Here is a 70053-nt window from a genome sequence, read left to right as displayed (position 1 = left end):
CCTTTCTGCTCTGGCTTTTAATTCCTCCTGGAGGTCAGACAGTTGAGGCTTCCAATTCTGATTGATTGCTGAGGAAATAATGATGAGACAAAAGTGAGAACGGTGACATCATGGGAGAAACAGATGGTGAGAGCTGATGAACTTCTAAGAAACAAAGACTCTTCTGCCAATAAGCATTCCTAGAGAACAAGAAGAGAAAAACTGAGAAAAACAATCTTAGTGCATAATGCAAAGGGGGAGCACTTGGAAATTACCCTTAGACTGTCTGAAAATAAGGACAACTAGCCATTGTGGATAGCTTTTTAGACTCCCTCTAGGCCTTCAAGCAAAATTAAAACAGCACTGAACTGTGGAAGAGCAGAGAGTAGTAGATCATGCAGAGTGCAAAATCTCACAGATAATTCCAAATGATTAGGAAGATAGTTTAGAGTGAACTCAAAAAAACTCCCTCTTTGCTCAGACATGTTTGGAAAATTTGCTTTTGGAGAAGCAGAGTCCTCACCAGGCTTTTCAGTTATGGGGTGATAGCTGTGTCTTTAATGAACTTGTTGAGATCCTGATGTTGTGTAAATGTAGCTAAATTTGAAGAGGAATATGGATAAAATGACTGCCAGCCCTGATATCAAGGAAAGGAAGTTGCCTGCTGTCTTCTAGTGTGAAGAACATGAAGAAATGGTTGGTATGGGGAGGAGGGTGGCAAAGCCTTTCAGTTTCATTCTCCTGTCATGATACTGGCATTGCGATTACTCTGGCATCTAAATATGAGAGTACTTTGTCATTACTTGGTTAAAAGCCTGCTATCTAAGGTTGCTAGACTCTCTCTGGCTGCATCGTCAGTGGGGGAAGCAGTTACAATGCCTACTCTTTACAGGATTTGGAGGAGGTCTGAATGTGTCCTCCTGTGACGACGTGGACAAGATGAGGTCTCGCCGCTGACAAGCTGCAAACTGTGCTGATGAAGTCAACTGAGTTGATACACCTTCGTGGTGTAAATTTAGAGATGAGGAGGAAGTATTTTGCCTTGCTTTACTTTGGGGAAACATGAGCAAGCATTATGGAAGGCTGCATCATATTGACATTGCTCGGTAACACGAGATAAGCAGCACTTCCCACAAATGGAGTTTTCTGTGGAGTCATTCTTCCCTTTGCTAAGACAAGGCAATCTGACTCCACCGATGGCAGCAGAAATATTTGAACCAAAGTTGTTGGGGCTCAGGGCTGAGGTTTAAGTCTAGCTGTCTTCAGGCATGTGAGTGGATACCACTCACAGACAAGGAGCGTACGGCTGTGATTCCTTCACAGAAAATCCTCTCCCTTATTTTCTATTACTATTTGATCATCATAGAAAACACAAGCATAGATATTACTTGATGCACTGCAAAAGACCCAAAGCCTGGTGAGTATTGAAGTGCTTTTGTATTAGGTGCTTTGAGGACCACACACTTTCATCTCACCTAACTTTTGATGTTTATGTTTGAGCTTACGTTCCAGGCAATCTTTATAGCCAATGGAGAGTTATGCGCTTCCAGGACTTGGTTCATCTGAGCTTTTTCAACATCTACGTTAAAATGCAATTACCCGTGCCCCAGATTGCCTGTTTCTATCCACTGACTGTTAGAGTAAGTCTAGACGTCTAGCTCTGATGTAAATGCCAACATCTGGACAGGTTTATCCCACCAGCAAAACGTCCCCTGGTAAAATCCAGAGCAATTTCTTTGTTCTCTCGAAAGAACAATCAGCTAAATCAAAGATGAGAGCAGAGAAGAGTGAGGCCAAAGAAAAAGCCAAGGAGAAAGTGATAAAGGGATCAAATTCCCACACTACTCCTGGGCTGGTAAGGAACAGAATCTGTGTGGAGGCCCAGCTTACCCCCTTATCTATGGATTTGATGGGAAGATTTTTTTAGATTTCACAGGGAGGAGACAGAACGATCTGAATGTTTGATATGGCCTGCAGAAATCACCTAATAAGTACTGGCCCTGTATGTAAATGTAGTTATCACATTAGCCTAAACTCTATGACAGTGTTCTGGCTGGAAAGAAAGAAAGAGAGAGAGAAAGAGAGAGAAAGAGAGAGAGAAAGAGAGGGAGAGAGAAAGAGGAAAGAAAGAAAAGAAAGAAAAGAAAGGAAAGGAAAGGAAAGGAAAGGAAGAAAGAAAGAAAGAAAGAAAGAAAGAAAGAAAGAAAGAAAGAAAGAAAGAAAGAAAGAAAGAAAGAAAGAGAAAAAGAAAAAGAAAGAAAGAAAGAAAGAAAGAAAGAAAGAAAGAAAGAAAGAAAGAAAGAAAAAAAGAAAGAAAGAAAGAAAGAAAAAGAAAGAAAGAAAGAAAGAAAGAAAGAAAGAAAAAGAAAGAAAGAAAGAAAGAAAGAAAGAAAAAGAAAGAGAGAAAAAGAAAAAGAAAGAAAGAGAAAAAGAAAGAAAGAGAAAGAAAGAAAGAAAGAAAGAAAAAGAAAGAAAGAAAGAAAGAAAGAGAGAAAAGAAAGAAAGAGAAAAAAGAAAGAAAGAGAAAGGAAGGAAGGAAGGAAGGAAGGAAGGAAGGAAGGAAGGAAGGAAGGAGGGAAGGAAGGAAGGAAGGAAGGAAGGAAGGAAGGAAGGAAGGAAGGAAGGAAGGAAGGAAGGAAGGAAGGAAGGAAGGAAGGAAGGAAGGAAGGAAGGAAGAAAGAAGGAAAGTGCTGTGGTGTTCTAGAGGAAAGCAGAGCCTCTGTGGGTTAGATCATCCATTGACAACTGTCCTTGCTTATTCACACCAGGAGCAAAAAAGCAGGGCTATGTGGTGTGTCACCAAAGGACGCTGCTTCTTTTATCAGATCCCCCAGAACAAAGAAGCCGATAGATAGCTGCTTTTTCACATACTTGAGAGTACTTGACAATTTTTTCTTTTCTTTCTTTTCTACTTCTCCATCAAACCAACAGATAATAAATTCTGTCTTGGTAAATTTGAGCCTTTAAGATACAGTGTGAAAGTTACTGAACTTGACTAAGACAGCACAGCAGAGCATTATTTTGCATTTGCTCATATGTATACCTACATATGAATTCTGTTAAAATCTCCCTCTCAAACATTAGAGATGCATATGCTTTTATATTTCCAATACTATTTTGCTTGCTCATAAAGACAATTACTATTTTTTATGAGGAACACTATCTGTGTGGCTGTGGTATATATTTATTATTGAGTTTTTTGCTATAAAAGAGTCAGTTAAAATTCATTTAGTGTAAGGGGTAAAGTATTAGTGTGACTAGTGGAAGGCAAACCAGAAAGAAATGTCATGCATAGGTGTGTATTCATATATGACTTGCCATAAAATACAACCTAAAATACGAGAGGAAGAATGTTGCTATAATTAAAAACAAAGGACTGGAAGCAAGAATATCTGGTTTCTGCTTTTGGCTGTGTCACAGACGCTCTGTGTGGCTATGGAAGGATCACTTCTCTCTCCCTTGGGTTTCCCCATCTGGAAAACGATCTAATGATACCTTCCAAAAAGGTGCTTGAGAAGCATGACTCATTAATATTTGTAAATATCTTGGGATCAAAGGGCCCGCAGATATACGATGTACCATATGATTATGCTGCTGTTCTTTGCCAATTTCCCTTCGCTGTGAGGATGAGATCTTTGTATTTATTGCTTGACTCAGAAAAAGGCCCCATGGGACTCCGTGTTTTTATTGACTCCAGATGAAGTTTTCTCATGTTTACAAATAAAGCGATAACTTACTGACCCCCAATGCCCACCGTGTGAGCCCAGCCTTGTATCTGGCTCCAAGAGTGGTTATTCCTGGTGCATGGCAATAATCAAAATGCTACATTTCTGGTAAGCAGAATCGGCTTTCTGTCTCATGGATGGATCCTGTGGGGCTAACACAGAGGGAAAAGCCCTGGGTGGGTTCCAGGAGTAAGCAGACCCAGGCAGGCACAGGGAGCTCAGCTCTGCTGTAAGGAGTGCTCGTGGCTACAGATATTTTGCAAAACTTGACGTGAAGCTGTTGTAGTAATGGTTGGTCCTGTGTTCCCTATCCTGGGATGTAGATGGTTTACAGTTCTTCTTATGAGGCAAATAACTTCTGCAGCTGCTTCATGGTGGGGACGTTTCAGAGCTAGAAGAGCCAGACAGCAGCTCCTGCAAAATATTTTCTCTAGCTGGAGGGAATGTATCATCAAACCAAAATGGTTCTGCAAATACTTGAAAATAAAACCAGGGTTGTAAATTTGCAGCCAGCTATTGAAGTGTGTGAGAAATTCTGAATGCGTTGGAGTCCACTGGTAGATAACAATTCCAGAGAGTGATTCTGCACAGCTGCAATCAAAGCATGTCATCAGCCCTTAAAATACAAAATTTACTTCAAAATTTACTTATGGTTACTTTGTTGTCCAGGGAAAGCTGAAAAAGTTTGCAGTCTGGTAAAATGAACAGGTAGCTTTTGGTTACTGGAACACTCACATCTTTTGGAGATGGGTAGAAACTGTGTTTTGCTTAAAATATAGTGGTTGAGCAATTCTGACACAGCTGCATTTCTCCAAATGCACCATACAACCCGTTGGAGAAGAAAGAAGTGTGGTGGCCTAAAGCCAACATTTGCTAAATTATGGGCAGGAGTTTTACTCAGGGGAAAAGTGCTTTAGTTTGGGGTAATTTTGAAAAAAATTATTATTCAAAAATGTTATCTTCATGGGAACAAGAGGTTGCAGGAGAGGCCAGGGCCGACCACTTTGAGCAGGAAATTATTAACGATTCTTATCTTCTGGAATTTGAGTAGATTTGGTTGGTGATCTCTATAGAACAATATTTATCTTTCCCTGATGGACTTTCTCTTTGTCTCCACCAGCTATCAGAATTATAACCTGGCGTTCTGCATGAGTGTGCTTGTAACTGTGAGCTGAGGGACCGGGGAGCAAAGACAATAGAATTATGGTTACGGTTGGCAAATTGTGAAGACTTTCTGTTTAAAGGTTGGATGGTAATCACAGGAGATTGGGTTTTGTGATTACTAAAGGTCCTTCACTCCCCTTTCCCATGCGAGTCTTTGCCTATGCAGAGCTGCAAGAAAGTGCATGGAGTGAGACTTTCTGTTTTTTTAATGCTATTAATATGAGTTAAGATTTCAGTCTGTTTTTCTGTGCTGTTTATGTTGTTTCTGTGTTTATGAGAGGAAAACCACAATTGTTCTTTGGAGATCTTCTGATGTTTAAAACTTTCACTCAAATTCATATCTTCCTCAATCTCTCAACTGCCCTGTACAAAGTTTCTCGTTTTCTTCTCTTCCTACACCACCTTATCTGTCCTTCCTCACTGTGCTATCTTGTCCCATAAATACCCCAGAATCTATATGTTTGTACGACTTCAACTATTTTTCTTACACTATCTTGAGCTATTTCTGCTGCATATGCAATAGTAAACAATGATAGCACAAACTGATGGTGTTTTTTACTCTTTGTATATAAATATGTCTAATCCCAGTTGTTGGGAGAAGTTACTCTTCCCTTCCTTGCTTGAAAACTGGTTGCGTATGGGCTAACAGTGTGCAAATTGTCCTGCCCCAGAGGAAATCAGTGCTGGATTCCTTACCAGATAGGCCAGAGATACACTAAAAATTTAACTTATCACCATGGGGCCATGCTGTCCCTGTTACAGCCAGGTCTGTGCACCCTTCTTGCTTTATTCCAAGTGTGATGGTGGCGGTGTGCAGTCCACAGACCAGACCACACGCTGGTCTGTTGTATTGATAGGCATATCGGAGACCTTCTGGATAGAAAGCCTGGGCCGTACTTGTCCCGATGAACCATCTTCTTCTGAAAGGGTGGGCTGGGGTTGAGGGGAGCTTCAGCAGGAATTGACAAGGTTATTTTGGCAGGCAGATATTGCCAGAGAGATAGAGGCATCCTACGGGTTTTTTGAGTCTTTGGCTCTCTTAGGTTCTCTCTGAGTTTCCAGCTCTCTGCAACTGAAGTAGAATTCTGGTTTTCTTCTTTGGGGTTTAGCAGACTTGCCCTAAAGTCCTCTACACAAACAAAATGCTCAGAGTAGCTTCAGCATGCAGAGGGTCAGGCCTTCTAATGGCCTAATGGGATCTGGGGAGCACAAGAAATATGAGGTGCAAGGCCAGTTGCATTTCACTCTGGAATTTTTCTATCTTCTCGCAGCTAGAATGCATTCCCTGGAAAGCCCAACTAACATGCTCCTCCATTAGCTGCATGTTAATTATTACCAGCTATCTCAGAAACGGAAATCTTCACTCATTTTTCTCCTTAAACCCTATCTTCAGCAGCAAACGTCTCTCTTCAGAGGGTGGCAGGCAGGACGGGTCAGGGGACAGAGGCCATTCCTTTGAGTTAGTACTCCAGTAACTGGCTTCTTAGTAATAACAACAACAACAACAATACTAATAAGTTATTTATTAGCAATCTATTTCTGCTGGGGTTACGACCGCGCTGTCAGAGTGCACAGGTAATGGGATTGTGCTTCTACTTCCAGCCATGAGTCATGCAAAGCATGAGGTAACATTCAAGTGAGTTAATGACATTCCTGTTCACACGCCTGCCCAATGGCTCTCCGTAGCTCTTTGATGCTGTTGAGTCTTTCCTGCAGTGGCCTTTGCAGGCAGAGGCTTCCTTGGCTTGGATGACGGTGATTACCCAGCCTTTATTTTCCTGCTAGCATCAGCCAAATAAAGAGGCATTCCTCATTGCTCCCCTCATCCAGGCTGAAAGTCATGCCCAGTTGAAGCACACTGGGGAGGGATATTTTAATCCTGCATGCCTCCAGGCAGGTAAGTGGATGCCGTCGTGATCTTTGTCTATATCTCACCTCCAGAATTCAAAGTAGTCAGAAAACTAAGTCAGAATTGGGCCAGGCTGTAGCAAGGGCCGAGCGCCAGTGTGACCAGCAGGGGGGAGTGTGGGCAGCACGAAAATGTCGTGGCTTTGCTGCTAGGGGAGAAACCAACGAGTGACCGAACATGGTCCAAGGGTCTGCATGCTGTTGATGGGAGTCCGCTCTGCGCCCCTTCCCCACTCCCCCACAATCCTGGGGTTTGACCTTGGCAAGCTGCTCACCTCAGGAGTCACCTTGCCAGCCCCAAAGTTGTCTTTAGCTACCCGAAATTTTGCCTCTGACGCAAGTCTGAGGGAGCTGCAAAGCCTCTCTCTGTAGCCGAGTGGAGAGATGGGCATTTTCAGGGTCTTTCTACAGGCACCTCTTGTGGGATTACAGTCTTGTTGCAGGGTTGGAGAGTTGGGCACATGGGGATGGGCTGGGAGGCGTGGAGTGCCCCGTGAGGACTTGAACATCATAGAAAGCAGGAAGGAAGGTAATGAAGCAGTCTGCTGGTCCTGGCTGCGTATATAAAGAGGGGAAAGAGGCCGTCAGGAAGGGCTTCGCTACTGGATGTGGAGAAACAGCACTGACTGATCAGAAGAAAGGTGTGAATCCCTAACACAATGAATGCAAGCAACAAATATACATGCAGAATCCATCAATTTTTTATAAGAGCACAGATTCAGAAACATAGGGCAGAAAGGACTACTGTGACCGTCTCATCTGATCTGCGTAACACCTGGTAAAGGACCTTCCTGAGTTCATCTCTGATTGAATTAAGAAGAAACGTTAAAGCTCTTTTCTCAGAAAAAAAAAGTGACTGAAAGATATCTGGCTGTCAAGAAACCCACCAGAGCTTCTTGCAGTTTTCCCCAATGACCAAATGATGGCCAAATCACCCATGACCTTCTCTTTCATCCAACGAGCAGGCTGCATCCTGGCAGCTCTGAAGCATGGCATCTTTTCCAGTGCTGCAGTCATCCTCTGGCCCTTCTCAGCACCCTCCCGGCTCCTCCCTGCCCAGCTCACATCGCCAGGGCTGCACGCAGTGATCCCAACAGCAGTTGTCTTGGTGTGAAAGGCTGGGATAATGCAACCTCCCTTTTCCTGTTTGATATTTCCTGTTTGTACAGCCTGGGATCTTATTACCCTTGACACTATATTTCACACTGGCACATATATCCATGACCTCCAAGTCCTCTCCAGATTTCAGGCTTGCTTTGGTAGAAATCCCCTTTCGTCAGGAGGTCTCCTGTTTTGTTCCACAGCTGTGATTCACACATTTCTGCAGTAAAATGCATATCATTTGCAAGGGCCCAGGTAATCCATGCTGTTCTGCACCAAAGACATATCCTCTTCCTTACTTAATAGTTCCATCTTTGTGCCATCTTCAGGCTTCAATGGGAATCATTTTGTGTGTCTTTCTGAGTTCGATTTGAAGGGTCTGCACCAAAAACACCACCTGCCAAATGGTGACTCTTAGCTCACGGTGTCATATCCTGAGATGCACTAGTTAGCCAGTGTTTAATCCAGTCAATAAGATCCATGCTTATTTTATATCGTCCTATGCCATGAACTAAAATACCCTGAAGAAGTCCAAGTAAATTACATCAACCCTGGTAATCTCTGTCATGCAAACTTGTAACCTCACTGAAAAAAAGCCATCATTATTCTAATTAGATCCATTTTCTACGTATCTAGGCTCACTGATGTGAATTGTACTATCCCCTTTAATTCATTCTTATAAATTCTTGCTTCAGTCCATTTGGTTATGCCGCCCTGCAGCCATACACTTACCCGCATCATGTTTGCAGTCATAGAAATGATTGGAAAGGACACCAGAGAACTGGAGGCCAACCTCCTGCTTGGAGCAGGACCATCACCAATGCTGGATCAGGTCAGCTTGGCTCTATAGGGCTGAATACCGACAAGCTTGGGACTGAAGGCTCCACCAGCTCTCTGGGTATCTTGCTGCAGTGCCACACAAGCTCCTGTGTTTGCTCATTTTAATACTGGCACAATGCCACTTTGCTTCTAGACCTATGAAACCTGTTTCCCAAAACTTATCAAAGTCACTCACAGTCTTTTCTGCCAGCTCTTTTAACGTTTTAATGCTTTGAAAAGTTGGCTTTTTTTTTTTTTATCTTTTCTTTTTTTTTTTCCCTTGAATCTAAATTGCTGCCTTCGGGCTTCTTACACTTCTGTTAATTTTTTTAAAGTTTCCTAAGATTCCAATTGAGAAGGAAATATGTGTTGTCACTGTTCAAAGTCTAGACTGATCATATTCATTGGCTACATCTACATTCTCTGAATCATTGCTGGATATTTATTTTGTCACTATTTCCATGCAGAAATAGACCAGAATTGCTTTATGATATCCTTTGTTTTGACTCAGATTAAAAAAGACATCTTATTGCCCTTAAATCTACTGTCCACAAATGTCTTCCTGTCCTCCTATCAATTTTCTACAGTTGAAATCAATTAAATTAGCTGTCACATTATCTATTGTTGTCAGCTTCTCTCTTCCCCCTCATATCTACATATATACAAATCCATACAGAGAGCACATCTACATATTTAATTTTTGCAACTGCTTTATTTTCCCTCTAACCAAACTTCTTTCTCAATTGTGATATTTCAGCACCAATAAAATATTCAGTTTCCCAACTGTTCCATTTCTTCTATTTGCATTTCTCTCCCAGCTGATTTAGCCCAAAGCTGAATTGTTTTCAGCTCCAGGAACTGGCCCTTTTAAAACTCCATGTTTGTACATTAGTAGCTTGGACTTTATTCTGTTTGCCCATAACAAGTCACACTAGTTTGGCTCTAATCAATAACTCATTTTTAGTTCTGTAGCTAGTAGTCTTCCTCTGGCGCAGAATACCAATAGGGAATGAGTTTCTACCGAAGGAAGGTGTTTTGGGACATCCACCGTGACCCCTCCTACGCCACTCTGCCTGCAGATGTGTGGTAGCTGTCGTGGCATCACCTCCCATGCTGGTGTAAGCATTGTCTGAGCTGCTTGATGCAATATATGCACAACTCAAATCTCTCCTTGCTCACAGCAGGCTGTTTTGCTCTTAATGTTGCAGAGCTTTGGACTTGGACATACTTTGGTGCCTTTGGAACAGGAGTGGCCAGCAAATGAACTGCCCTGGATAATTTTTGCCCCTGTTTGCCGGCAGGTGACTGTCCCCGAGGTGTCAGCAATGACAGAGCTCAGGCCATCTCCTGAGGGATGGCACAGAGGCGCTGTGCTGGCTGCCTCCAGCTGTGTGCTCGGGTGCCTTTGGCTAACTGCTGCCCAGCAGTGGGCAGGGACCTCCCCATGGCTGTGTTCTGATTCTTGTCTGGTTTCTTCTAACTGGGCCACATCCACTGTAGGTTAACGCTCCTGGTGAGGGGAGAGAGACCTTCAGAGACCTTTGCTCCCCCGGCAGCAGGTGGGATGCAGAAGAGAAGTGCCCCCATGATCCCGGTGAGACACAGACCTGGGAGAACAGGCAGCCGACGGCCACTTCCTAAATTGCGTGCACGTTGTTGGAGAACAACTCAGCAAGCTCAGGACACCTCAGCAGCTACTTAACGAGCCTTGACTCATCCGAGTACGCCAAACTTTCAACTAGATGAAATCGACACTGGCTGATGCAGCTCCTCCATTCCCACTGCCCAGTCCAGGGCAAAATGAAAGGCAAGCGTTTTCGACCGAAACCTGGCACAAGGCACCAGCCACCGGCCTCAGCTCTGTACACCACAGGATGCTGTCCAGCGGTGAGGCCAGCCCGCACATGGTCTGCACCTGGTCAAGGATGAAAATTATTAAAGGAGACAACTCCTTGGGCAACCACGTCATTCTCCAAGGTGGTAGCCCGTGGGCTTCTCAGTGTCTCTGCTGTGGCACAGATTACATTGTGTCCTGACTGGTTCTCCTCTTCTCGTGAGACCCTCCAGGCACGGTACTTTGGGTGCTTTTCCACCACCAGCACCTCCATCTCCTCACCACATGTTCTGTGCCCAAACCTCTCCTCCATCCTGAGCAGGACAGGAACAAGGGTACACACACAGGAGAGATGTTCATCACCGGAAGAACAGAAGTACATCACAACTAAGGTTTTGCTGCCACCCCTTCCTTTCAAAGACTTCAAAGCCACCTTCCTTTTGAACAGACAAGGCCAGCTAGATCACAGACACAGATGCTGCTTCAGTAGAGCTCTGCAGCTGGAGCCATTTGCCATTGCAAGGTCCTTCCGCTGAGTATGCCAAAGCCACAAAGGATCAAAGGGTGAAATGCAGTGAAATGGGTCGGTGTGCAATGGAGGGAGTGAGAAAAAGTGTCAGAGAAGGGACCGCTGGTCTCCAGAGCCAGGCTAGCTAGGCGGACACGGTCTTGCATGAAGCACTCTTAGAGCTTGGTGCCTGGTTTCGTTTGCTTAATTGTTTGTTTTCACAGATAGCATTGGGTTGTGCAATCATTTTCTTTGAAAATGGGATTCAGCTCACGTTATTTCACCTAACTGAGCTGATGTTGAGTGAAGCAAAAGCTGTTTTGCTGGCAAGCCCAGTCCCCATCCAGTGTCATGTACTCAGGATGTTGTCTCAGAGAATGGTTGTCTTGTCCTGATGTCAGGCGAGTCCTGGGGCCCCAACCCAGCACTGTGCCTTGCAACTGGGAGACGTAAAAGACCTCTCCCCCACTCCAATAAAATAAAATAAATTAAAATTAAATAAATTATAATAGTGGCACTAACTCAGCCTGCTTCTCTTCTCTTATATTTACAAAGTGTCCGGCTCAAGACTTGAGCTGTCCAGGTATAAATGCATTGCTGTAAGAGTTGTTTTATGGCTCACTTTCCAAGAAAACAAGCTGCTAGGTACTTCTTAGGAAGGACTAGGAAGCGTGTTTGGAGCAAGGACTGTGCCTTTTCCTTTGCCTCACATCATAACGAGTAGAAAGCACTGCCCTGTGCAGGTCTGGATCACTGCCCTGATGGTCCTGTGCTGCCCTGGACATAGCGCAGACAGATAAGATGTTAGGGGATAACATGCTAGCACGCCCACAACATAGCTGTCCTGAAATGTCCAGGAAGGGGATGAGATAAAGCCGCACTGCATTTTTTTTTTCTTCCAGAACAGAGATAATACATTAAATTCACTGGAAATTTGCAAACCCTTCCTCGGTCCACCATGCTTTGGAAGAATTAATATGGCCCCTTAGAGAGAAAAATAATGTAAATGGGAATACAGACAATTGAAAAGTAACTTTACTCTGTCAAACTATAGATGTCAGAAGCTAAGCTCTTTGACCTATAGCTTAGTTCCAGAAAAAACATTTCTTTTTGGATGAACAGAAAATAAGCTGGAAATGATGAAACCGATCATATGTTTGAACTTTAATTTTGTTGATGGATGACAGTTGTATGAATAGCTGTCCCTGCAGTTTTTGTTTTAAATCTTCTGGGCTTTTAATGTTGACCTTTCTGTGAATTGGTGACATCACAAAACCTATTACCCAGTTTGGATTTTGCCAACCTTCTTCAAAAGTAGTTTTATTTATGAATATCATTTTTGTAAGAAAGAGGGTATTTCTGGCATCTCAGGCATCTTAAGCTCTGACTATGTTTTGTCCTGCTGGTGTAAAAGAGGTTTTCCCAGAACTGACACTAGCGAAGTGTTGTCTCGAGTTGAGGCTGTTTGGACCAAAGTTCCTGCCTCCAAGATTTGCCCTAAGAACTTTGTTTCGAAATTCGGAGAGGAAAAAGGAATTTTGGAAATCATTCTTTGCAAGGAGAAGGCTGATGATCTTGGCTGAGGATGAGGAAGGCTGTCTCTTAAACTCTCCAGAAACGCTGTATGGGCTGCATTTCAGATCCAGAGCTGAGAAGCACTCCCCCAAGAGACCGAGAGCTGGAGAACTCAGGAACCTCCTCATAGTCTCTTTGCCCTTGTTTTGATCTTTTTCTAGCTGGAGGATTGCCCAGCTGCTTTTGGGTGTGAAGGTGTGGCTCTGGGCAGACAGCCACCAAGGTGTGTGGGCATCTGTAAGGTCCAGACACAGAAGGAATTTAAGAAAACTCCCCTGCTTTGAGCAACTCGATGTGCTCTCAGGAAATTGCTCACTGAACTGTATTCAATATGTTCTGCTTAAGGTCCCGACGAAACTGAAATACTATCTTGTGTAAACTGTGATTCAAAAGAGTTATCAAATTGCCATTTATCCAAAACAATTTGTTGAAGTCTGTTATTTAAAAAAAAAATAAATTGCATGTTTTTTGGAGTGGTGAGCCAGACATTAATATAGCTCTGTGATGGAAGCTTTACAATTGTATCTATGGTTTGTGGTTTACACGTCAGATAATAATCTAGTTTCAATATGGAAATATTTAACTGGCATCCAGTTATAGATCTGATTGATTGCAACTTCCTTCGGTCGGGTTTTATAACCTGCGTGGTAGAGCGGGCAGGAGTTCTTGAAAGGCTGGGGCAGTCACGGAGGTGAGCGTGGGACGGTCACGAGTGACTTGTGGGAACGGGGTGGGAGGAGGACATGGTGCAAGGAAGCCTTCAGTCATCCGTGGGGAAGTGGCGTCTGGGGACGGGGAGGTTCCCTACCTCACACCCTAATTACTGGGGAAGAGGCACGGGCGTTGCTTTGGTGCACATACATTTCACGCCCCTCTGCTACCCTGGGATGGGGAACCCCAGACAGCTGGCTGGTAGATTTCCTCAGCTTTTCACCCTAAGGAAGAAATAACCCCCAAACCTCCCCCTTTTGTTGGATGGAGTATTTGGGTCTCTGAAGGAAAAAGGAGGTTTCTGGGTTTCTTCTCTTGCTTCTTTCTTCTAGGGGAGCACTCGTGAGGGGCCTGAGCAAAGGTGTGATTTGTCACAAGACATATCCACGCTCCTATTCCTCTGGCCTCAGGATTTAATCTGACTGTCAGATCTGTGGGCAGGAGGGAGTTTCTCCACGATCATGTAGATACCACCAGTCGGGGTTTGCTATCTTCTTCTTTGATGTGGAGCACTGAAAACTTCTGACGGTCGTGTGGGGCATGGGTGCAAACAACAGCCTGCTGCTGCCGGCCTTTGGGGAGAACCTCGTGCTCTTCTCTCTTTTTGTGGCACATCACATTTGTGGCGTTTGGCTTTTGGTACGGCTCTGAAGAGTGGTGTGAAGTGCTGGGAGGGACTTTGTGACTCATGGCACGTAGAATAGATGTTTTGAGGGTTTCTCTGGACTGGAGACCCATTTAAATGTCCTTGCAGAGGACTGCACGTGCTGACTGTCCATCTTATGTGTCCCTCCATTACTCATTTGATGCATCACTGGTGTGATTCTGATTTGATTGTTGTATTGGTTTATTTATTGCTCAAGTCAACATCATTAACGGCCTCTTGATTTGTGGGGAGTGATAAGCATGCTTGAGTTTAGTTTTATTTTTGCTTAGTAGCTACCAAAATGTGGTAGTCTGAGTCCAAATCATACCTTCTTCAGCAAGCAACCCATGTCCAGCACCTGGGACAAATGTCAAGCGACCAACCTAAAACAGCAGAAGAGCTTTCCTGAAAACAGCCTTCGGCTCTTCGACCCCTATCCATGAAAAATACCCACTCCCAATGCTGGGAGTGCAAAGTAAGAGCTCCAGGACAAATGATAATAAATGAGCCCAAATGAATTCTCCCCTCCAGGAAATGATTTAATATGTAAGGCTGCCCAGTCAGATGTTTCTCCTGGGACTGTGATGTAAGTGTAAGGTGAAGTACTTTCACAGTAACCGTGTGCGTATTCCTACTGGCTCTATTAGCTGGGGACACATAAGTCGGGGTCAGGATGTCTGCACCCTTAGGCTGACATTACGTGTAGTTCAGGCAGGAAAAAAACTGTTTCTGCCCCTTGATCTCTCCGTAGATATTAAAACAATCCTGCTGATAGCTGACGACCTGTCCTGTTTCCTCCGCTTGTCACTGCCTCTGCTGCTTGCTGCAAAAGGGTCAGATGAAGATCCAGTGATGGAGATCAGCTGGAGAGTGAGGAAAGGGAGCAACTCCTCGCAACCTGCTGCAATTATAGACTACGGGAGAAGCACCTGGCGTCCAGAATCAACTCGTGAGGATGATCTGAGTGATGCTGCTGCCCCTCTAGTCTTTTTATCTTTTCAGGAGCTGAAGCTTTCTGGACAAACTCCTGAGTGACAGAGGCAAGTGAAACTGCCAGTGGGTGGTGCATGGGCATCTCTAATGCTAGCAAGCGCAAGCCTCGCGCTCTGCCCGTGCCCGCTGCATGTATTCTATTTATACCACAGCAGAGGGAGCGTTGGCAAAGCATCTCAGAGGAGCCACCTTTTGTTATACCTACAGCTACTCCCTTCCCTGTCCGTGCAACTGATGCAAAAATCATCACAATATCGTGGATTGTGGGGTTAAGTGATCTGCTACCTTGTGACTGCGCCGCCGCGGCCGTAGCCTGGTTTTGCATTGCTGTGATTTCTTGCGAGGAACGAAGCACCTGAAATACGCTAGGACTTTTGGGGTCTGCTCACCTGCCTGCTTCTCTCTACACCCCACTCCATCCCGGCCTTTTTTTCCGTGCCTGCCAGGCGGCCCCATCGAGACGTTGTGCTTCCTCGCGCTGTTCTCCAGGCTCAGCGCTGAGGGACTGTACTTGAAATCACAGAGTGAGCTGCGTGTTAAGAAATAGCTCTGGCACTATGATGTTCAAAATTACTCTTTGTTTTCCTGACTTCTCTCCTAATTTAGATTATCCAAATCCAGATTCCCCCCAGACTTGCCCACGAGATGGAATTCTAAGAAAATATTGTTTTGTTTCGTTTGTTTTTTAACGCCTGCATTTCTCACATTTCCTGTTCCAATTTCAAAGTGGGCCTGAGCTCCTCTACTAACACTGCTCTGGCTGTTATTTCGGGGACCTGAGAGAGGGGAGAAAAATAAACGATGTGCAGGGAATGTGATTCTTGGGTTTCCCCCTGTTCAGCCACAGGTTCCTTGAGGCGAGCCGGTGAAGAGTTACTGACATTCCTCCCTTTTCAGGTCAAACAGAGGGATGAGATGCAGGCTATTACTAGCACGGGGCAAGGTATTAAAAAATGGATGCCTAAATTTAGGCTCCTAAATTTGTATTTTGAGCCCCTAAATATGGGCTTGATCCCGTGCCCTTTGAAGTCTGTGCCAAAGCTGCCCCTGAATTCAGTCTGTAAGATGAAGTCCTAAATTATGGTCAGGTTCTTCAAAGTTCTCCGTGCCTCACAGCTCCAAGTCAGTCGTCACTCAGCCTCTTTGCAAATCACGCGTCCTACTCGCTGCAGTGCCTAAACATGAAGCTCGTGCTTTTAGGTGTTCCATATTTAAAATCCTGCCCCCTGATTCCGTGTTCCTTTCTGTCTCGGGAGCCGTCGACGTGAGGAAGACACGAAGGCTAATGAAGCAGCGTAGCCACGACACGCATTGATCTGCTTTTTTTGGTGAGCGGTACTTAGCGCGAGCACCGCGGATTCTGTAGCAATGTCAGCATCTCCCGTCCCCGTATTTATTACGGTGTAACTCTAACATGGGAGGCACATGAGTGTCCCCGCTTGTGCCAGAATTCGTGCAAGTACATGACCGCTTGCACAAACTTCACACGCGCCGCTCTCCTGGTAGCAGGATGTTGGCAGGTGGGAAGATCACAGGATCCAGACGAAACGTAAGACGAGCTGAGCAATCCTGTAGCGGTAATTTTAGAAGCTGGGTTCTGTACATTATTTACAGTACATTGTAGCTCGGTGGGGGTAAGGCTCCCCCTCTCCACTGGCGGGTTTAATCTTTTCTGTTGGGTTTCTGTGGGGGACTTTCCAAAGTGCAGCAGCCCTGGGGATTTCATCCTTCCAGAGGAGTGTGAAAACACAAGTTATTTGCAGCAGAGCTACGTTCATTCATAAAATGTTCACCTAGCGGGAAGGGAAAAAGGCCCCTAGGGAAAAAAAAAAAAAAAAAGGCCCCTTCTACCAAATACGGGAAAAAAAGCGAATTATCTGCTCTCTGCTGGTCTGAAGAGCAGAGGCCTGGCGTGAGGAGGGAGCTGCTCGCAGTGAGCTGTGACAGTCGGAAGCAGCTCCTAGCTCCAGGACCTCCAGCCTGGCTTTGCCTTCAGTTAGTGAAACATCCCCTCGCTTGCCCCAGGGGGAAGCCTCCCTATCGCCGGGAGGACATTTTTGGCAGTTGCGTTCTGAATACGGGAAAATCCAGAGATTTTGGACGGATATTTGTTTCTTCAGAAACTCTTTGCAACAATTAGTTAAAAAAAAAAAAAGAAAAAAAGAGAGAGAGCAAAGGAAAAAAGGATTCTTTTGCAATGTTTGAACAACACCCACCATTCCTCTGAAGAAACGTGATCCCTGAGGGGACAGGGATTATATCCTTCCCCAGGGTTTTGCCTGGGCTGGATTTCTCCCCTCGCCCAGGGGTGCAGGATGCCCCGCAGCCGTGGGGCTGGGTGGGAGCTGGGGAGGCTCCTGGCTCGGACCGAGCTGCCACCCGCCTGCCAGCCTTCCTCGGGATCGGCAGGACCCCGGCGACTTTCCCCAGTACCGCACGAAGGGGTGACACAAACCGGTTAAAAAAAAAACAAAGGGAAGAATGGGTCTAAGATGTGCCGAGAGCAAAGATTTTATTCGGATTTATTTTTATGTTTTGTGTGTTCCCCTCAGCCAGCAGGTGCCTCTATAGAGCCAACGCTTTGCCTGTATCAGTGGGAGTCTGTGGCACAGTGCTGGAATACCTGCTTTCTAACGATGATATGGCCTTTTCTTTCTTCGGTGTCTTTTTCCCCTTCCCCTTCCTCCAGCCTGTGGCGAGCCCCAGGAAGCTGCCGGTCTGGACTTCCACCCCGTCCACCACCGAAGGTCCTTGGGGGACGGCGGCAGGAGGGAGACCGATCTATGTCGACACGCGTGTGTTGCTACTATATCCCACAGGAGGAAATTTCGCGGGTGACACGAGCGAAGGAGCTCGGTTGGCGAATGCCTGCGGTAACCCCGGGGAGACGGAGACACCTTTTTGCCCTTCAAATACCTTCCCAGAAAGCGGGACGGGGTTTGCCCGGCAAGATCTCCAGTATAATGCCCTTCTGCAGGCAAAGGCTGGTGCGGGCAGGCCCCACGACCTAGGGGGGCTGGAGCTGGATACAGAGAAATAAAACCCAACCGAGGATGCGCCCCCTCCCCTTTGACACGTAGGTGCTAAGAAATCACCGCAGCTGCAAAGCAAAGGGCTTGGGGGGCCGGGCGGCGGCCGGGATGGCAATTTGTCCCCTGCTGCCCCCTCCCCCCAAATGGCTCTGCTGGACTTTGGAGCGATTCCCACGGGCGGGCGAGGTGAATTTTGACCCGAACTCACGCATCGCTCGGCGGGGCAGAAAGCGCGCCCGTGGGGCTGCCGGGGTGGGGCGGGTGGGGGAAAAAGGTGGGCGCGCATCGTGGGAACCGCGGGTGGGGGACGGGGTGGGGGACACGATCCCGAGTGGGGCGAGCTTTGGGGGGGGGGGGGGGCGCGCCGCGCACCCCCTTTTACCTCCGTGGCCTTTTCGCCCAGAGCCGCAAGGACGAGAGGGGAGGGGAAGGAGGGAGGGGAATCGCCAGAGAGGGTGGGACTTCGGCGGAGCGTCTCTCCCCGCGGCCGCGCCGAGCAGTTGCAGAGCGCCGGCGAGCGGGCGGTGGGGCGGGCGCTGCGCGGGGAGCGGGCGCTGCGCGGAGCCGCCGCTGGAGTGCGCGGAGCCGCCGCTGCCGCGGCGCCGGGGGGCGAGGAGCGCACGCCGAGCCGGCGGGGGACAGCGCGCCGCGGGAGCACCTCAGCCCTCCCCGGGCACCGGGACCTGCGCTTGGCTCGCCGCCTTGCTTTATCCTCCTCCCGTTTAATTGAATTTTTTTTTTTTTCCCCCCCACCTATACTTTGGATTTTTTTTTTTTTCTCTCCCTTTCCTGCAGAGCCCCCCCCCCCCCCCCCCCCCCCCCCCCCTTTTCCCCTCTTCTCCGCCCCGGTTGCCTCCCTCTCCAGCCAGTTTGGATTTTTTTTTCTTTTTCTTTTTTTTCGCCCTCTTCTGATTTTTTTTTTTTTTTTAAAAAGCGGTGGACGGCCGAGCGGCGGCGGGCTCAGCCCCTTCCATCCCCCCGGCGGGGGGAGGCAGCCGCCGCGAAGAAGAGGTGGGGGGCGCGCAGGAAAAGAGATGCATTGAAACTTTTCCCCGCAAACTTTGGCGTGAGTGCGCGAAGCCGAGAGCGAGCGCGGCGCGGGTGCCTCTGCCTGCCCCGGTTGCCGCTGTGGAGCTCGGATTGCCCGGCGGCGGGGGCCGGGCGGCGGCGGCGGGGCGGCCGCGGAGCCTGCGCTCGGCCCGGCGGAGCGCCCACCGGGAGCAGCAGCGGGGGCCGCCGGCGGAGAGCCGGCCTTATGGAGGGGTGAACGCGGACGCCCCGAAGAGGAGCCCCCCTTCCCCCGGAGCCCCTCGCAGCGCCCGGCCGGCGGCACCCCAGGAGGGCACGGAGGAGGCGCGGGCGAGAGCGCGGCGGGGCGGCGGCGGCGGCGGCGGCGGGGCGGCGGCGGAGGCGAGGCGGAGCGCGGCGGGCCCCGTTCCTCCGCGGCGTGCGGCGGCAACCATGAACTTTCTGCTCACTTGGATCCACTGGGGGCTGGCGGCGCTGCTCTATCTGCAGAGCGCGGAGGTAAGCGGCGGGACGGGGCTTTTGTGCCCCCGCGTGCGGAGGGGAAGGGGTTGGGGGGGCGGGAAAAATTAAGAAAAAAAATGGTTTTTTTTCCTTTTTTTTTTTTTTTTTTTAAAAATTTATTCCCCCTTCCCTCGGCTCCCACCTGCTCGCTGTGCCCGTGCGAGGGGGGCGAGGCGCGGAGGGGCCGCGCACATGTGCGCGCATTGCACGCCCCCGCCGTGGGGCTCCGCGGGGCCGGGGCGCTGCGCGGCGCTGCGCGGGGCAGGGAAGGGAAGGGAAGGCAAAGGAGGGGAGGCAGCGCGCTGGCTTCTTGCATCAGCCTCTCTCCTGCCGGCCTCGGCTCTCCTGACATTGCAAAAGGGTGTTTCGGCGGTATTTGCCTTGGGTCCCGGCTCGGGTTCGCGCTGCCTTGTGGAGTTCAAAATACCTAGCTGGAAAAACAAATAGAGATCAAAGAGGACAAAATGGATCCTGAATTTCTTCCAGATTGATTTTTTTTTTTCAAAATGCATATCTCCTGCACCGAGATTACAAAACCCCTCGTTTTTCCCTTCTCTCCTTCCTCGGTCACTTTTACTTTTGCCTCATTGTCATTCCTGAGCGATTAGAAACCGACTCTTCCTCCTTGTCTTTCTCTCCTTTAAAAAAAAAAAAAAAGGAGAGAGAAAAAGAAAGGCAGCTTTCTGTGCAAACCTGTCCTATAAATCTGTTTTCAAAAGAGTCAAGAGGGCTGTGTTGCCAAGAGATATTAAGGGGTTTAGACAGAGTGCCCACGTGAAAGTGGCTGTATGCTAGGCAGGCGTGGATTATGTTTTAAGGGCTGTAAGGAGCTAGTTCTCCCCTGCCATTCCTCCTCAGCTCTTGGCGAGAATGCGGGCCAGATCATCTCCCACTGTCGTGAACATAAACGTCGCTTGCAAACTAATCAGTTATTCACATTGTTTGTTCAGCACCGATGCTGGAAGGTAACTCCCCAATTAGGAGCCATTTCAGCTGTAACCGAAGTCATGCAGGCACTGCACGCTTTGTTTCTAGCCTGTTATATCTCTACTTTCTCCAGTGACAGCCGCACGTTAGGCTGTGCTCGATGGGAACCGAGGCTGAGCTCTCATTAGAGCGTGTCACGGAGCAGCTCCGTGCAGCCAGCCTGCCAGATTTGGCTCGTGGGACGATTCTTTCCGCTCTCCAAGAGTTTTTCCACCGTCACCGAAAACAGGGCTTCTTTGCCTCCCAGCTCCTCAGTAAACTTGCAGAGCAGCGTCTGTTCCCTGGCTGTAGGTTAGACAACTCCGGGTCGGTGTCTAGTGATAATACCCTTCAACCCTCCCCTTGCTCCTTCTCCCCTCCCCTTCCTCTTCCCCGGAGATGAAGCTGCGGATCAGGTAGGGTCCAGGTCTGCCTGTCCTCGGGAGTCGCGTGAAAGCCTCATGCTGCCTTTTCTCCCAGGCGGGAGGATGGTGCTGCTGAGAAAAGACAGAGGGTAACAGTGGGGGGGGAAAAAAAAAGAAAGAGTAGGGAAAAATTCCGGGGTGGCGTGGGAAATGTGGGGTGGTGGGAAGCGTTGCGGGGATAATTGCACGAGAGATCGCGAGATGTTCAGACAGCCGGGTGATGCGGGCCATATAAGTGCTCAGACAGACAGACGGTGAGGTCTGTCCTTCAGTTCTGTCCTTATTTGTCCGTTGGTCGCCTGGGCACCACGGTGATGGGAACGTTGGAAATACCAGCAGATCTCACGTAGGCAGCTTGACGATGGCTCTGGGCACGGCAGAAAGCATGACTCTTCACGTTGGGACTAGGGTTTTGTGCTTTGATGATAATATTTATCTGTAGTGTTAATCAGGCTGTCGTGCTGAATAAAACCTATCTAGCTAGCCAGGCGCGTTGGAGAGAATTAAAGAAAAGCCCTGGCAGAGGCTGAGCTGGGAAGGCAGGGTCCAGCGCGTGTCAGGCTGCTTTCCTGAAGGCGAGGGAGGAGGGACGCAGGAATCACGGTGCTCCCCCGGAGAAGGCGGCAGGGGGATGGCTCCTGACCGAGGGAGCTGGTACGGTCGCTCCTGCAGCGAGGCCGGGACAGCGGGGAATTGTGTCACGGCCCGGGCTGGGTGGCGCTGATGCCACAGGTGTCTGCCTCTGCTCGTGGCACCAGCCCTTCCGTGCGGGAGAGGGAGGGAGAGGTGGTTTTGCAGTGCCACCCTCCCAGCTGTTGGCCAGCGGGCGTGTATGTAGCCCCGCAGGGTGCGGGAGGTTGCGTTTTTGTCCCCTTCCAGTCCCCGGTTTCCTAGAGAATGGGGGAAGGCAGGTCCTTCCCCATCTTCCTTTGTCCAGGGGTCTCGGCGGCGGCATGGTGGCGGGTGCATGCTGGTGGGGGGCTGAGAGCTCATCCCTTCCCACGCCGAACCGTGGAGGGACCTGGCTATACCAGCTGTATTGCCACAGGGAACAGGCAGCGATCAGACACGGAGGGAGGGAGAGCGAGCCTGTGACCAGACTGCTAATGATCACACACCCACCAGCCGCGCTGCCTTCGGCGTGCCTCTGCGCCAGGCCCCGCTGGGAGCCCCCGGAGCCTGCCTCCCGAGCCCCCTGGCAGCCAGGACACCACGGGTCACCTTCCCCAGAGCCGCTGCGGGCCCGCGGTCCGGGGACACGCCGGGAGGAGGAGGGCTCCTTCAGGAGCAGGGGAGAGGGGAACCCATGCTGGGGTCTCGGAGGGGCTCTCCGATTCCTGAGCGACCCCGAATCGGGTCTCTAGTCCGTCCTGCTCCGTGTCAGAGGTGCCTGCGCCGTGCTGGCAGCTCGCGGGATTACTGATCTCCGTCTGTAGGTACAATGGGGAAGGAGTGCAGCGAGTCCCCCCACCGCTTAAGTAGAAACCGCTGAGAAGAATTTCTAGCGCCTAAGATGAAAAGTGCCTTAACTCCTGTCCCAGAGCCCCTCTCAAAGTGGATGGATTGTTTGTTCCAGTCCTAAACAGTTACAAAGCTCTTTTAATGAGGCTGCACAGATTAGGGGGAGGGGAAGGGAGAGAAAGAGTCCTGGTGGTGGTGGTGAGGGGGGTGATGGCTGGAGAGGAATGACTTGATTAACCTTTTCTCTCCCTTCAGAGAGTAACTTGCTTCGTACTGGCACTTGGAGGAGAAGGGGGGTGGGGAAGGTGCAGATACAGACAGTGTGAGGCAGGTTTATTTGCTCGGGAGGGTTTTACCCCACTTCAGGATGTGCATTCACTGCGACCTGCAAAGGGCACAAAAAGGAGCTTCCCCCTGGTCAGCCCCATTCTCTGGGGGCATTTTCCCTGCTCTCGAGCCCAGGGCTTGCTTCCACACCTCTGTGAAATGCTGAAAATCTATTGGAAACAAATTGTGTTACCGAGCTGTTGGGTAATTCCAAAAGACAGCAGAGGAGAGCGTGACCTTCAGGCTCCCACCGAAGGGCACGCTGGGCCTGCTTGTCCCTTGGAAGGCTTTTGGCTTCCCATTGCCCTTTATGATATGTAGCAGCCTGGTTTCAAGCGAGGCAGAACCCCCTGCCTGCTCTGTTGTTTGAGTGAACGGGCTTGGAGGGCATTAGCCACAGGTGAAAGGCACTGCCAAAAGGGCAGAGAGGTTTCCTGGTATAGTGGGCAGACAGTGTGTTACTGATAGTTCTGGGAAACCTTTTGGGTGACTGCTGAGAGCTCCCCTTTGAGTGCTGCAGAGCTCTGCCAGGGGGGAACAGCAACCTCGTTCACCCTGCTCCTGGCAGGCTCCGTACCGATCCTGTTTCCCACCCTACGGGTGCAGTTGCAGCCCAGGTCTAGGTGAGAGCTGGGAGGGTGCTCTGGCTCCCGCGCCGGTGCATTGGGCAGGGAGAGGTGCTGGCCACGCGCAGGTGAGCAGTGAAAGTGTGCGGCTTACGTCTGCTTCCCAGCATCCATGCATCACGTGCGCGTGTTCGTGTGCGTATGGAGGCAGGGGGCTTGGCAGCAGGCTGAGCCGCCTCACGCTGGGAACAGGCAGAAAGACCCTCAAGGTGTCTCAGAGCTAATTTTGCTTAGTCCATCACGGTCATTTGGTGTGCAAACCAAAAAAGGTCTTGGGAGCATTGTGACTTGGATAGATCGGCCTGGCTCGTGATCTTCTTCCTGTGCTATGACATGAATGGAAGCTTTTCTGCCCTTGATGCGGTTTTCTTTTGACCCATAGATCTTCAGGCGCTGTGCGTCTTTGGAAGGCCGCTGCAACCTCTGCTGCCTCCATTTTGTTTGTGCTGTTGCAGTGACCTTCACACTTCAGGAATGAAATTGTTCCTAGGAACCTGCTTTTTAAACTGTTATCACAGCACTGAGGTTAGGCACACAGGCTTTTCTCCCCAGGGACATAACAGATCCACGCGTGGGGTGGCTCAGGTCTGGGCCTGGTGCGTTATTCCCAGGTACAGAAGGACGTCGGTTGAAATGAGAAGCAAGGAGTTCGATCAGGGGGACCTTAGACAAAGGGAACTGTGCACAGACACAAAGGAATGGCTGGGAGAGGGGCTTTGCCGGCTCTCTTTCCTCCTCCTTTTAAAAGCTGACACTTCAGGCCACTCAGAAGGTGGTGCTGCCCTGTGCACAGGGCTGCTAGAAGACCATAGGTGGCAGATTCCTGTTGTGAGCTCGGGGTGGACTTTGCCTGCTCAATGCAGTCCTGTCTCCAGCTGTGAGATCAGAGGGCCTTTTTCTAAGCCCAAATACAGCATGTTGCTGATGAAACAGTGCTCTGTGTGTTTGCATTGCCACTCTCTTTTTGCGCCTCTGCTGAAATGCAGCAGGTTCCGGGGTGGATGGCGTCACGCAGGTGGCAACATACCTTGCAGAAGTGAAGAAACCCAAGCTTTTTTTGGTTTTGGTTCAGAAAAGAACAGCAGGGGGAAACCTGACTTGGCTGGAAAGTTACGTCAGAGCTAAAACCCTCACGCAGAGCAGGAAGAGTGGAGTTTTTGTTTCACCTGGAATTAAAAAAAGAAACTTCCTCAGTGAAGCAGCGTAACACCGCTCCATCCCAGTCTGGGGGTGGGATCCCTATTGCTGCTCCTGCCTGCGTCAGCGGTTTGGAAATGCCCCTTGTCCCAAGAGGGCAGCAGGAGCGAATGCAGAGCTCAGGGCCTCTTTTTGTCCTGGGGAAGCCGCGCAGGGGCTGGGGACGGGCCCGTTACGTGACAGTGCCAGCACAGAGGGACACATGGGGGTTCACGGCGTGCGGTGCCGCAGCAGTTAACCGCCCTGACACCGGGCCAGATAGCGACACCTCTGTGGCCACCGCCACAGAGTGACAGACATCGGTGACATTGAGCGGGGCGCGATGCCCTTTCGCGCCTGACAGCCCTTCTCCCCGCTCGGCCCTCCTCCTGGGCCAGATTCACCTCTATGGCGGGGAAGGGGAGGCCTGAAGGAGAAAGGCAGGCCTGGCGCTGCTCTGGAGGTGGCACCAGGCCCACGGCTTGCCCAGGCCCACGGAGCAGCGCGGGCCAGCGGGAGAAGGTCACCCGCGTTGTTTTTCTCACCCGGCCCTCATCTGCTCAACGCTTTTTGCCCCCAGTCGCTGCAAATCCCTCGGGGGGGCTCCTTCCAACCCCTCGGGCCGCTTTCCTCTCCCCTTTCCCTTCCCCGGCCCCGTTCTCCCTTCGGCTCCTGCGGGGCCGAGGACGGGGGGGAACAAAAGGGCTCTGTGCCCGCCCCGGCCTCCCCGGTGGCGGCGGGCCCGGCTGCCCCCGGCCCGGCGTGGGGGGCTCCGCGTTGTGACCGATTTTTCTCTTGTCTTTGCAGTTGACGAAGGCTGCTCCTGCCCTGGGGGATGGGGAGCGGAAACCCAACGAAGGTAAGAGCCGGGCGGCTTCCCGGGGGGCTCGGGGGAAGGCGGCCCGGGCCCCGGGAGCGGCCGGCGGCCAACACCGCCACCTCCCGGGGAGCCGCAGCGGGAGCGGGGGGCTGCCGCCGCCGGGCGCCGCCATTAGCCCCGGCGGGGTCGGGGCCGGACCCCGCGGGGCTGGGGGCGGCCGAGGGATCGGGGTCGGGGTCGGGATCGGGATCGGGATCGGGATCGGGAGGTGCGGCGGGGCCGGGACGCGCGGCGGGGCCGGCCCAGCCTGCTGCGCGCTTCCCATAACTCCGGGGAGAACTGCGTGCGTGCGCTGGTGCACACACACACGCTCATTTATATATATATATATATATATATTTATGCGCGCACACAAAGAGCTGAGTGGCTGCGAACAGCCTCCCAGGAATTCGCCACAGTGCCGTAGGAAGGGATTTGTCATCTTAGCCGCCCGCCTCCTCCCCGGAGGCGCCGGTGGTGCCCGGGCGGCCGGGGCTGATCCCCGAACAAAGGCCGGAGCCGTGCCCGACAGCCCCGGCACCACCAGCAGTGGCTCTGGGGACAGAGGGGTGGCAATGCAGGGTGACTTCCAGCCTCGTCCCCCAGCTCAGGCTACCGCTGTGTGCAGAGCCAGGCTTGAGAAAGGCACCCTTTTACTCCGGTGTGAGCAGGCGTAAAAGGTTCAGGGGTTTGATCCCATATAGGTTTTGCTTAATCTGATGCTGGCAGCGCAGTAGAGATGGGACCAGGTGATCCTGGAGGTCTTTTCCAGCCTTAAAGATTTTACGAAACGAGGTGGTGCCTGTGCAGCCGTAGTGATTCTGTGCTGCTCCAGCCACCCAAAGGCCAGGCTGTGGCCATGTCCTCGGCCCCGTGGGTTTCTGCGAGCACATGTGTGTGTAGGCCAGGAGAGCAGTCAGCCGCCAGGCTAGTCAGAGGTGCCTCCTGCAAGCCCCCTGCCTGGTGGAGCCCCGTGCCTCGCAGCAGGTGGGCTTTCCGTCCGCAGTCCTCCGCTCAGAAGTGGGTGCTGTGGACTTGGGGGCCTTCAGGCTGAGGTGATCATCAGTCAGCTTCTGTTCTGACCATGTTTTCCCCATTACCTTGGCAGCGGAGCAGGCCCCTCGCTGGCGTGGCTGGCTCTGTCGGAGGTCTCGCAGGGTCCCCCCATAGGCTGTGACCTCCAGCGTTATTCCAGCTGGAGGTCAGCAGAGGGCTCTAGCAGTGTGGGCCCAGATTGGCTTTTTATGTTGCACTCTATTTCAATTTCTGTAACTTTATTGGTATGACCAACTGCAGGTAGCCAGAGATTTGTGGCAGGCAGCGTTTGGGCTAGGTGTCCATTTTGCGTGGCCGAAATTTCCGATTTGCTGGCGGGCTGCCGCATGTTGCGCTTGACCCTTGCTCCTGCTGAAGTCAACAGAAGAAGGTTCAGTGACTCCAGAGGGATCAAGATGGAGCCTGCTGTGAGGCTTATTTTGGTAACCAGTCCCTCTGCTGTTGGTAGAAGAGAGCTAGTGTCCTGATCTGTGCCATTTGTTGTGTCTGACTACGTTCCTGGGGAGGGAAGAGTTGAACAGAAATTAATTCCCTGTCACAGGAAGGTTGATGGGAACAGGGGAGAAGTTGGTCTAGCAACGTGAGCAATGGGACTCCAGTGCTATTGCCTTGATGCTATTCCTGGCTCTGCTATGCAAATACATCTGCGAGCTAGAAATCAGGACTCTTGGCATTACCTTCCTGGCTCTGCTTCTGTCCTGCTGTATGACCTTGGTGGTTCTCTCTCTGTACCTCAGTTTCCCCTCTGTTAAGAGGAGTCGATGATGTGCCTCTGTTGTACAAGGACAATCCTGCAGTGCCTTCTGCTGATGCTCCTGGGGTCTTTGGGGTGGGTGCGTAAGGTGACTTTGTGTCTTTGGCCATTTTGTGCTTGCTCTGAGATGTCAAGCTGCGACAGGTTTTTATTTGGGATGGACTTACTCTGGTTGGAGCCTGTAATTTTAACTTCAGCCCCTACCGTTTTGTGCTCAAGAGAGCCTTCCACATGTTTTGTGGCACGGGAAGTTGTAGAGGAGTTAGACAAACACTCTTTGTTTGTTCCACGAGAAAAGATTTTCTGGTATAAATAAAGGAAACCACCAGCACTTGTGGCTGCACTTTTATTTTTAACAGAACAGTGTGTCTGTATTGCTGCTAAGCCATTGACGGGGAGGGAGGCAGAATGATCACAGACCTGCTCCTTTTCTAGTCTAGCTTGTTCCCACTTGACTGCTCCGAATTTGGACTTAATCCTGCCTGCTGTGGCCATGTCTGCCTAAAGAGTTAATGTGGGCCCTGACTGAGTTTTAACCTTACTTCCCTCTCCATTCACAAAGAAAAACCTCTGACTCAAATTTGGAGGTGTTTTACAGGGTAGGGGTGTGGGTTAAATGTGGGATTAACTTTTAACATGGGCTGAGGCCCAAATTGCAGGAAGGGAGCAGGCCAAGCGGTGTTAGTCCTTCAGTGACCTTCCTATGTTTCCCCGTGAAAGACAGACGTCCTTCCGTCCCCGACACAACCAATGGAAAGGAAGCACGGACTGAATCAGCCTGGCAAAGTGCGGAATATGACTCCCAGTACATAGGAGTAAGTGTAGATACAGTAGCAGGGGCAGGGCTTTGTTGTGAGGATGACTGTACCTCAGTCATGTGCTCCGGTTTGGGAACTAGCTGTGCAAATGGACTGTGGAGTGCTGCACAGTCTCCGTGTGAATGCTCTGTGTCCAGGGAATCGAGGCAACGCGCCTTTTGTGGCAGGATATTCTGACTGGCAGTTGGATAAAGAGTCCCCGTTCCCTCTTCCGAGGCTGATTCAGACTTTGGAAAATCCTTGTACGTTAAAGTAAAGGCAAAAACTCCAGCACTGATAACGGGAGGCGTTTGGTCCTGTCAGATTTCCCAGATCTCAAGTATAGTTATCAGGGTGCAGCCATAAAAGTAAAGGCTCCGCAAAATAAATCAAATGTGCTGTTCCGTGGCCAATCTGTAGTCCGCATTCCCTGGTATAATCCAGCTGCTCGCGCAGTGCAAACATGTAGAAAGCACTGTGGACCTGAATCAGTTTCACTTCAGTTTTCTGCCTGGTTTCGGTTTCTGGCTCTTTATATGCTCCAGAGGAATTCAGTGAGCAGCAGTTGATCTGCACAGGTAACTATCGCTTTTCCTCCCTCTTTTCCTCCCTCCTTCCCCTTGCAGTGGGTCTGGAAGCATTCTTATCCAGCGCTGTGCTTGTGTTGCCGGAGTTCCCAGATCCTTTCTGCTGGCAGAGCGTGAATAATCAACAGTGCAGTTCAGTGGCTGTCATTGTGCCTGCAGAATTTCCCACATATTAAATTGTTCAACTTGTTGGAGCATAGGCAGTGACTAAGGTCACTCTGAAGGGGAGCAGGAAGAAGGAGGTAGCACAGACAAGATCGGAGGACAGGCAGGAGGCACGCTGTAGTTAGGGGAGGAGGGAAGAGGAAGGGAAGGGACAGGGAACAGAGGCATGCTGTCTTTTAGGCTAGGAATACCAACAAGCAGTCCATGCCTGCCAGGCTACATTTCCTTTTCATAAGCCACTTTCTCTTTTAATAGCTGCTCACGCTCTCTGACACTTCAGACTGCCTGGATGGGAGCTCCTCCCCTCTTGTACCCGCTCTCAGCGCTGTGGCACTGTCAGCTCTGCATGACCTAGAATTAACTTTCAACAATTAACTGCGGGCTGTGAGCTCCAAGCCCTGCAGCTTTTGCATTTTTGTGGCAAAGTAACCTTTATGCCAGTTTGTCACAAGTTCAGGGCGCTTTAGAAACGCTTACCAGAGACCATTTTTCCATGATGCAAGCAGTTTGCGCTTATCACTCAGAGTTATCAACCTCGGTGCTGTAGGACTCTGCATACTGTACAGGTGGATCATTATAGCGCGTAACAGCACGGGGCAGGTACTATCTCTCTGTGCATACGCTTATCCTCTGCTCCATTTGAGACAACTTCCTTTGCTGCCTGCATGCTGGTAGAGCTGGGAGGCCTGGAGGGCTCCAGGGGCTTGCTGTTTGCAGAGGTGTACGAGCAGCTGGGTTTTGTGCGTGTGTACTTATCTACCCTATCTCTCATCTCTTTAAATCTCTCCAACCCTTGACCAAGCAGCAAGACGAAGCTTTGGCAAGAGACTGGGAAACATTGAGAAACGCTTGTGAAATCAGTGCAGGTCGCAAGCAGTTAGTGTTTGCTCCATTCAGAGGGAAGGCAGGGGATAATGGCAGATCCACCCCGTTCCCCCTCCCACATCGCCTTATTGTGGTTCAGTAGCCAAGTGTGTGGTCTGGTTAATCCTGGGGGTGCTGTGGGCTTGCTTCGAGTCTTCCAGGTGCTGGCTTGCTTCCTTGCTGTGGGAGAGTGGTCAGTGTAGAGACAGGGAGGCTGCGACTTGTAGCAGGTGCTGTCGGTCTTCTGAAGGTGGCCTGCTGAGGTGGATGCTGCACGTGGGCAAAAGCTGTAGCTGGTGGGGAGAGTGGAGCCACGTGGATGCGCTGCTCACAGCCGTCTCACCATTCTCAGGGGTGCCTCTGCGCTGAGGTCTACAGAGAGGATGCTTTTGCCTCTGGCTTATACCCCTGCCTCCTAAAACCAAGGCATCAAATGGCCTTTTTGAAAGAGGGTAAAAGACGGATGAGTGAAGGGCCTTAATCCAGAGTGCAGGTCATCTGCAGCAGCCTCAGGTGCTTTTTAGCTGGGCTACTTTGCTTAGAGGCAGCATGTCTGAGAGTGTGGGGAATGGCAAGGGGACGAGGCACCTGCGGGATGCATCATGTTGCCAGGGAGGGCCAGTCCAAATAGCGAAGCTCTCCGGTCCATCTTGTCTCTGTCCCGAAGCAGCAGGAGGAATGGCCATCTCCTTCTCTTCCCCTACTGATTTGGGGTGTGGGTGGGAGGGAGGGAGGGAGGGAGGGTGGGTGAGTAGGGCAGAGACGAAGGACGTAGGCCTGCAAGACTGGTAGTGAAGAGCATAGGGTAGATGTGTTGCAACTGTCTGGCTCATTTTAAGGGGCAAAGCACTAGACATTCTTGAGCTAAGTTTGCATTAACTTATTCCCTCCATTCCTCCCTGTAGTTATCAAATTCCTGGAAGTCTACGAGCGCAGTTTCTGCAGGACAATTGAGACCCTGGTGGACATTTTCCAGGAGTACCCTGATGAGGTGGAGTACATATTCAAGCCATCCTGTGTGCCTCTGATGAGATGTGCGGGTTGCTGCGGCGATGAGGGCCTAGAATGTGTCCCTGTGGATGTGTACAACGTCACGATGGAGGTGAGGGCCCAACTTGCAAGCTGGCATGCTTGGGTGGAGAAGGCAAGTCACCCGTCACAGCCACCCCAAGAGATACAGAAGCTAGCAGCAGGCACAGGAGCATTTCTGCAAAGGAGCACTTCACGCGTAGAGAATGCATAGGAGCATTTTTGATGCCGTTATCTCTGAGGCCCCGGAGAAGATACTCCCCAGACCCTTGCTCTACCTTAACTCTGCATTTGGTCCACACAGCTGTTGCTCTGAAGGCAGCTGAGTAGTGCAATAGGGAAAAGCCTGTCAGTACTCTCTCCCGGAGGGCATGTGAGGTCAGTCTTTACCAACAGAGCAGGGGATTTGGGTCATTAGCTACACTGGCACAGCAGGGGTGGAAAGGGTCTCTAAGAAACACACTGCTTCAGTGTCAAGTGGAAAAGCCTTTCTGCCTCTGGGCGTCCTCCTCCTTTGTTTGGAGGCTGCTGAATTCATTTCTTGGAAGAGACAGGGACTGGCCGTGATAGCAAAGGCTGGGCACACGGGGAAGATCCAGACTCTGCTTAGAGAGCATTGTCACTGCCCTTGTCTGCCAGCCTGGATTCCAGCTTGTATCCACTGTGGTGCTAGTGTCCGTTACCCTTAGCCTGTAGCTCCCTCACCTACTTTTGTCCCTCAGCCTCTTGAAAGGGCACTGTAAATATTGCCATCAGTTTTTGATATGGATGAGAGACGTGCAGGACTGCGTGATTACCAGCCAGTGCTTTTCACTTGTGACCTCGGCTGTGTTTGAACTCTGGCAGAGAACCTCTCTGTGTCCTTCCATGGTTCCCCTGTATTGCTTTTCCACTTGCATGCTCCAGCCTGGGCCAGAGCCTACTAGCACGGTGTAACTAAGGACAGTTTTCTTCTTACCATTCCTTGCTGAATTACATGTTTTGGCTGGCATGCCTGCATGCCTGTGAAGGGTCAGAAGCACTTCAGGAGTTCTGTGGTGCAAATGCTAGAACTAGTGGTCCAGCCAGGTTCTGGGTTGAGAGACTGTGACAGTACATGCCTAGCTTCCCGTATAACTTCCCTGGAGGCACACAGAGCGGGGGGCTGGGCGAAGTCTGGCTCTGCAGGGGTGTTTTAAGCACAGAGCACCAGATTTATTCTGTGTGTCATCTCACTGAGAAGGTGACATGTCAGCCGGGAAGGAGTGGTGGCTTAGGGAACGGTAGTCGGACGTGGAGCTTTTGCTTTGGGCCTTTGCTTTAGACTGAAACATGCCTCTCTCTGGGAGCAGGCTGAATGCTCCATTGCTGTCTCGCTAGTATTGACCAGGGACGGCTCAGTGAGAATCTTACGGTGGTGTTACGCCCTCTCCCATGCCTCTGTCTCCAAGGCAGTCCACCAGTGCTGGCACCTTGCATGCATGAGCAAACAGAGCTTTGGCACGAGCCTGGTGTTGCCGCTTGCTTGTGATCAAAGGCCTTCTCTGCCTGGGAGAACGGGGCCTCAAAGCCAGCTCAAACTCTGCCATGCTCTTCCCAGGAGCACCTGGGGTGCAAATGCTTTGCCGCGCAGCGGGCTGATTTGGAGCTGTGAATATAAATAGTGAATGGGCAGTGACCCTCTCTGTTTCTTTCATTCCAGATCATGAGAATTAAACCCCATCAGAGTCAGCACATAGCGCACATGAGCTTCTTACAGCACAGTAAATGTGACTGCAGGTGAGAATGGAGCAGCACTGGTTCCTCTTGCGATAAACTTATTCTGAGCCTTTCGTTTTTTCTGCCGTTGGGTTGGGACTGTTGTCCAGAGGCTTCTGCGGTCTCCTCAGTTGGTTTGCAGTGGGATGGCTGAGCCTGGGAAAAGAACTCTGCTGGCGAGGCTCCTCCATCTCTAGATATGGCAGGTGGACACTGCTAGCCTGCAACCTGGGGTCTTTTGGCACTGGTGAGGTGCAGCAGGAGAGCAAACGCTTTGAGAAGGACTACTTAACCTGTGCCATGGGCATCCTGCAGCGGCAGCTGTACATGTCCTCTTCCCTGCGCTTGCGGGAACTGGGAATAATACTGGATGTGTATGTGGTAAGCTCCCTTCTAATGAGGCCTTTGTTCTCTCTTCCCCCACAGACCAAAGAAAGATGTCAAAAATAAACAAGAAAAGTAAGTGACAAACCTTTCCTCCTTTCTCTTTTGGTGGTTGGTTGGCATTTCCTCTCCCCACTGCCCCTTGCCCTTTTCCTTGATTGGTTGGAGATACTCACTTTGAGAAGGTGTTTTTGGAAATGGCATATGGTAGTGCATGGGGCGACACTCTGAATCCGTTCCAGGTGGGCACAGAAACCCAGATCTGACGGTCCTTCCTTCATACCCCAGACCTGGAGCTTGCATGACCCACGACCATGGCAGTCATTCCTAATGCTTTACCCCGAGTCAGGGAAGTCCTGTCGTGTGTGTCCTACCAGAATGGATTCAAGGTGCAGCCCCCGTTCTCCCTTCCCTCTTCCTGGGGTGTTTCTGGTTACTGCAAATCGCTGCCTTTCTTTATTATTAATTTTTTTTTCTTGCTGCTTGAGTGAGAACTTGCTGGCTTCTTTCACAGCAGCTTGGGTAGGAACTCTGCTGGCTACAGGGAGAGGTGGCAGTGGAGGCCTGGTGGAGGCAGGACTGATGCCATGCACGATGTGATGCTGGTTTTGGTGGGGTGGGGGCGTGGGAGGGTATAAAAGGAGGTGGATCTCCTAGCTGGGTCTCGGTGGAGGCTTTCAGGAGAGTTTTTTTCAAGCTGATGGATTTACTCTGGTGACCTGAAGAAGGTTAAGGCACAACCTTCCCTTTCCTTCCTCCCCAAAGTAAAAAGGTTATGGAAAGTAGATAAATCAGCTCTCGCCCTGCAGTAGTTGCAGGGACGATCACAAAACGTGGAACAACATGGAAAAATAGAGAGACCTCTCTGGGTGAGAGGGTCAGCCGGACTGCGCATGGCTGGGATATCGACTCTGCCACTTGGAGGTGCGGAGTTGGAGAGGAAAGGGGTGAATACTGGGCGATGAGGCTGAAACAGAGAGAGAGAGCAAGCGGGAGAGTGAGAGGGAACTTCTTTCACCCCTCTCCTGGCGGTTGTGTACTTCTAGCCGCCTTCCAGCCTCTCCTCCTCCCCCTGGAAATCCGCTCGTGGCTGCATCGGGCAGCCGGCGCTCCTCTCTGTGCAGGGCCGTGTCGGGGACGGTCGGTCTGCGTGGCTCTGTGGTCTGAAGGTGTGCGAGAGTTGGGTCTGTGTGAGCTCTGGTGAGGATGGGGTGTGGGTGAAGCAGCCAGCCCGGACTGTGTTGCATTCCCTTTCCTCTTCTAACAGCACCTTGCCTGCTCTTTGCTGGTTCTGCACTCCCCGGGGAAGGAAGGGAAGGGATGGGAGAGATTGCTGTGCTTTGACTTGCTCTGGATTGAAAGTCCTGTTATATTGGTGCCCCTCTCCTCCCTTCAGGTCGATTTTCCTCCCCTCACCGCCTCCCTGTGACTCCTGACACGTAGGGCAGAGGCTGGGAGTGAGCTGATGCTCTGACACTCGTTCCAGCGAGAAGACTTGAACGGGGCCTAAGGAACACCCGTGGTGCTTTCCCTTCTGCCCCCCCCCATGTCCCCTCCCTCGACAGCTCCCTCCCGAGGTGGGCTGCGCCAGGGAAGGAGGGAGTCTCTGCTGAGCTGCCGTGGTGCCCACTTGTCTGACAAGCCCTGGTGCTTTGCCCAGGGCCTTCTCCTCGCATGCCTCTCCCTTGGTGCTGAGCTGATGTGGCTCAAGGAGCAGCGCAGGCTCCAGCCTCCCTCCCTCTCTGTGCTCTCGCTGGGCTGTAGAGGTCCATGGTTAGCGTCCAGGCCTGCACGTCCTAGCCCCGTCCCGTCCCGGCTCCTGCCACCGAATCAGGAGCAAGGGGTGAATTTTTAAGAGAGTCGGTGCCTTGGCTCCGTCCGCTCATCAGTTTGTCAGATCCACGTGGAAAGCGGAGGGAGGGAGGGGGTGGGTGAGGGAGAAAAGGAGGGAAGGCCTGAAGCCTCTTGCTGGTTATCATCTCCTTGGTGTCATAGCTAGGTCAGGCCTCCCTCTTCCTCCTCCGGCGCTCAGGAAGGAGGCTGCCGGAGGGCTATTAGCGGACAGCGAGGTCTCCTGGAGCCCACTGAGCCGCAGGCAGGCAGTGGGGTGGGCGAGCAGAGCCCGCGGGCTAGGTGGCCCCTTCCCACACAGCGCCGCTGTGCAGACCTGTTCTCCCCCCTTGTCCCAGCGTGCTGAGCCCATCCCGTGGCAGGATTGTCGCCATCCCTGGGCTGCCCCCTCCTCGCCACCAGGTCAGGGCGGTTTCCTCTTCCCCAGGGGGAGCCCCTCCACACAGGTTGCCCCTCGTCAGCCAGCGTGCGCCTGAGCTTGTGGCCCGGGATGGTTGTCTGCGCTCGCTGCGGTTGCGTGATGCTTTCACCAGGCTTTCTGTTCCCTTCCCCTCGCCCCCGCCCCGCTGCCCCTCTCCAGGGGCTGCGGGGGCCCTCTGAGACAGCCCCGCGTGGAGGTGGCCTCTGCGCACGCCGTGTCCCCTGGCGCTGGCTTGGCTGCGGGCAGGCTGGGTGCGGTGCTGGCAGGAGCGCAGGAGGCCCGTGAGTGTGTGTGCGAGGTGGAGATCTGTGCTTCGGCCCCGGGACTTGCCCTCCGGTCCTGCCTCATGTGCTTCCCCCTCCCAGCAAGGCACATGGCTGTGTTTTTTTTCTCTTCTTCCTAGCGTTTTCTTCCGTTTTCTCTCTATCTCTCCCTTTCTTTCCTTCTCTCTCTCTCTCTCTTTCTCTGTTTTTTTTTTTTGTTTTTCTTCCAGAAAATCAAAGCGAGGAAAGGGGAAGGGTCAAAAGAGAAAGCGCAAGAAAGGCCGGTACAAACCACCCAGCTTGTACGTTTGTGTCCTCTGCTTGTAGACTCTCTTCCCTCCCTTTCCCCAAACCAGTCCGCCTGCTTGCTGCTCACTCAAAATCTCACCCTCCCCTCCCAGTCACTGGTGGGCTGCAGATCCCGCAGGGGCAGCGCTGGCGGTGGCACCGCTCTGGCACGAAGGGTATCTCAGGGAAGGCGGCTTTCGCTTGCTTGGCTCTCTCTAATCATCACTGGCGACCATTTTCCCGAGGCACAGGAGCGCGGGTGGGTGGGCGAGCGCTCTGCCCCTCTTCTCCCACTCCTGGGGTTGCGGCTCTGTCGCGCGCTGTCCCCCACTTGTCTCGTGCTACGGCGACTGGCGACGGGCAGGCTGGTGCCTGCCATGCATGGGTGTGTGTGCGTGCGTGCGCGCGTGTGCGTGCGTGTCTGGTGGAGTCACAAGCGGAGAGGAGAGGTGGGACGGTGGGGAGCTGGAGAGGGGGTGCTGGGGAACTGGGGGGCTCTCTCTCTCTTTCTCTCTCTCCCTGCTGGTTTCGGTGGCTTCTCTCTCCCTGTCTCTCTCCCTGTCTCTTTTGCTCTGTCTCTCACGGTGGTTCACAAAATTCTGCATTGAAAACTCACGGCCCTTCCCTCACGGGAGACTCCTAGGTGGCAAGGCTGGGACGGGGCTTACAGAAAGGAGGGCCTTGCCGACTGCAGGGATAAGCACGTGATGCTGGAGCCCAGCTGCTTTCCAGGGGGGAGAGACCCTGTGTATTTAACTCATTTAGCCGCTGGCCTCTTTCTACTCGAATAGCCCACTTCAGAGGACGCCTTTCATTGATATATCAATGGCTGGTTGGGACCTCTCACCTTCCCATCCTTGCTTCCCCCTTCCTCCTCCCTGTGGCCTGTGCCGATGGATCCAATGCAGCATTTGTGAATACTGTGCAGAGCCTGTTCTCTTTCTCTTTACGCTAATGCAAAGGGGTGCTGTCCTGACCAGGTTCTGGGGCTGCCGGGGTGCTGCTGGAAAACCATCAGCCCGCGACGCTCCAGTGGGCAGCATGGGGGCTGTGGGAGGGGGCAAGGGGATTGCTTTGATGTTTAGGGTGTTGCATGTGTATTTTCTTTCTGCTGAAGCGCTGTAGCTTAGACATCTTTCCTTTTGCCTTTTTGCAGTCACTGTGAGCCTTGCTCAGAGAGGAGAAAGCACTTGTTTGTACAAGATCCCCAGACCTGTAAATGTTCCTGCAAATTCACAGACTCACGTTGCAAGTCGAGGCAGCTTGAGTTAAACGAGCGCACTTGCAGGTTTGTGTCCTGAAGGATGAAAGAGAAACACACAAAAAGAAAGAGAGAGAAAGAGAAAGAGGGGGGAGCTTGCTTCCTGCTGACTTCTGGCACCAGTGCTATATGATTACTTCGTTTGTCTATCCTACGTGGGCCAGAGGGCAGAGGGTCTAACTGAGATGAGCACAGAGATTCCGTGTGTCAAAGGGCAGCTCTGCGTTTCTGATGTGCTGTCAGGACTTGGACGGGGATGGCTCCCAGAGACAGGGCATTTGTATCTAAGGTGTCCATTCCCCTAGAACGAGGTAACGGAGTTCATGCTGCTGTAGTAGCCAGGGGGAGGGTCTGCAGCCCTCTGTGCATTATCTGTGTGCAACTCTGAGGGTACTGTTGTACAAAGCCAAATCCTTCTTAGCTGACTAGGATTCCACCACCCCTGTCTTCCAAGCCCTTTCTGTATGGCTTGTGGACACTCTGCAGTGTGCGGAGTAAGGAAGGCCAGGCCAGGAACCTCCCTCACCCTCAAGGATGTCCTCATGCTCTCATTTGCCTTTTTGTTCTTGAAAGCCAGGGAGAGGGCCCTGTCCTCTTGCACTGTGCTCGCAGTGTACTTACTGTCCATGTCTTGGCCAGAGTTGTGGTTTGAGGGACTGCACTCAGGGCTGTGATGTGGGATACAGCATGTCTCTAGGTGAAGGCAGGCAGAGGTCTGTATTTCAGTTACCAGGTGGGAGATGCAAAGACGCTGGTTAGTGTCTGCTCAGAAATCCACACTGTGCATGTGTTGTCTGAATGCTACTTACCATGCACCACCTGTGGCATGGGCATGTGCAGAAACCGATTCCTGGTTCTCACCTGAGCACTTTGGTGAACTCAGTGGGGTCACTTGACTCGCACCAGCTGCGTGTGCATCTCTGGTGCGTGATCATCCTACCTATCCGTAGAGGGAGACAGAGATGGGTTTGCTAATGAGCCCTTGGTTGTGCCTCCAAACTCAGTTCACAGAGATCTAGGAGCTTCCTCCTGTCAAGAGAATATTGCAGGAGCAGTGGCTGGATGAGAAAGAATAAGGGAGAGAGATCCAGGGTCCTCACCAGTGGCTGCATCCTGACAGAGGAGACATCTGTTTGCCTGCCTGGAATTGGCCAGGTGACTAGGGCTGCGCTTCCATTAGGTGTGAAAGTGCTATGTGCCAAAATCAGGGAGGCGTCTAGGCACTGCCAGAGTGGTGGAAACTGCTCTGCAAACAGAGGAATTTTCTGGGGTTCTGTAATCCGAGTGGGAAAGTAATTGATGGAGAGGCCAGAGTACAGCAGCTTCCAGAGTTACACTTCTCCCAGTGAGCATAGCCCCCGAAGAATGAGACCAGACCTAACCTTGCTTTTTTTCCTCTGGTCCTGCTCCCTATCCACAGAGTAACTGGAAATTACCCTACAGAGTTTGAAGACTGAGAAATAGTACAAAGTACAAAGAAAAACAAACAATACCCCAAAGAAGTCATGACGGCAGAAGGGGTTTACTTGCTTCTTTTATTAGTCACTCCCTGTGGTGGGATAGTTGGCACTAAGGGAGATTTCCAGAGCTGGTGTGTTGGCCAGGAAGATAGGGAGGAGTCATAAGAGTGGGTAGCTTATCTGTTTCCAGATAAAAAGCTGGTTAAGCTGTAGTTCTTCCTGTTCCATCTCTTTGTAGAGTTAGAATTGGGCCCTGGAGGGGAGGGCAAATTTTTGTTTCTCCTGCTGCTTCTTCAGGCTGCTGCTGCTGCTCTTCTGTGGCGCTAACCCCTGCTTGTGGCAGCCAGTGAAATGAGACGCATTTTGTTTTCACCTTCTTGCCTGCATGAGGCTTTGTTGTCTGCATTGCTTCCAACCCAAACAAGAGGCTAGGTGGGGGGCTGAGGGAGTGTGTCTTTCTGCATGCGTTGCTTAGCCTTGTTTTTGTGTGTGTGTGTATCTATGTGTGCATGGTGTGAGAGGGTGCAAACAAGACACTCAGCTCAGCTTGTGAGTGAGGAGACCTCTGATCCTGCTCCTAAATTTACCCCTGTACCAGTGTCCCTCCGTGTCTAGGTGAGCCTGCGGGAATAGAATTCATCGACCCATTCATGGGTCGAGGTTCTCCGCTGTTCTGCCCTGACTGCACAGCACTTCACCCCACCAGTGACGTCATGCCATGTCTTAACGCCATATGCTCTTAAACACATCAGTCACCTCCCTTCCTCCCCTTCCCTGTCCTACTTGCACCCCCGTCACAAACATTAATCTCTTCTCTCTTTCTTTCCTTCCCTCTCCTCTCTGACAGATGTGAAAAACCGAGACGGTGAGCAGCGGAAAAGAAGGGGGAACAGCCCTGTTTCTGGAGCCTGATTTCTCGCCTGGACAGAAAAATACAAAACAAAACACTAATCCAAATGAACCCTAAAAATGAAGGATCGGTAGAGCACAGCACTTTCAGTACGGACGATGGACTCCGGAAGGAACATTCCCCAAGGCACCCGCCGCACAGAATTCACCTTTGGGTTTTGAACTGTTTTATTTTATTTTTCTTTTCATGCTGCTAAATAACAGAGCCAGGAAGACTATAGGGGTGTATTTGATGGGTTTTCCCATGCATACATATATATGTGTGTATACATGCATATACATATATATATATGTATATATATTTTAACCACATCTATATATACATATATGTATATCTTAACCACACACACACACACACACATATATATATAATATATATATATATATACTGATTATTTTTTTTAACATTGCTAATGTTATTGGTGTCTTCACTGGATAATACTCGACTGCTGTGGACACAAGCGGGCTACTTGGGGCATAAGAAACAAGCTAAGACTGGACTTGAGTAGAAGCGCTGGGTGTAAACTTCTTAACTCTAACTGACTTGTGCGGCCTCCGCTGTTTCTCTGTAGAGTGTGCTGTACCACAAACCACCTTCTCCTTGCCTGGGACAGGGAGGAGAGGTGATGGAGAGGATGGGCAGGGAGTTCCAAAGAGCGGCATCCTAGGGTGCGATGGGTCAAAGGCCAAGGAAACGGCCATCTGCGTGATCAAGGATTCCTCCTCCCCTCTCTTCCCCCAACCTTCGCCCTTACTCGTCTCATAACCTGCCTGCCTTGCTGGGACATGGGATGTCAGTGTACATTTTGCGTTGACTTTATTCGCTATAGAAACTTCGTCAGAGAGGCAATGCTGGCTTCTCTTAAGGATGGTGGGCAGCTGATGCGCACTAACTTTCCATTCAAGGAAGTATCACAGGAGTCTAGATTCCCCGCCCTTGGTGGCTGCAAAAGGACATAAGGCCTACAGTGTGCTGAAGCAAGAATGGGGACCGGTGCATAGCCACACAATTGTTCAGCACTGTCTGCTTTCTTCATGCACAGAGCTGCCACTCAAGAGCATCCAAGATGCTTATGGAACATTTCTGGAAAGGGATATTAATCAAAAGTATATACACAGTAGGGGTGTGTGTGTGTGTATGTGAGCGTCAAGATTTTTTTAATGGCGTACTGTAAATATCAGGCCCCTTTTCCAGCTCTTGGGCTGGGGAATCAAATGTGAAGGCAGCCGGAATCCCCAAGCCGTGTCTGAAAATCTTGGCTATGTGTGTATCTGCAATATACACTGTGGTGTATGTGAAACCCACCTTACACACGCGCGCACACACACACCCCTGAAAGCGTGTTTGTACATCTATGTGGATATATATAATCTAGTTCTGTGATTAAAATTATTAATAATAATAATAATAATCAAAAAGGTACTCGGTCTGTGTCAGAAATCTGCCAAACATCATCTGCAATTGAATTTTTCAACGCCTGATAATGTACAACACGGAAAGCTTCCAAAAAAGACAAGACAGTCTAAAAACAGACTCACAACAAGTGACTACTAACCACTAGGAACTCCCCATCCGACTGATGGCTTTCAGAAGGAGAAAAAAAACACACGGGTGGGTGCTTGCATCTGCAATGTATAATACTCATGCTGCATCGTGCGCAAGACAGAGGCTTCCGATGGGGGGGGGAGGGAAGAGAAAGTGTTTTATATACTTATTTAATATCCCTTTTTAAATTAGAAATTAAACAGATAATTTAATTAAAGAGTAGGGATTTTTCAGTATTCTTTGTTAATATTTAATTTCAACTATTTATAAGCCGTACCTCTTTTTTTTTTTTTATTTGTACTGGTTGTGTATAAATTTAACCTTCCTGTTGTCCCATCCCATCTCTCCCCAATTGTTGGCAGAGTCAGTAGCATGTTATGGGCAGTTATTTAATTAATTTCTCTAACACCTACCCCTACACATTCCTATTGAGACAAGGGTTAGATATACATCTACATACTATATATATATTTGGCTATGTGTTTGTATATATATATATATGTTTATGTATATGTGTGATTTGGATTAAATAGACGCTACGATTTTTTTATATATGTAAAAAGAAGAGACAGGAAAAATAGAAAATTCTACATCTTGAATCTCTCTCCTTTTTAATTTTAATATTTGTTATCATTTTATTTATTGGTGCTACTGTTTATCTGTAATAATTGCGGGGAAAAAAGATATTAACACTACATATTGTGTCTAGTGAATTTTTTCAAGATATTCCTTAGTGCATATTTATTTTTAAACAAAGAAATTACAGATATATCTTAAAAAAACGACGACGACGACGACAAACAAACTTTTTTTGTATTAAAGAATTTAATTCTGACCTTGATTTCCTTTGCCTTCTCCTTCTGCCTTGCATCCTGATTTTCTTCCATTGTGTAGCAGACCCTCCAGCATTGCCTCTGGAGGACACAGGGCTCCAGCAGCCTGCCAGTTGGACTCTTGGATTTGGGCCCAGCGCCTCCAAAAGCATCTAGGTACCTAAAGCCCCATGAAATTAGTGGGAGGTAGGCACCAAAATACTTTTGTGAAGCCCAGCCCAAGTTCCCAGCTCAGTGAGAAGAGGGTGGTCTGATGGGTAGGAACAAGGGGGCAGGACTCCTGGGTTCCTTTCCAGCCTCTGACACCAAGCAGTGCCGTGATGGTCACAGCCTTGCCTCTTGTCTTATCAGGAGACAAGCCCCCTCATGCTGGGTGCTGCGCAGGCACGAGTAGATGTGATCTTGGTGGAACTTACAATCCAAGATGAAAAGTAATGCTCTGAGCCTGCCTTTCACTGGTAATGGACTCGGTGTTTGCTGTTGGAGCTGTGTGTAACCCGCTACCAGTCATGGCTCAGGGACACCTCACCATCCTGGACGACATGGAACAAAGATAAATTGGGTTAATACAGACCACTAAGTTCATTGCTGCCCTGTCCTGCTCTTCCTGCTCTTCTCAAGGTAAAGGATATGGCTTTTGTTTTTTATTTATTTTATGTGCAGTTTGGGCCTCTGCAGAAGGCAGAGAGTAGAGGGAAGAGGAAAAGCACTTGAGGCTCTGGTTCATCTTGTTCAGTAACATCTTGCAGAGTGCAGCAGTGAGAGGTGTGAAGGTGAGCGGGGGCCATTTGTGGATGCTGCTGTGTGACAAACCCAAGGAATTTCTTGACTTGCATGTTCACCACTGACATTTGGCTTGTGAGGATCTATTGGCTGTTTCACAGATCGCTGTGCAAGTTAACAAAGACATCAAGTCTATCATTGGCAGACCTGCATTGGCTTTATTGGAGCCCGGAAGTGTTTACAAGTCAGCAAATTGAAAAAGATCGAAACCAGCAGGTCAGTGGTGCCACCATGGGCTGAGCTGAAGAGACCTTTCTGGATGTGAAATATCAGCATGAGGGAACCCAGGTCCCCTGGATGGATGAGGCAGCAGGTCCCTACTGTTGGTCACAGCATGTTGAACCCTGCCCATCGATGGAGAGCTGAGCTGGCTGCTTCCTGTGAGTGAAGAACAGCGTCTGCACTGCTCTCTCCTCCCGCTTCTGAGGGCTTAGGAGGAGGAGGAGGACACGTGCAGAGCCAGGTTGCTCCATGAGACAGCAGCTGTGCCTGGTGTGGTGGCACTTTTCAGCTGGGACAACTCCACCTGCTGAAGGGATTCACTTGCGTGTGGCTACAGCAGAGGTGAGGCTGCTGCCTCACGATACATTATATACGCACTGCAGCCACAACAGGATGGCAGCGCAGCAAGAGGCTGTCCAAGTCAGCTCTGAAGGAGGCACCTGGGCCACTGGAAGCCTTCCAGCTCTTCACATTTACCCTCCAGAGTGGATATGGCTGTGCTGCAACCTCCTGTGAGGAGATCGGTTGCAGCTTGTTGTCGGAGGGGAGCCTTGGCCTCACTGGAGCGGCTCCACACGGGTGAGGACCCCACTTCAGGAGGTATCTGGATCCAGGAACATGCCTTTCCCTCGTCCTGCCCATCCTGAGCCTGTGCATCATACCTGGCTCACGTGTGCCCTGTCCTGGGGTGAGGCAAGGACGTGTGGAGCCCAGCCAGCTTTGCTGCCACGTGCCCTGCACAAAGGGATTTTTCCCTCGAGACTTTTGGTCACATCCACGTTTGGGTGGGTGGCTGACTGAAACATTGCCTTCAGGCAGTTTTCCTCGTGCCTGCTTCACTTATTCTGTGGGAGTCAAAGAGCAGAGGCACCTGAAAAACCCTGGGCAGAGAGGACAGAAAACCCCACTGGCAGTGGGAAAATGGTGCTTTTGGTTAGAAATGCCTTCTGTCTTTTTGATTTGGCACCTGTTAGCTGCTTTGACCCCTTGTTGCTGATGACTTGGACTGCAGATTGAGTCCGTCAGCCTTCCAGGAGGGAAGCAGGGGGAGCAGCACTGCAGAGAAAGGCCTTGCTCAGGCTCCTCAGTCATCTCCAGAGAATATGTTAAAAATGCATGTACATCTTTTGTCCTGTTCAACACAGTCCTGTGAAGGACTGGGAGGCCCAGAGGAATCCATCCCCTGTCAGTGAGGCAAGAGCAGCCCACACATTGGCAGTGCCCTCGTCCCTTCAGGTGCTTCAGGTGCACCTGAAGTGTCTCAAGATGGCTCCCAGCCATGTCACCTGATGGTGTGCCTCCTTTGGGTGAGATGCTGTAGGAATATCACCACAGAAAGAGCCAGGCCAGCTCCAGCCATGCCCCCCCGTGTGTTTTGTGGGAGGTGGTGAGTTGTGGTACCCCCATACCAGGGGCCAGGGCAAGCCTGTGAGGAATTTGAGCAGCATCTGGCTTTGGGGAGGGATTCCTCTCCATTTGGGAAGTGGGGAGGCATCGGGGGGCTCTGCACCATGACAGGGATGAGGGTCAAGTCCTCCCTTAAACATCAGGGTGGCCTGGTGGCCTTGGTTTGCTGGATACATGCAGTGAGGAGGGGATGACAGGGCATCTCTCAGAGGTGCAGCTCTCCACATATGTTTGGAGGTGACACACAAACTTGGCAGACAGGCTTCTTCCACACGTGTGACCCATTTACCTGGCCAAGTCTGGCCTCCCGCCACCAAAATAGTCTTCCAGTTACAGGTCTCCACTGAAGCACCGCCTGAGATGCCTCAATGTATACTCAGGAAGGCGTTGCTGTGCATTCACAGCTGAGGGACATATTAGGAAATATCTGTGCTTCTGGGCTATATCCGTACGTTGTGATATGGGGCTAATCTTGCTGGTTCACGCTTTTTATTTTTACCTCACAACTTTGGATACCCCTGACACCTCTTTGGGAGTAAAAAAAAAAAATGCCCAACCCCTCCCCAAATGGGGAGTGCCCAAGTGTCTCCCCTGGCATCCGTGCTGCTCACTGCAATCTGCTGCCACAGGCTCCTACGTGCCTTTAGCACAGGGGTAGCTCTGCTGTTCACTGCGTGCCACGCGTCTCCTGGCCAAGCCTGGCATTTAGATGTGGTGGGGAAAGGTGTTGAGCTACAAGCCCCGTGGCTGCATGACAAGGGTTTGGCTAGGGGGTTGCTTCAGTATGGCCTTTGCCAGCAGTTTCAGGAGCTGCTTGTGTGCTCTGCCCCTGGAGCGTGTCACTTGGTGGGATCCAGGCTAGGAAAGGTGTCTGGCTCTGCTGGGTGTTATGCCCTCAATGCTGATGTCATGCCAAAATAACCCGGGATACAGGTGGTGATGCCTTGCTCCCAACCTGAATGGTGCCTTGCAGCTGAGAAGCTTTGGCTGGGGATGGCAAGACCTGTGAATCTTGGTTGAGTGGGTCTGTGGTGCAGGAAGGGTGTGCCCTTGGGCCTTCCATGTCCAACCCCATTCAATGGGACCTTTACCTGAGCAGAAGGGGCAGAGACCTAACCCCTTAGCTGCAAGCCCCATGGACAGCTCAGGAGAGGTGGCACAAGATAAGCACAACAATCAGCTTAAGCAAATAACCCTCTTCCATCACCTCTTCAGGGATTTTGAGGCCAGAAGTGTGGTCTGTGTGAACTGGCCTGAGCCCTTCACCTCCATCTTATTCATAACTCTTCCCTGAGCAAGAATACAACTTGCCTGAGTGAGTGTACACTTTGGAAAGGCATCTCAGCTGCTGTCTGTCTGCCCAGCCTTCATATCTTTCTCACTACAGAGAACCCTAGCACCAGATACAGTCCATGCTGTGATTGTATCATTAACCCAGTGCCATGTTCATGTCATTGGCCTTTTCTCCAGTAGCTAGGCTCCCACCACCACCCCTCCCTACCCTTCCTGCCTAGCTTCTTAGAGGCTAGTGCCAGAACTAACTTCTGGAAAAGCAAATTGCCATCATTTGCCTCCTTTTTTTTTTTTTTTTTAATTTATTTATTTATTTATTTATTTATTTATTTTTTCGCACCTTGAATTGGCTCATTTCTCCTCAAGACCCCTTCCTTATTTTGGGCAGCTTGCTGGAGTGTTCAAGCCTTTTTCTGTTGCATTGCAAGGACCTCACATCTGGGAGAAACAGCCTGGAAATTCCTGGTCAGCTCATGTTTCTTCTAAGGTGTTATTGCTCCTGGGGAATAAGAAGCCAACTCCTACTTATTTTGATTTATCTCACCATTGAAAGTGCGATGAATTGGGGTCAACAGCACCGAATCTGATTGTTTTCAGTCTCCATAGGAACCATAAATTATGAGTCATAGGATCATCCTGAGTTATTCGGTGACTAATACGAGGCTGTATTCTTGAGGCTTTGGGCCAATTTCTCGCCTGCAGTATTGGCTTGCCCGAGCTGTGTGTTGTGAATGCACAGTGCGGACCTAGCCAACACACCGCAGCCAGGAGAACGGGCTGAACCACCAGAGGTGGTGCTGATGAGTCAGGGAGTGGCACTGCCCTCTGCACCAGTAGCCCACTGGGGTGGCTGGATGTACAGCACAAGGGACTGGGACATTTGTTACTCGCTTTGTGGGACTGAGTGTGATCCACACCCCTGCTGAAATGCTGGGACCAGCCACAGGCTCCGACACATCCCAAGAGGAATAATTTCTGATTTTAGGTTGTCTGGTCCACCAGTCACAACTGTGCTGCTGTTTTGAACATGTTTACTGTCACGCAGGTCATGCCCTGCAGCCTGGCATGTTGCACTGCCTGCACTTTGTCCTGCTCTTTAGCCTCTGCTTTCTATGCCTTAATTTCACCCTGTTGTGAATGTGTCTAGATGTGTTCCCTTTCTCTCCGACATGGACCCCTCAGATGCTTATGGAGTCTCATTATGTCTCCTCTGTGGGTGTTTCGTGGCCAGTGACATAAAACAGAAGTTCTTCAAAGACCCCTGCATCAACTCATCAAGCTCTGCCCTCAGTTATTCCTGTTCCTTGTCTCCTGATACCCCTCATTTATAACAAAAATACTCATTTTCCCTCACAAGTTTTCTGCTGCTGAAGATGCTCCAAGGTGGATGAATGCAGAACTGCAGAAGTGGCTCTAAACATCTCCTTCTTCATATTCTCTCTAAATTTCTCTCTCCATGGATGTTCATTTTCAGCCTCTTCTGCCAGTTCTGCTTTCCAGGGTGTCCCCTTCCACTGCAAAGCAGCTTTGCCCCAGATATATTAGCTTATCTTTTCCCAAGTTAAATCTCATTTTGTTTCCTGCTCATTCCTAATCTCTCTAAATCCCTTCGGGAGCTTTCTCATTTTTGCACTGGAATTTGCAGTCACTTCTGCTAGAAGTGCCAGCTCGGGGAGCTCACGGGGGAACCTTCTTACTGCAGCTGAGTCAGGAGGGTGCTGTGGCTCCCAGTGCCAGGGTGGTGGTGGTACCCCAAAGTGTGGGTGCAGGTGCAGCTTTGTACATCACAGTGTTCAATCATCTGGTGAGCTTATTTCTCCCTCATCATCAGGTAGGAATTGCCTAGTACACCTGAAGGGATGGAAGAAGTGTGGGAGTCAGCAGGTCCTAGTCTGCAGAGCAGAGCAGAGGTGTGGGAAGTGAGGGAGCAGAGTTCAACTCCCAGCTGGGCAGATGATGATCTGCTTTACCTCCCTGCCCTCATTTCCCCATGCATAAAATAAATGTGGTCCTTCAGTCTCAAAGCAAATTCTTCCCTTTGGTATCTTTGGCAGATGATTAAGTGCCATTCACTTCTCATTATTTTATTGTCTGTTAGTAGAAACTTCCTGGCTTGCTGGAATTGTTAGAAATCTTGGCGTACTTTCCCCCAAAGCAGATAAGTCATAGAATCATAGAATCATTTAGTTTGGAAAAGACCCTTAGGATCATCAAGTAAAACCACCTATCACTACCAAGTCTACCTCTAAACCGTGCACCTAAATGCCACATCCGCATGTCTCTTAAATGCCTCCATGGATGCTGACTCCACAACTTCCCTGGGCAGCCTGTTCTGATGCCTAACCACCCTTTCCATGAAGACATTCTTCCTGATATCCAGTCCAAACCTCTCCTGGCACAACTTGAGGCTGTTTCCTTGCATCTTGTCACTTGTCACCTGAGAAAAGAGACTGACTCCCTCCTTGCTGCAATCTCCTTTCAGGTTGTTTTTTGAGAGCAACAAGGTCTGCCCTCAGCCTCCTTTCCTCCAAACGAGCAGCCCCAGCTCCTTCAGCCGCTCCTCATATGTCATTTTCTAATCCTTTCACTAGATTTGCTGCTCTTCTCTGAATGCATTCCAGCAACTCAATGTCATTCTTGCAGTGAGGGGCCCAAAACTGAACACAGTATTGTGTTCGCCACCCAGTTGCAGCTGAAGTCATGTCTTCCTGCTCCTCTCCATCATTTGAGACACAACCTCAATAGGTAACTTTGGTATCAATTGCACCTCCCTCCATTTGCTCTTTGGGAAGGTGATGGGAGCTATAAAAACAGCATACAAGCAGGTTTTACTTACTTTGCTGGTAGGTATTTCTCCCACTTGCTGTAGATGCACATCCAAACTTTGCTCTCATTCCCTCTCCTATGTGGTGGCTCCTTTGAAGGGAGCTACTTTCTGCCTTCATTGGAAAAGGTTTGTATGGGCCATGGCCTTGCCACTGCTGATAGGGCCATTTGTGAGATTTTGGGATGGGAGGTGCCTGTTGCTCACCATTTTGGTGATGTTATGGCATGTAATTGTGTTGTGGTATGGCAGAAAAAAGCTCCCAACCCCAGTTCAGGAAGGTTGCAACTCCCTACGGGGAATCCTACAGCTGTGGTCACTACAATCTAGAATTTTAGACCCATGATCCAGCTAGAATTGGGGTGCTGCATATGGGGTAGGGGGGGTGATGGGGAGGGGAAACAGCAAGGCACAGCCTGGAGAGGCTTTGCTGGCCCGGAAAGGTGGGGCACAGCGCAAGACCAACAAGGGAGGAAGGTAAGGGATGCCATGTGAGGTGGGAGGATGAGGAGAAAGAGGCTGAGTGTGTCTGAGGAGTGGGGTGGGGCAGGCCCAGATTTATCTGTCATCCCTGGGCTCAGGGAGCCCTCCCAGTTGCAAAACCTCCTGCACTCTCATGGACACAGCTCTCAGTGGAGTAAATTGCTCCAAGCTGGAAAACTTGCACCTAGGGCTTGCAGGAGTGTCTGACCTTGGAGAACCTGCCCCAGGCAACCCCTCCATCAGACCATGCAGGCAAAGAAGCAGCTATTAGAGCCCAGGCCATAATTTTACTGAGAATTTTGTGCTATTTGCACCAGCGCAAGAGCTGTGTGATGTGCAAGACTAACAGCTTTTAGTCAAACCAAAAAGCTTTCAAGCCTTCATGCTTGCAAAAAGATAAAATCCAGCATGACCCAAGCATACTCCAAAAGCTCAGAAGGTAAATGTCCCCAGATTGCATTCATTTTGAAACTGCCATGGGGTTCAGCTGGGTGGGTGATTTGCCAGCAATGATTTTCCTTCCTAGCCTTAAATCCCATCACCCAGCCCCCTCCAGCACACTTCAGACCCCGCTCTCCAGTCTCTTGCCATATCCCTTTACAACCAGGTTCCACCCTATTTTTAATCCACTCCCCATCTTCTGGTGTTGTCAATCTCGAACCTTTCCTAAGCCTGGAAAAGGATTGTTTATATATCATTGTCTCAGTGTGGATATTTTTTATAGTTTCTCTCCTGGTTCTAAGTCACTTGAGCCCTGTTTGCCTTCTAGGTTGCAGATACACACAAAATCCAGGCATCTAATCGGAGGTATCCACAGCAACTGCTAAATATTTTTTTCCAGAGGGGACCTTCAAGGCCCATTGGTGGAGAGGTGAAGTTATGGCTGTCCTGTGCCAGGGTACGTCACCTTGCACCTGTCCCAGTGGCCATTTCAGAGGGCTGCTGGGCTGCTTCACTCCAAATAATCTTTCCACCCCTTTTGGGCTCCTCTGACATCTGAGCACCATCAGCCAAACCATTAGCTCTTCATCCGCGGTGTCCTGGGATCATTCAGCAGCGACCAGAACATGGCACTCTGCGGCTTCCTCATTGGAGGCTCTGCTCTGAGCAGCAAATTTTCACTTTTTCTCTAATCACATCACCAGGTTTTAATGCCCAGTAAGAACTTTGACCCTTATCCAGGGATTAGTTGTTATCCTTACGAGCTTTCTGCGGCAAGCCTTATAAAAGAGCTCCAGCTTTGGAGAATGCAGGCAAATCATGTCCACCGGGTTAATTTTCTTTATTAGCTGACTACCTCCCTTTTCTGTACACAGCTCTTCGATATTGTCTCCTCTCTCCGGGAGAAGGGCTTTTCCCATCAGTTCACAGGAAGTTCACTGCCGGGATCCTTATTACCACCGAGCCACCCTCAGCAAGAAGGCCAAATCTTGGCCTTAGTAAAATGAAAGGAAAAATGTTATGTCCCCTCATTGGGCTGTTTCACATCCCATCCCTCCCCCCTCCTGAAAAATTCAGCACTGATGGAGGGCTGCCAGAAAGGCCCTTTAAAGAGGCAAAACATCTTAATAAGGGCTGTAGAGACAGCTGGGGTTAAGCAGAGGTAGCAAAATACACTCAGCTATTTAATAAGTTGTCTTCATGAAAAGAAGTGTCTTTCTTCCCTTGTATCTCTCTATCATAGCCTGTTTTAAGTGTAATTCTGTTTACTAAGCAGGATTTTAGTAAGGCAAAAAGAGGGATTTTTATTCTTGTTATGTACTGTTATTTTTCATGTGCCCATAAGGTGCTCAGATACGGGAAAACCAGGAGCACACTGGTTTTTTGCTCTCAGTAATTAGAGGCAGGATTCACAGGTATATTCTGGCTGCTTTCAGCCTTTCCCGTGACAGAAAGCAGCTGCACACCCAGCATTAGCCAATCTGCTAATAGGCTGTGTCACAAGACACAGCATCGCCACGTCTCACAAAGCAACTGCATTGTCCTCCCTAAGCTCATTGTGCGAAGTATCACGGGAACACCACCAAATCGTGTCCCGCAGACCATTCCAGACTAAACATCGACGGCCCGGCTCCCTGACCCGGACTGGGGCCTTGAGGGAGGAGAGGAGGTCCCTCGCTTTTGCTGGGCTTTGAGAACAGCCTCCCCGAGCACTTGTATGCCCTTCTCACGCAGACCTGCCTCCGTGCACAGACTCCAGCACACCCAGAGGATGAAATCTGCATGGAGGTTAATTAAAAGGATGAGGAGAGGTTTGAATAGTGTCTTTTAACAGAGACGAACCAAATCAGTTTCCTCTGTGGAAGATGTGCTTTTGTCAAAGCCTGTGTTTTGGCTCAGTGTGAACCGAACTGGCTGAAAGCTATGGCCATTTGCACACAAAGGAGGTCTTGTGCCTTGGTGCTGAGCCAGAGCCAGGACTCCCAGGTCTTCTTCCCAACCCTGAGCCTCATTCGCTAATGACAACAGGTGTCAATCACTGCTCTGGCTGGTGCCTCAGTTTCCTCGTCTGTTAGCAGTGATAACAGTACTGAACCACCCCGGGGGATGATCTGTAAGTGAATTAATGGCAAGTTGTTAAGGATGGATTAATTGGTAACCTCTGTCAGGTGCTCAGAGATTCCAGATAGCAGGCAGCAGGCAGCAAGCTGTAGTTTTGCGTGCTATGCAAAACATAGCTTTTGCTTACAATGCAGCTTGTCACCGAGTCTTTGCTCCGTTCTGTGTGGCTCCAGCAGAAAGTCACGCCTTCGTTAAGACAAGCGCTCATCAGTCACGTAATGTGATTTCCAGGTGTGCAGCAGGCTGTGTGGGCAGGATGGAGTAGCTTCCCAGCTGCAACTGTCTTCCCCTGAAGCAATACATAACGACTAACAAGGTTAGCCTTCTCTTGGAGATCCCCACATGTTGTGTGTGATGACGAGGAAAGGGGGGAAAAAAAGAAGAAACAGAGCAAAGGGGGATGTTGCTTGTAGCATGCTAGTGCTGTAGTGTTTTTCCCATAAGCAAGTAAAAGCTAGGGAGCATGGCTCTGGAGGAGGGAACCTGGGCAGTGCAAAGCATCGCACAAAGTCTGCTGTGCTGAGAGGGCAAGATCAAGGATTGGAGAGAAACATCTGCTGATAGCTGGATATGGCTTCTGCCTCCAGATGCAAGTGCCATACCATGAGCCCTGTGCCTGGGGTGTGACAACAGCTTGTTAGTTTTCAGGTTTCTTTCAGCCTCTGAACCCCTTCCCCTCCTCCATGGGTGTTCCAGAGAAACACCAGCAAAGTGCACTACTTGATCACTTCTGGATCACAGAGACTTAGTCAGTGTGGAGATGTCTGGGGCACAAGCAGAAGATCACCCTTGGGCAAATCATTTCACCTCCTTGCACCCCAATTTCCCTGTGTAAAACCAAGGCAATAGCACCAACACTCTCCCAAAGAGCAGCTGGGGCCCCCAAGGCTGGCAGGGGCTCTGGCGCAGAGCTGGGGGACGTGTGGAGTTATGAGCAAGTGCCCAGAGGACCAGGGCTCTTCACGGAGAAGAGATGATGTCCCCGGTGTAGTTGAGTATAGGTGAGGACGGGAAGAAAGCAGACGGCCCCTCTGCTCTCCACCCGTTTGCGCTGTCTCTGCTGTACATCACACAGGTCACCCCATGGTACCGGGTCCCCTAGGCCATGCAGGCTGCATCAAGTCAGGGTGCTCTGCCTGTCCCTGCGAGCAGCAGGTCCCCAGGGCCCCGAGCACCCGCCTCGACCCGTTCCCATGGCTTCTGCCTCCAAAGATGGAGCCTCTTCCCCCGAGAGCAGAGCAATGTGGCAACGCGCTCAGACCTTGGCTCGTAACAGCAGTAACCTCCGAGCTGCTGACTGTTGCTCAGCAATAAACACCACTCGTGCTATTAATAAACACTATCTGTCAGCCTTGGTATTTTTAATGCTGGGACACAGTGCCCTGGCATGCGGAGCCACTCGGAGACTGAAGGCCGGATTCAGAGATGAGTCTAAACTGGCGTAAGGCGCTGCATCGTGCATGCCTGCAGCCTGCACACTCTGCAAGGTGGGAGATCCCCGCTCCCCTCAGAATGTTAGACAGGGTCCAAGTGCCTCCTGTATGGGATTTCCTCTCCCACCCATTGCAGTCCTGAGGCACTGAGACTCAGAGACAGGCTCCATCCGCTCTCATAGCCAGGGATGGAGCTGAGAGGAGCTCTGGACCTGTGTGAGTCAGTGGAAATACTTCAGATTTTCTTCATGATGTGCCAGCACGTTTAGCTGAATCAGCAGGGGAACACTGCCTACTTACACGGTGTCTTTGGACTCACAGTCCTGGTATAGGAGGTTTCAAGCACCAGCTTGAGACATACTCCCCTGCTCACAGAGGTCATCAAGAAAGTCCTGATGGGAACAGTGCCTCGGGGCGTGCCTCCTCCAACAGCCTGGAAGAGAAATAGGAAGAAAAAGGAAAAAGGAGCATGTATGGGAGCTAGTCACTTCATAGTGAATCTCCCAGCTGCTTGCATCTGGCTGCCTCAAGCTGGCACCGTCCTTGCTGGGGTTAGTGTCTGCCGAAGGGGGCTGGTGTGATGCCACGAGGTGTCCGCGTGGGAAAGGACCTGTGGCACTGGGAAAGAGTTGTTTTCACCTGCAGCTGCAGCATTTGGCCCTGGAAGCATGGATGGGGTGGCTCCTCCTGTGCTCAGGGGCAGGGAGCGGGGCTGCGGGTGCTGGCGAGCCAGGGTGGTGTGCGGGTGATGCCAGAGAGGAGCAGCACGGCTCCGTGTTGGGCTGCGGGATGGGATGGGGCTGCACTTGGGGTGCACCCGGGGGGCTTTGTCCTTTGCTGCCAAAGGGCAGCTGCAGAGGGTTTTGGAGGGGTGGGCAGGGGGAATGGCTGAACAAAGAGCCACCATAGTGAAACAATCGGGTTCTGGTTCTGGTAAAGCTCAGCAGATACGCTGTGAAAACTGCTGCTGGCAGTGCTGCTTACCCTAGTCATTGGGTATAGTGCTATCAGAGGGCAGATCCAGAGCAGCCTGGGGAGGCAGGGAGAAGTTGTGCAAGAAAAAGCTCTGGCCAGCATGACTCAACGCTCATTAGCGGTGGCACACCTACAAGAAGCCAATTAAAACTGAAAGAAAATCAAGCACCTAATTTCTTCTCTCTGCTGTAGACCATCTATTTTACCACATCCACATCTCAGTGTCTGAACTGTTGGGTGAATGCCATGATGGCAGCAGAGAGAATTGTTGTGGATCATAATTCTCTGGTTCTTGGAGCTGCACAGCATTTTTTGAGAATTAGTCCCTGTCCTGAAGAGCTTCCAGCATCACTGGAAGCAAGTCACTACAATGGAGTGCAAATGGCTAGAGGAAAGGGAGATGGGAGAACAAAGTACCAGAGATAATTCCTTAACCCATCATCTTAACCTTTTAAATTCCCTTCTAGCTTATCCCTGGGTGCTCCAGCTCTGCCCGTGGTCCTCACCAGCCCAGATTTCTGTACTTGTCAGTGATGTGGTCCAAAGCTCAGCTGTCACCTCTCTTCCAGTGGTTTGGACTCCACTTTCTTCGGAGCCCACCCTGATGACTGCAGTCTCCTACAAAGGCTGGAGTAGCAGAAGGACTGCGTTGCCCTGTGTGCTGCAGTGTCTGTAGCAAAGGTGCAGAAGACCTCAGCTTCTGGGGTGAAGCTGTGCTCTCTGAACAATATCCAGCTGCCAACTTCCCCTTGCCTGCTGGGTGGTTTCTTTGACATGCCCTTGAAGAAAGCACTAAACTAGAGAGAGAGGCCTTCTGTGTGTCTTGGTATAAATGCCCTGACCTGGGTGTGCAGTGAGCAGAGAGCATGGCTGCAGTGCTCTCATTTACACCAGTGTCCCTTGCTGGTACATCACTGGGAAAACAGCCTCATTTTCCTGCTTCCACTGAAGAAGAAAAAAGTGGATTTACCCTGAAGTGCTTAGTATGCAGATCTAAGACTGGCCATGGAGTAAAACTCTCCTCAGTCACATCTCTGTTAGTACTTTACAAAGAGATAGCTAAATCCAGTCATCCCTTGGGTATGCCTGTATTGCATTCCAGAGGTGGAATCAGAGCTTGGTAAACACAGTCTAATGAGATTGGGTGTTAGGCTGAGTTTTAACCTAGATTTCTACTTGCTGGCAAGGGTACCAGCAGCAGTGTGCCACCAGGGTGCAGGACTGCAGACCACTCCTAGGCCAAGCTCAGCTCTCTGCTCCAGCCCATACCCTGCCACTGGTGCCCAGCTAGTTTAAAGCTGGCTCAGGGATGCCTGGCCAAGACATCTCATGGCATCGGACCACTGTTTCTTTATGCTTTGTCACTGCCAAACTCCCACCACATCCTCCAGACCAGAGTCACCGTGAGAGCTTCCCTTCTGCCCTGCTGCTCTCCATGTGCATCTGAGCTCTTGGGCTTGCTGGTTTGGACCAAGGTGAGAAGCCTTCTAGCACCTTGGAAAAGGGGCTGCTCTGTGAAGGCAGGGGCTCTGGGAGGCATGTGTGTGCTGTGATGGGGCTGGGTGGTCCCTACCCCCTGCACCAAAGGTCAGGATGACTTTGCTGGTCTAGAAAATTGGCTGCTGCAGAACATGCAGGTCATCCTGCCCCATCCTTCCTCCCTGCTCCCCTGTCCCTCCCTCTTGGTGCCTACCGCAAGACTTTGGGAGGTGTCTTCCCTCTCAGAAACACCGTACTAAGCTCTCTGTCTTTTATCTGATTCAGATTAGGTTTCTTTCTGCTTTTCTTTTTTCTCTGTCGACACACAGAAGAGTGATACCCCCATAGGAGAAGGACCGGACACGCTCCAAATGATGTCAGATTTGATTTATTATTGTTTAATATCATGTTGCTTACTGTTGCTGTTGCATGGAATTAGCTCAGTTTGGGAAAGATTGCTCTCCTTTGGACAGGACAGATGGTCTGTAAATTATTATTATTTTTTTCTTGTCTAACTAGATATCCAAAGCAGGCTGTTCTTTCATTGGAGCTTTACTTAGGCAATATCTTCTGTTGGCAGAAATGGTGAGGGAGAAAGTGGGAATGTGGGGGAGAGCAAGCGGAGGATGAGCACATTACCGTGGTTGAGGTTTCTCTCTTTGTCTCCTCATCTCCCCTCTGCAGAGCCTCCTTCCTCTCCTGCCATCCCTGCAGAGACCCTGTCTCAGAGGAGCTTCCCAGTGGTCTCACTCAGAGTTGTGTCTGGGACGGGGCCAGTGCCAGACAGTGCAGGGAAGAGGGGCAGGAAATATGGCTGAAGGTAATTATGAGATAACCTGTTCAGATGTGTAGTTCTTAATCCCCGTCAGTCAGGGCTGGCCTGTATCCTGGAGCAAAAGGGCTTCGATCTCTTACTTTTTTATTCTATCTCGTGTAGCTCTGGATGTTCTTTCTTATCCATTGAAACATCTGATCCTTTCGTGCTTCCTGCAAAGCTCTTGGCCTCCCTGATGACAATGATTTCCATCTGTGCTCTCCCTCAGATCATTTCCAGGCTCCTTTTGGTGAGCGTGTGGGTTTGCTGGGATCTGAGCTCCTGTTTTGTGAATGAGCTCAAGGGCTTGCTGGGGCGACTGTTTGAGCTCTTGCTGCTGAGCAAGCTCCACAAAGCAGAGTCCCGTCCTGCAGTTGGCAGGACTCCGTGGGGCCTGGTCAATGTGGATGGGCCCTCTCGTGCTTCTTGCCAGGATCACAAGCCAAGCTTTTTGGGCTCTTCAGAGTGAGGAGAAGAAGACTCCACGCAGGAGCAAAGGGAGGGAAGACACCCAGAACCCACATGCTTGAGCCACCTCCAGTGTCAATTTTAGCAGGGACGCTACCTGACACACGCTTTATTTCTTGTACATCCACTGGGCAGATGGAGAACACTACATTTGTTACCACCACTACTTTTAGTATCCAGCTCTCAAACGCATAGACCTATATCGTCTCGAAATGTTCCCTTATTTTGTTTGGCCTGACTCCTAGAGGACATAACTGTGGGTTTCCGAATATTTAAGGCCAATGTGTTATTTATAAGCCATGTCGGAAACATCCTGAGCATGTGGATTTTTACTGAGTAGAGTCTGGGTTTGGTATGTCCACACACCTCGGGTTTGCCATTCTGCAATGCTTTCTGTGGTGATTGCATTTGAGGTTAGCAATGTCTGTAGCTGCGCCAGTCTCATGACATTCTCTTCTTAACATCTTCAAATCCACTGGCAAACAGCAATGAAATAAGAAGTCGGGTAGCGAAGGACTGAGGGAGAACTTGTGTGCTTTTGGATTCCTTGCAGCACCCCTGCTTAAACTCCTAGCAGCCGTCACACCCCTTGTCTCTGCTCTCTGCTGGCCCCCTAACAGCGGTCTCACTTCTGAGATAGTGACTGCTGGGCCTGGCGCAGCACCCACACCTGCAGCCACCTCCCGGGGAGGAGCAAGCGAAGGAGAAGTGAGCTTCCTCCTTCAGTACTGCTCCATCCACCCACCCCTCATGGTGGTGTGTGAAAGGAGCTCATCTTCATGCTGTCCCTCTTCAGCAGCTTCTCCTCTGGGATTCGCAACCCCAGTGCAGCCCAAGGGCCCGGCGATGAGCTGAGAGCCAGCCAGGTTCCTGGGGCCTGGCATTTTCCTTCTCCTGCAGGAGCAATTAGGCTGCCCCAGGCCGCCTTCAGCAGGCTGATGTTATCTCCACCCTGACGCAGGCGAGCAGCCCTAAGCCCTTGTAATAACCATGCCAGGGTCACTCTCTCCCTGCTGCCTGTGTGCTCCTACCTGCGAGATAGGCTGGCTTCCAGGGCTCTTCCAGCTATCTTCAGCCAGCGGGCAAAGCCTTTCCTTTCACAGCACCAAAGCCTGAGAAAAACCCTTTGCCCTGTGCTTGAGGTGAGCCTGGAAGGCTGTGTGAAGGGGAGAAGCACCTGTAAAAGCAATGCTTTGCTTTGTATGCTCCAGACATGGAGCTGCTCTGCCAGGGAGTTATCCAGGGGAGAGACTTCGCTTCCTCACCAAGCCACAGAAGGTCTCCGTGTTTGCTGCCCCTTAACTGAGACAAGATAAAAGCCTGCGTCAGGGGTGTCTGCTCCTGCTGACACCATCGAATCCAGCAGGCCTCCTCTGCTTGAGCATTAATTGTGTCTAGAAGCGCTCCCCGCTGCTCTGTGTCACTGCCGAGGGAGAGGCGATCTCTACCCTGGAAAGCTTTTACCTAATTAGACAAGACAGATAGGCAGGGAGACTGAGAGGAGGAAGTGGCACTTTGTTTGCCCAGGGCCACATGCCAGATGAGTTGCAGCAGTAGGATGTGAAGCCAGGCCTGGCGGTGCTTATGCCACAGGTCCACATTGCCTCCAAGGCAGGGCTCCAGCACAATGTGGTGGCGGACACATCCTGGGGCCCATCACCGACATCCAGCCCACCATTCCCCTTCACCACAGGGATTCAGGAGGGCATGTTCCTTGGAGAAAAGCCTGGTCTGGCTGGGGATGACGGTGGGAGGACATGGAGATGAGCAGTGGCTGGCCAGCAGCCCCCTGAGAGCAGATGCAGGTTTGGGACACTGTTAGTAGCTGGGCAAATGAAGGGTATGAGGCTCGAGAGCCATAAGCAGGCACATGTTGGGGTTGACACTGGTAATACTGTTGGGACTGGACACTGTTGGGGTGGACACCGGTCCATATGCTGTGGGACACATCTCCGTACAATCCATGATTTGACATTGGCCAATTCTCTACCCTGTATCATCCAGTTTTGCTACAGAGATAAGGGGTTTGACAGGAAAAGCAAAGAGACTGGGCCTGGCTAAGACCCTTCTTGCTGAGCAGCTCTATTCTGCTACCCATGATTATTTGGGGTACATCAAGATCTTTAGTTTTACATCCTAGCAGAACATTTTATATCTTATGATGATTGCAAGTTCTTTAAACACCAAGCCAAGGTCTTGCAAAGGACGGGAAGGACAAGGGTGAAAGAAAAAGGCCCTGAACTGTGAGACAGAGTGGAAGAAAGATCCTTATTTCAGCTGTTTCAGCAGACTGAGTTTTCTCCAGATACCAAGAACCATTTGGGAGCTGCCTGCTGCTCCCCAAATCCCTAAAGCATGAATGGGAGAAGAGGTGAATTAGGAATGGGGTGCTTCCACAGAGCTGGGAGGACCACGGCTACTGGGCTTCAGGTTCAGCCTGGTCTGCAAGCCATTTCAGCACATGCCTGCTCACACGTCGTTGCCCGCAGAATTACATTAGCAGGACTCTTTTTGTCCCATTCTGCTACTTCTGATGTTGGGGTCACTTGGCGTTGTGCTCTCTGGCTTTGTTGGTTGAAGAAAGTTAGCTGGGACAAGCAGCAAGGTGCTTCACCTTTCTCCCTGATCAGAGGAGCCAGCCCCATGCAATTAAGCAGCTTAGCTCAAGGCAAAAGAAGCCATTATTGCTGGGCTCCTCTGCTCTTCTTGAACTCTGTTATCCATGTTAAAAATGTTAGAGAAAGAAAACATTTCCTTCTCTCCCCGGCGTCTCCCTGGCGCTGGCTGAGTGGCAGGTGCATATCTGAGATACCTGTATGCGCGTCTATCTGATCACCCTTTCTCCCCACTTCAGGCTGTTTAATTTGAGGTGTGGAGGTAGCTGGTCTCATGACAGAGCAAGAACACCTGGCCAGGTGTGACTGTCAGCCCTCCTTGGGGTAAACCGCTCTGGTTTGGCAACCTTCCTACCTCTTGGGGAGAGAAGTCAGCTGCTGAAGACACCATGCAAAACTCCCCACCTGCCCCTTAGGAAACAGCAGGGGTAGAGAAGAATCGCAAGGCTTCCCTCCTTTCTGCATCCAAGTGCCTTGGTGCTTCTCCATCTTCCTCCTCTGCTAGGTCTGAGACAGAGATTGAGATGGGGAAGGCATATAAAACACCCTACTTTTGGTTAAGAGCAGTCATAGAATCATAGAATCATAGAATATCCCGAGTTGGAAGGGACCCATAAGGATCATCGAGTCCAACTCCTGGCACCGCACAGGTCTGCCCAAAATTTTAGACCATGTGACTAAGTGCACAGTCCAATCTCTTCTTAAATTCAGCAGGCTTGGTGCAGTGACTACTTCCCTGGGGAGCCTGTTCCAGTGTGCAACCACGCTTTCGGTGAAGAACCTCTTCCTGATGTCCAGCCTAAACTTCCCCTGCCTCAGCTTAACACCATTCCCGCGGGTCCTGTCACTGGTGATAACGGAGCCAGTCCCTTGGCTTTTTGCACTGTAGGTGAAGAGCTTGAGCTTGGCTTGTTCTGCAGGGTTGGGAGGTTTTTTCAGATAGGCATATGTGTTGCAAAGATTATTCTCTTCTGGTTGTGACTGTTCATGCTGCATGCAGTCCCACTACACCTTATCTGGGCAGAAATGTGTAATGCTAAAACAAAAATCCACATGTACTTGTATACTCATATATGAATACATCTGCAATGCATGAAACTGAACCTCATAGCTACCCCTGAACACAACTGGTGCTTGAGGGAAGGGTGTATTCACTCCTGCCCAAACCTACAGACTGTCTGTTCCTTCATGGCTGGTCCCTGTTGTTTCCTATCTACTTACCCATGTGTCACTAAGCCTTGCCCTGTTACTCAGACATGTTTCCCAGTCATAACTTATTGGGGGTTTTCACATTCAGGTGCTATTATCACCCATTCATGTATTAATAAAGACAATTAAAGGCCTGTTTTGACAAAAATGCTCCTTCCAGGGAAGATTCCTCTAATCCAGCTTCCACCTTGCTGGTTAGAAAGTTCCCTAAGTCTGTTGGCACAGTGCATTAGGGAATTGGCCTGGTTGCTTCCAGTCCAATAACCTAAAAGGGTTTCCTGAGCTCACTGGATGAGAAGTGGACACTCCCATAGCACTTCAAACACCAGTTTTGCTACTGGCTGTGAAGCGGCCCTGCTGTAGATGTTGGGTCATATCATAGCGGCTGGAACATGTGCTGCTTAGGAAAACAGAGCAGCAGAGCTCAGGAGTCAGGGCACGGAGGGCAGAGTCCAAACACGAACAGGAAGGAGTAGGGAGATTTGTGCGGGTGAACCTAATCCAGCTTGTGCCGGATGCTGGAGCACACAACCTCTGACAGCACAGACTACTGTGGACATACTGAACTGCGCAGAGAGACCTTTCTCTTTTGTTTGGGAGACACAGGTTTCATCACTCCGACTGGGAGAAGCTCAGAATGAACTGGTTTGGCTCCAAAGTGGACAGCCATGCAGGATTAGGTAGGAATATGAGCTTTTATCTTTATGAAAGACGTCTGATTAAAATTGCAGGTCTCAGGCCTGTTCCTTGAGGAGATTGCACAGGATTTAGGAATGAAGCTGCAGGTGCCTGCTGCATATAAGCAACAGAATTTGCTGTCAAATGGGGAAAGCTCCTCTGTGCAGGGAGGAGAGCTTTCTGATGGGACAGATAACCATCTGCAGGAGGTAAGGACCATTGCAAGCCTTCCCACCTCCTGCCTTACACATGAGGGCACCTCAAGCTGCTTTCTCTGGCTATGATACCTGGTGAGCTAAATAAACCACTTGCATTGTATGTGTAAGAGGAATGAGGAAAGAATGAGTCCCAGGGGGCAGATGTTAGTCAGGCTGCCTTGGGCACTACTAGGAGGTCTCGAGATCCTGCTGTGATATGGTCATGTAAGGAAGGGATTAATTCTGAGCTTGTGCTATTGTGGGCTGGGGGCCATGTCTGCTGGTGTGGAGTCTGACGTTTGGGTAGGAGTCACGAAAGTGTCGGAACTGGGAGAACTTCGTGGTCCTAGAAAGTGGCACATGGATCTTTAGGGAAAGGAGGGCCTCTGCTTGTGAAGTGGTGTTAGGAGAGGGCTTCATTTTTCAGTCTAGCAGGTGGCACGTCACACTGGGACAGGCAATGATGGACTCATTTCTGAAGCTGCTTGTCCCCATGTTCCTGCAGACACAAATATTCCCCCCAATGCTTTTACAACATAGAGAGGAAAGTGACTTCATGACATTCCTTTTCTGACTGTTTCTCTGGCATGTGCTTTCTAAACATAGATCTAAAAATCAGAAAGCACCAGGAGAATTATGGGTTTCTACACCCTATTGTGCTTTATAATAATTATAATTATTGTAAATACGGCCCAGACACTGTAATTTTCTGCTCTCCATTGGGTCTTTCTTTTTCATTTTCTTCTTCTTTTTATGACTGTTTTCTAAGAAAGTTTTCATATGTCACCTTATAGATGGGAAATGGCAGAGTCAGCTCTTAAAATAAAAGGAGAGGAGTGGCTTGGGGGGGATGGAGAGGGATGAGAAGGGAGTGAAGAGAGAGAAATGTCATATAGTCTGTGGTGAGGGCACCAGTGGGGACAATCAGGAGACCTGGTTCTGTACCTAATCTAATGCCAACCTGCTATGTGATTATAGACTCCATCTTCATACCTATTTTTGGTTGTGGGGGCCTTCTCTTTTCTCTTCCATCGCCTGGCTCAGCAGCTCTCTGATCTTAAGTTTAGAGGTGCTAAGCACTTTTCACGTGTCAAGTCTGGTTGAAGTTATTGTGAGAAGACACAGTATAGATACTTGAATAGGTGGAAGCTAGTCTATACAACGTCGTTTAGGTACAGTCCTGTTTACACTATGGATGGATGTGCACTATGGTACAGCCTTTGGTTCTATTCCCTTTGAGCTCCCAGAGCATTGATGTGGCTGAGATGTGTCTTCCTGAGCAGGAAACTTGGTTTCATTCTTGTGGAAACTAAGATGTGGGGTAGAGTGGAGAGTGAAACCAGAGGAAACCAGAATGTGGCCAGGATATGGACTTAGGCAAAGTGCAAAATACTCCTACGCCTCAAAGAACAGGTACAGCTAACATCATATGGATCTTTGCAGAGGAGTGTTGAGGAAAGGAAAGGTGCAGTAAACAGGATTAGGGGGGAAAAAAAGACAAAATATCCAGATAACCTGAAGTCAGGCAAGAGAGTTTACATTGACTTCAGACTGAACTTTAAGAAAAAAACAGAAAGAAAATGGAGAAAAAAGGTAGGATGAGGGGGAATTAGACCTGGTAAAGTCAGTACATGAGGGATATAATGTGATGGACAAGAGAAAAAAAAATCACAAAAATATTGATGTGATGTAGAGAATAGGAAAGCAAAAGACAGGCAAAGAAGCCATCTGGAATAAGAATCACAATTTTAAAATAAGGAACTGATTTGAAACCTCTTCATTAGAAACCTAGCTGAGATTCAGATTGAACTGTAAATATTTTGTCCAAGTCTTTTTTTCCACGCAGGATAGTTGAACAGACTACCACTGAGAATTTAGGCTTCTTCCTGTCCTCAAGAGTCCTTACTGGAGACTTCCAAAGCAAACCAAAATTAGCTGCTCTTCACCAAAGAACAAGGAGATAAACTTGATTTTTTATCTTTTTAAAGCAAATGGAGGAGTCTTTGTGGGTTACTTTATAGAAACAGTGTCGGGTTTACAGTGTGGACTAGGGGCTTGAGAGGTATAGGTATTTTTCTGCCAATGAATAGAGATGTAGTTTAACAGTTGTATCTGGTGATGGGACTCAGGTTTTAACTTCTAGTTCCAGGTGTGGGAAACTGACCATAGTCTGGAAGTGAAAAGTGGGCTGGTGGAGTTTAGAGTTTAATTCCTGCCTTTCCTGCTGACCTAGAGCAACTTACTGAATCTCTCTCTTAGTACAGCAACACCAGTTAATTGCCTCACAAAGGATTTCCCTGATGCCTAAGTCGCTGTTTGCAAAGTGCACAGAAATCTGCTGGTGAAAGGTGGTTTAGAGGAACAATGATTTACCTTATGGAGCAAGAACTTCTTACAAGAAGGTTTGTGTAGTTGCCTCAGGCCATCCATAAATAAACCTCTATTGCAGGCAATGCAATAGGCTGAGCAGAACACTATGCATTAAAGGAACAGTTGCTGTAGTATTTGGAAATAAGTCAAATCCTCTACTATCTGCATTTTTTACAAATACCACAAATTCTTTAGGTTTGTGCCTCCACCATTCCAAGCTGTTGCTTTGACTTGCTAATAGAACTCTGTAGTAAAAAAACCAACAATGTGTGCTTCTTTTATTTATGGTTCTAACATTCAGATGTTACCTCGTGCCCAGCGAGACAGTGAGGACATGGAGTCTGCTGGATTCCAGGAGGAAGGGTCTGCATGAATTCTGGAGGGGAAACTGCCAATTAGGTATTTATGGAAAAGGGGTGATCTGGTTGAACTCGAGAACATACTAAAAACTAGATGCTTATTTGGTGTCAATTAACAGTTTCATTAAATTAATTGGAGCTATTCTGATTTATAGCTACTAAGGATTTGGCCAAGTCTATATAAGCAGTGCTAATCATACCCCTCTAAAGGCAGCAAGAATTATTACCAAGAGATAAATCTAGGTGAGCTATAGGTCCTTGCTGGTTATCTTCCAAACTCTGCTCTTGTCACTGCAAAGAGTGCATGGAGCTTCCATGATCCAGGTTCAGCAAGCTCACTTTCCACCCATCTCAGCCTTGCTGATCAAACTTCTTCAGCCTGTGCTGTGTTGCTGAACACAGTTAAAAACAAACAGCAAACATAAAGAGATGAGCAGCCCCAAGATCAATTGTGTCAGGTGGGGGCCAAGATATGGAGAGAGCTTTATGTGGTAAATTCTGCTTTGGCCCACGGACAAAATATGAAGTAGAGTGATGCTCAGAATGGTAATAATTAATGCTTGTTTGCTCTCTTCTTAACTATGTGCACCATATGCTTCCCTTGCCTACCTCTAGCTGCTGAGTGCTGATGACTGGTATGGATTTTCAAAGTGAGGGAAGGAGGAGAACTGGTGTTTTGTCACAGGTGCTAGACAAAGTCAGACAAGAGAAAGTAAATGTTTTTTGAGCAAGTAATCACTAGCAATGGTGGGGGACCACCTAGCCTTGCAACTCTTGAGTTTGGCTGACTTTCTGAGATGGATGCTTTATCTTGCTCAGCAGTCTCAAAGACCTGAGGAAGAGATGGCTGGCAGAAGTGTTACCGTTGGTAGTAAGCAGATATTAAGCAGGAAGCTGGACTAAAATTGCCCGAGGATTTCCGTAGGCATGAAGTTTTAAGGGTCTGACTACTCAGACAGCAACCAATGATTGTGGGCTCACCTCACATCACCTTTCCTGCAGACCTGCTCATGGTGTAGGAGCAGCACTCAGCAGATGTTTCACTAGCAGCAGACAGAGGTTGGCTGAGACATAAATTTTACCCACCGCACTTAGGTGCAAGGTTGCCAGAGGGCTGCAAGGCACCTGCTGCTCTTCTCTGGACCCTGAGTATTGGTTTTGCAAGACTCAACATTGACCCCCGGCTCTAGGGCTAGGTATGTTGCTTGAAGGACACAAAGAGGGGAGAGCATGAGGAGCATCAGAGTAAGCAGCTAGCAGTTTAATTTCGGTGTAGGTAAGTACAAGGTAATGGAACATGAAAGACCAATTTAAACTACTTATGTAACAGGACAGGACCTAAATTAATTATTTCTTACTCAGGAAAACATCAAGGTCTTTTTCAGGCTCCTTGAGCAAAAGCACTCACAATAGCTAGCTAGTACTGAAAAGGTTGTATGATAATGCCTTTCTATGAATCAGAATTCTGTCTATATTTGAAGTGATGTGCTCAGATTTTGTCACTTTTCTATTCAGAAATAGAAGGTACCTAAAGATAGATGATGCAAATTATTAGGAGACCTAGAAAGATTTCACAAAGAAAAGATTAGGAGCATTAATTTTGTATGAGGGATGTGATGTAGGAATGAAAAGAACAATGACAGGGAGAAGGCACATGAGACCCTGTTATTTACCCTTTATTAAAATACCAGAATGTGAAAGAAAAAGCTTATGGCTTACAATATTGCACATGAAATACTAGTAAAGAAGCACACTGTTTTACACAGTATGCAACCTGTGGAATTCATTGTTCGAAAATACTACTGAGGCCAAGATCTTTGGAAGATATTACTCTCACATTTTCCATACAGGAGCAATAAAAATACCATCCACCCCTACACCAGCTGGGATAAAAACCTACAAGGGATATAAATCTTCATCTTTCATGACAATAATTGCTGTGAGCTAGACTAGGAAGACTATTGCATAACTGTCCACTGCGAGGGTTTCCTACCTCCCATGAAGCACGTGGTGCTGGCTGCTGGCAGAGACGGGCTGCTTGGAGAGGCATGTCTGTTTTCCCTTTCCATCCCTCCCCTCCCCAAACACATCCTTTTATCTGGAACAGATCCCTCAGCTGTCCTGCCGGGGACCTCTGGAGCAGTGGAGCATCACGCGGGACAGACCGCCATCCTGGGCTCTCCTGGCAGCTCAGGGCTGTATGTGGTGTGCCTGGCATTATTCTGGTGAGCTGGGTGAAATGAGATGTGCCTGTGGCCTCGGGAGATGTGAAAGCTGGTAGCCCTTTATCAGACTCTCCACAGGGGCAAACTCCATGGGTACGAGTCAGCAGCAGGGAAGGTGGCCGTCTGGTGCAGACGTCGGCATTCCCCTTGAGACAGAGATTTTCTGGTGAATCACTGCTGCTCTGAGAGGCTGTGATCAGAGAGCATCAAGCAGTTCCCTTAGGCAGACGGTGCCCAGCCTATGAATTGGTTTGGAGAGGAGGACTAAAAGTCTGGATTTGGCCTAAAATCTGGTATGGTGAAGGTGTGGAGAACCAAAGGCTCTGGTGTTTGAAGTCTGCACTGGAATAAGAGGGAAGAAACCTGGGGTCTCTGGAAACACTGCATCAGAATCTGAATCCAAAGGGAAGAGATGTTGTCTCCTTGCCAAAAGATGCATTATTGCTATTCATGTGCAGCGTGGTGAGGTGCCAGCCAAGAACGGGACTCCACTGCTCTAGGCAATGTTCATACAGAGTAGAAGATACAAATCTAACAGATGTGGCTATTTTAATGTCTAGAAGCGATGGGGAGTGGGGGAAACACCAAGGCTGTGGATTGTCCTAACATGCTGAGAAATGGGGCTAATGATGTAAGCTCTCCTTAGTCCTTGCCTGCTGTTTTTGGGGGGGGGACACCCTCAACTTTTCCAAAGGAAGAAAAATTCTGAAAGGTATTCGCAAGCCAAATCAATTATTTTTGGAATTTTCATGCAAAGTGGAATTTCCAACAGTTTCCAGTTTGGGATTTTGAATTTCACATTTAGTATTTCATTTACATTCCAGAATTTCAAAGCACCAGTCAGAAATCCTAGTTCATGCCCTTTCTGTGTTTTATCATGATTACTGGCTGTTTTAGAATAAAGTGTAGTGCATAATATGGCAAGAGATTTGAAGCGTTCCATTCTTTTATTTTTAAATGAAATTAGGAGCAGCTGTTATATAGTACTAATTAAAAAATCTTATCTTTCTTTACAGATCAAAGTGACTTTTATTTGTTTTGTAACAAAACAGTCTGACAAAAAGTCAAACACAGAAAGTGTCAAACTGCTTCATTACAAAACAAACAGGAGACACTTTGATCTGTGAAAAAAAGATAAGGTTTTTAATTAGTACTAAATAACAGCTGTCCATCATGATTTGAGAAAGGAAATAAAACTCCAATATTTCAAGTCTTTTATCCAGTGATGTGCATGTTGAGGTGCTGTCATATAGTAAAAGAGAAGTACAATAAAAATTGGGATACAATTTTGAAATTTATAAGTTCATGAAAATGCATTTCTCAACGCAAAACAGAGAAGACGCCCATACTGACATATTTTGCCAGGGGAAATTTCCATTGACATCAATATCTTGTTATTTAAAACGATGCATTTAATCAAAACATCTTTTAGAAGGAAAAGCTATGTTTAAAAACATTCCAGCCAGCATTGCCTGCAGACACGGGTTTCAGCCATGGCCCTGCTGGGTGGGGTATGAAGGTAAGTAACAACATCAGGCAGAAGCAGCTTCACCACCGTGACTGATGGCATGTCTGCAGTGGGGTGGGATGCAGCTCTCCAAGCACGTGTCACCCGCTAACTCCCTCATCGTAATTCTGGACTTTCTGCTGGGACCTTGCCACCCCTCTTCGCTTGCAAAAGGTCAAGCAGTGGTCTAAGTCATGGTGTTCAATTTGCTCTTCCCTTCCACCTTGCTGTTAACAGCCAGCAAATTTCCTACAGGATCCCCATTGAAAGGGTCCTCAAAACAGCGTCCTGTGATCTCAGGGGCAAGCAAACATCAGCCTCAGTCCAATTCTTGGACGTCAGCTCTGCCCCTTGTTCCCGGATCATTGAGAGCTGCTGGGTTATGCTGCTTGCTTTTCACAGCCTCCTGTTTATCTCACCTTTGGTCCTGCTCCGTGTTTACAGTTAAAGCTGTTCATTCAAGTGCCATATACTTTGTCAGGATTTGCTGAGGGAGCAAAGTTCCTCAGGCAGAAGACAAGAGCAGGGGAAAAACAGCCTGTGGCTGCTACACTTGTCTGTTGCTTGCTTCAGGGAGGTTGCTCAAGACAGGCTGGCAGCTAATATGTACAGAAAAGATAGCAGTAGTAGTACGTCGGCAAAATTTGGAGGCCTCCGAGACTCTCTTTTATTCTTGCTTCTCAGTGATTTCTCAGTGTCTTTATGATGATGATGCAGCAATTGAAGATTTTACTTCCAGCATTTTATCAGGAATGTCTTTTTTATGGTTGCACTAAATTCTTAAATAGAGATGGGGTGACTGCTTCTGCTGCCTCACCCCAGCACTTCACATTTACAGTCTTACATATTTGTGTTCTAGCTATGGTAGATAAAATGATATAAATAAATAAAAAGTAACAGGGAGAAAACATCTCTTTTACTTGGACCAAATCACACACTTTGGTAAAAAAGACAAACTTTCAGGCACCCAAAAGAAGGTTTCTCCTCAGTCACTCACATCCCACAGTAATATAAAATATTAAGACTCAGAGCTTTAGTTCTTCAAAGAAGAAAACCTTGGTGAGCTGGGATTTTTTGACAAGATCCTTGATATCTATGAAAGTCAGGCACAGGCCTCCAATGCTATGAGAATCCCTTGGTCATTGCTGCAACTAAAATCCCATGAAATTATTTGGGATATGAGAAATTCAAGGCCGCAAGTGAAAGGCAATAACCTGTTGCTTAAGAGGTAAATAAAGCAGCACAGAAGTGGGAACCACTGGAGGAGAATGTTAACTTAGTCAGGGCCATGAATATATATCTGCATATTAAAGGGCGACAAAAATACTGTGTGAAAGTCGAAAACGGGTGATTGTTTATATAATTTCAAAGGAACCCTTGAAATAATATTTACAGAGGGTCAGGAGAGGAGAATCGAGCCATTTATCCAGGAAACCGTACTGAATAAAAGTGGAAACAGCAACAACGCTGTGCCAGGGGTCAAGACCACGCATGGGCGTAGCGTTTCCACCGCTTCCGTCAGCCTGGCAGTGACGGCGGGGAAGGGAGGTCCTGCAGGTGGATCAGGCCTCATGTTGTGGCTCAGGCCTCACGTTGTGGCTCAGGCCTCATGTTGTGGCTCAGGCCTCACATTGTGGCTCAGGACTCACATTGTGGCTCAGGCCACATGTTGTGGCTCAGGCCACAGGTTGTGGCTCCCGTGGTGAGAGCAGCCTTCACGGAGCAAGACCCTGTGCAGGTTAAGAGTTAGTTGCCCTGGTAGGCAGCATGGTATAAACGTGAAGGATTAGAGCTAAGAGACTGAGATGAGGTGACACAGTTTGTTGTATTTTCTAGATCTTGAGCCTGAGGAATCACAGACTGGGTTGCAGGACAGGCCCATAAGTAAGCTATCCCTGTCCAGAAGAGCCACTGTCATCTCACGTATGCACAAATACTACCTACTACAGGGACTGTCATTCCTGGAGTCCCTGCTGTCCAGGTACATCATTTTGGTGACCCAGAGGGATCCTTTTGGGTGCAGAAGGGTGATGCCTCCCCTTTAGGATGTTACTGTGGCTGTCAGAGCAGCTTCTGCCCCCTGAGCTGTCCCACCAGAGCTCCCTGAAACCTCCTGGGTGCTCACATGAAGCTCTGGCCAGGCATGCTCCCCCATGACTGAGCCCCAGCAAATTCCCAAGCCTTCAGCCTCAGGCAGGCTCACCCTCCCGTGGGACTTCTAACTTCGTCTTTTCTTCCATCATCCTCCCCCCTGCAGACATTGCCTTCCCCAGGCTCATTCCTCCTCAACCCCTGCTCCTTTCCAAGAGAGACTGCAACGGTTCATCCTGCCCAAAATACTTAATTCCCGTATTTCCCGTACCGTTCTTTTATACCCTGAAATCACAGCCTCTTTTCGCACCAACCACTCCCTGCTCAGGCTCACCATGGAAGGTCAATCACCTTGCTGAGCATTAATCAAGCTTTCTTGGCAGCCTTCCCCAGGGAGGGGACCCGGTATTCTTACGTAGCCCACGTGCTCCCAGGGCTGTGCCAGTCCAGGGTAGGCAGCAAGCGGCTGAGCTGCTGCTTTGGTGGCAA

The 70053-nt window shown here is 49.7% G+C and overlaps 1 protein-coding gene and 1 long non-coding RNA gene across 12 annotated transcripts; one reads left to right on the top strand and one right to left on the bottom strand.

Moving 5' to 3' along the window:
* The first annotated feature begins 19386 nt into the window (after positions 1 to 19386).
* Positions 19387 to 41578, top strand: VEGFA (vascular endothelial growth factor A). 11 transcript variants are annotated; one of them, XM_066993854.1, is made up of 9 exons: positions 19387 to 19522; positions 25314 to 25365; positions 30494 to 30690; positions 32299 to 32375; positions 32781 to 32813; positions 32981 to 33127; positions 35504 to 35575; positions 36718 to 36849; positions 39130 to 41578. In XM_066993854.1, the coding sequence occupies exons 1-9, from the start codon at positions 19457 to 19459 to the stop codon at positions 39149 to 39151; spliced, it is 798 nt and encodes a 265-aa protein (XP_066849955.1). In that variant the 5' UTR covers positions 19387 to 19456; the 3' UTR covers positions 39152 to 41578. The 11 variants fall into 11 exon arrangements, with proteins under 11 accessions (XP_066849955.1, XP_066849956.1, XP_066849957.1 ...); XM_048080112.2 differs by lacking the exon at positions 19387 to 19522 and adding an exon at positions 21044 to 25028; XM_066993855.1 differs by lacking the exon at positions 32981 to 33127.
* Positions 41579 to 52350: 10772 nt separating this feature from the next.
* LOC136790375 (uncharacterized) lies at positions 52351 to 53351 on the bottom strand. Its single transcript, XR_010830210.1, has 3 exons — positions 53217 to 53351; positions 52878 to 53010; positions 52351 to 52789 (listed from the first exon to the last, which is right to left on the bottom strand). It is a non-coding gene; the product is annotated as an uncharacterized lncRNA (long non-coding RNA).
* Between the last annotated feature and the right edge of the window lie 16702 nt (positions 53352 to 70053).

Source organism: Anser cygnoides, chromosome 3, assembly GCF_040182565.1.
Source record: "Anser cygnoides isolate HZ-2024a breed goose chromosome 3, Taihu_goose_T2T_genome, whole genome shotgun sequence".
NCBI classification, from domain to species: Eukaryota; Metazoa; Chordata; class Aves; order Anseriformes; family Anatidae; genus Anser; species Anser cygnoides.
The sequence above is the reverse complement of the archived record's forward strand: the minus strand, read 5'-3'. Positions and strand labels throughout refer to the sequence as shown.

Excerpts from the sequence above, each read along its gene's own strand:
- VEGFA (XM_048080112.2), top strand. The coding sequence starts at position 24,915 with ATGGCGGGGAAGGGGAGGCCTGAAGGAGAAAGGCAGGCCTGGCGCTGC. Across the intron at positions 25,366-30,493 it reads GGAGCGGAAACCCAACGAAG|TTATCAAATTCCTGGAAGTC; the intron begins GTAAGAGCCGGG and ends TCCTCCCTGTAG. Across the intron at positions 36,850-39,129 it reads TTAAACGAGCGCACTTGCAG|ATGTGAAAAACCGAGACGGT; the intron begins GTTTGTGTCCTG and ends CCTCTCTGACAG.